The sequence below is a fragment of the Armigeres subalbatus genome, chromosome 3, assembly GCF_024139115.2.
Source record: "Armigeres subalbatus isolate Guangzhou_Male chromosome 3, GZ_Asu_2, whole genome shotgun sequence".
NCBI classification, from domain to species: Eukaryota; Metazoa; Arthropoda; class Insecta; order Diptera; family Culicidae; genus Armigeres; species Armigeres subalbatus.
The window spans coordinates 308,340,496-308,401,443 of record NC_085141.1 but is presented as its reverse complement, the minus strand read 5'-3'; the positions used below and the strand labels follow the sequence as shown (position 1 = coordinate 308,401,443).

General features: G+C 41.5%; 3 protein-coding genes across 5 annotated transcripts in view; 1 reads left to right on the top strand and 2 right to left on the bottom strand.

Moving 5' to 3' along the window:
* Window positions 1-214: 214 nt before the first annotated feature.
* On the bottom strand, window positions 215-48,508 carry LOC134220696 (mucin-3B-like). Of its 3 annotated transcripts, XM_062699799.1 has the most exons (4): window positions 43,218-43,376; window positions 41,496-41,971; window positions 19,497-19,842; window positions 215-3,441 (listed from the first exon to the last, which is right to left on the bottom strand). In XM_062699799.1, the coding sequence occupies exons 3-4, from the start codon at window positions 19,820-19,822 to the stop codon at window positions 2,613-2,615; spliced, it is 1,155 nt and encodes a 384-aa protein (XP_062555783.1). In that variant the 5' UTR covers window positions 19,823-19,842; window positions 41,496-41,971; window positions 43,218-43,376; the 3' UTR covers window positions 215-2,612. The 3 variants fall into 3 exon arrangements, with proteins under 3 accessions (XP_062555783.1, XP_062555784.1, XP_062555782.1); XM_062699800.1 differs by lacking the exons at window positions 41,496-41,971; window positions 43,218-43,376 and adding an exon at window positions 48,446-48,508; XM_062699798.1 differs by lacking the exon at window positions 43,218-43,376 and having other exon boundaries at window positions 41,496-42,262.
* Window positions 43,705-45,214, top strand: LOC134222637 (heat shock 70 kDa protein cognate 5-like). The gene is made up of 3 exons (XM_062701795.1): window positions 43,705-43,764; window positions 44,635-44,931; window positions 44,990-45,214. The coding sequence occupies exons 1-3, from the start codon at window positions 43,705-43,707 to the stop codon at window positions 45,212-45,214; spliced, it is 582 nt and encodes a 193-aa protein (XP_062557779.1).
* Window positions 48,509-59,281: 10,773 nt separating the features above from the next.
* The window catches only part of LOC134225203 (heat shock 70 kDa protein cognate 5-like), a 12,180-nt gene continuing 10,513 nt past the window's right edge, over window positions 59,282-60,948 (bottom strand). Inside the window, exons 4-7 of the mRNA XM_062705080.1 lie at window positions 60,848-60,948; window positions 60,532-60,719; window positions 60,320-60,460; window positions 59,282-60,254 (exon numbers count right to left, since the gene is read on the bottom strand). The exon at window positions 60,848-60,948 is cut by the window's right edge and continues 109 nt beyond it. Of these exons, the coding sequence (XP_062561064.1) occupies window positions 60,168-60,254; window positions 60,320-60,460; window positions 60,532-60,719; window positions 60,848-60,948 (517 nt within the window). The 3' untranslated portion in view covers window positions 59,282-60,167. The remainder of the gene's footprint in view (window positions 60,255-60,319; window positions 60,461-60,531; window positions 60,720-60,847) is intronic.

Here is a 60,948-nt window from a genome sequence, read left to right as displayed (position 1 = left end):
TGGAAAAATATACAAACGAATGCAAATGACATTTTACAACACTGATCTGAACCAGTGCTCCCCGCGTTTGGAGTTTTTCAAAAGAAATAAAAAAAAAAGTCTCTCGCGGTATACTACATATCGTATATGTATACAGAGGTGATAAGTGAGCGATTTTTTCATTCTCTTTTTGATTCAAACCCTGTCCAGGAGCATATGTGACCGTGTGAAGATAGTGCCGTTCATCTGCACACCAGATCTTCTAATCGCGCTCTCGATTGCAATGTTGAATAATAAATTCGAAAGAACATCACCCTGCTTGAATCCATCTAAGGTCATCAACGAGGTTGACACTTTGTCCACAATCCAATACTTGATTTCGTGCCATCAAGCGTCGCACGTCATGCCTAGACAGTTTCGCCGGAAAACCATGTTCAGACATTATCTGCTACAACTTATTTCATTCACTCAGAAACACTGAATCGTACACCGCTTTGAACACATGGTGAGTCTGCTAATTGGAGTCCCGGAATTTAACAAGAATCATCTGCAGGATAATCATTTGATCCGTCGTTGATCGGCTCTCACGAAAACCTGCCTGGTGTTCGCAGACGGTAAGTGCTTGAGGATGGGTTTCCGATGAGAACTTGGGAGGAGCATCCCTTGAGGATATTCCGAACAAAGACGAATACCAGGTTCGTGTGTTTACCCTGTTAAAGGAATACTGGAAGGCCGATGCCATAGTGAAGGAGAATAGAAAAGACGAGATTAGATGGAGATTAGATAAGTTATGAGGAGAGCGTTCTGTGACATACTGGAAGTGTTTGTAAAATCGTGCAATTCTGTACAGTCTACGCGTGACATTGATATTTTCCGCTGGATTACTTCAACCAAACACGTAACCAAGACCTACTGCGTTGCCTAGCGTCAAAGCATCACATAGCCAGCCTCGTCGCTTTGATGAACTCTTCTATTCGCTTTCAGTATGCCAGGGCTAGATGATTTCCATAGAACAGTTGTTGAGTCAGCTTCTTCGCCAACGCTTCCTTTTCCTTCGTCACATCACTTCGCTTTGTCTATGTCGTTAGCCGAAGACGTCTCCTGGGCTAGCAAAATAAGAGCCGGTTCCATAGCAACGGCGGAAGGCTCGCTGCAAAGGAAGATTTGCCGACATTTGGATGCATTTCGTTTTTCTTTGGTATTGGAATGACGAGATTTGGTTTGGTCAGTTAAAAACTAGATTTTGGTAGGGATGGAAGAATCTTGATCATTGGGTACCCATTTGATTGAAAGCCATTGATCAAAAGCAAACAGATTAGCCGTTTCAATTCAATTTCACCATTTATTCCAAAAGTAGGGGAGTGCTTCCGGTTGTGAGCCCAGTATCGTTATTCCCATTTTCAGGTCAATATTATGCAGTGACATGAACGCCAACGGAAAGCTAGAGATTAGGGTAGATTACACTTATATGAAAACATTCAAAATCATTTTTTCGAGACGTATACTGCCGTTCTACGCATAACTGTCCCATGTATATAGGAAATCCCAGCAAACATGGGACAAATATGCGTATGACGGCAGTATACCCCCTGAAAATAAAGTTTTTTTTCTCCCAGAAACTGAAAAAAAATTTCAGCCAGATCCGTCAAGTCTAAGTGGATGCGCCAGCTTATGCAACAAGCGATTGAGCTGAAATTTTCAGAGATTGATTTTATCACCCAAAGGCACAATCCTGGAGGGTGCCCCGTAGAATCCGACAACTTTTCCTATCCTGGGCCAGTCTAATATGCAGTATGCACGCTTCGGTATTGCCTCTGATTATGTGTGCTGCTTTGACATTACTCAGATTTGCCGTACCTGTCAAGTGTCAAAAGTTATGCAGGATGGCTTTAGTCCAGCAATAAAATGCAAATCGTTCAAGTTGACCAAATTAAATAAATTAGCCGAAGTGTTAAAATTGATAAAATCGAAATTAGTCACATCTTTGACAAATAAGTTTACGAACTTGTTAGAACCCGTTTATAAATTAATACACTGAAGGAATTTCCTATATCAAAGGAGAACATAATCTACTTTGTATTACCTACTTCATGTAATGCCTTTTATTTATAGTTGTCAAAATTAACTTCCCTACGGTTCGCAACATATCACAGAAAATTATAATATTTGTAGATATCTACGTACAAATACTTTTAATTGTTTGTCATACATTTTTATGACTTTTTCGCCCGATTATTTTTTTCAGTTTGATTAGACCTATCCTACATAATAAGTAAAAACTAGTACCTGCGCGCGATCAGCTAAACAATAATTAAGCCGCGATAGGTAGAAAGCTTCTTATTTTCATTGTTTACTGTTGGTTTATATTGATCATTGTTTTAAAATTTAGCTGTTTTGGGTTTCTGTGTAACCTACGTATTTGCGCTCCTCATAATACTTTTGTATCGGTAATTTTCATTCCCACAATCTGATGTGTAATGTCACGGATAACAGTAAAGAAGTTAAACATCGAGAATTATTTCTGTTTTGTTTGTTGTAGGTCCATACAAAAACGCTAAGATTCGATTTACCTGCTTTGTACCTTACTACCAGGCCGAATCACTCTTTGAGAAGTTTTACTCACTCTAGGCCAATCAGTTCTCGATCTCCATTGGCGAATCGTCGATTGTGTGCAACCAGTTGAAGATGAGCATGTGGCGCTCGTACTTCGACAGAGGTTTACCCCTCTCGCTTTCTATGTCCAAAAAGGTTAGGTTCTTCTTGGCGTTCGATTTGCCACTGCTAGAAGACTTCTTCGACTGTGGGGCCGCAGCCGATATCATGGGGGTAGCGGATGGGCTGGCCGACCCCGTAGCCACCGGGCTGGAATCCAAATTGACGGACTTACCACCGACTGGTGATGCGGAAGCATGAGTTGTAGGTACGACGAGTTCCGTTGGGCCGGGATTGCTGAAGTTGTTGGCAGCGAACGCAGCCGCCTCCAAGCGATCCAGGTTGAACTCGCTCTGGGACAGTCTTTCGATGGCACGGTATGTGTTGTACAGCCGTCGTCGGATGTAGTTTTGGCGAATTTTCTTGTTAACCGAACTAATCAGGTCAGACACAGTGAAGCTCGGCGTGGGCGTTGCATTGCATATCGTGGGAACCTGATTGGAGGATTGTCCGCCGTGGGGCGAAGGCAGTTGGGATGTGGAAGCAAGCTCTCCTACGGCCACCCAGGTTGAATAGGAACGGGATGTGTGGTCGAGGCGGGGATGGTCGAACAGATACCCGGCTTTCTGGAATGGAGTCAGTGCCAGCTCCGAAGTTGACAGTCTGCCACCAAGGTTGTGCTGATCGGACGGCAGCTGGTAGATGTCGGTCGTACTGAAACTCTTGTGTATACCGAGGGCAGCTGAAAGTGTTGCACAGTTACGAATCAGGTCGTTGCTCTCGCTCCATTTCTCCGTGAGCGTTGATGATCTGATAGGGGCGGAAATAATAAAACTCTTATGAATTAACTTTCATTGAATTAATATCTAATGCTTATATAAAAATGATGTTTGGTTATTATCGTTTAACAAATCATTCGTTTGGTAATATAATTGAAATAAAAAAAGATAAATTATTCGTTTGGTAATTATCAGTCTTCGTTGTTCGGTAATTAATCAGATTACGCGTTTTTCAATGCAATGGTAATAGTGGGGTCCGGAGACGAGCCAGCATAGGGCTGAAAGTATCCGTAAATTCATCAACTTTTTGCATATACAAACCTTGCGGATCCCAAAACGAATCGATTAGGGAAAAAATCTTGCAAATCGGTCAACCTGTTCGCGGATTAAGTCGTCAGGAAGGAAATCTCAACTAATTTTTATTATTACCTCTGTATATAAATTTTCACGTTGATCGATTGAGTAGTTTTGGGGTCTATAAGGTTCAGACAGACTGAAATACATTTTTATGCATATAGGTTCAATCACTCATCATAAGTGAGTGAGTTGTGAGTTAGTACTATCCCATTTAACTCCACTGTCTGATTGTAACTTGACAGATACGTATATAGACCTCAACCTCAATAGGGCCCTCCTTAGCCTAGCGGTAAGATGCGCGGCCAAAGAGCAAGACCATGCTGAGGGTGGCTAGGTTCGATTCCCAGTGGCAGTCTAGATAATTTTCGGCTTGGAAATTGTCTTGACTTCTCTGGGCATACCGTCAAGTCGCCATTCACCGTGCATCTTAGGCAATTTAGCAAATATTAGAGCTCTCCAAATAATTAAAATTGAAAATTATAGTCTTGAACACCGTCACGAACCTTGAATAATTGTTTTAATTCGAATGAAAATCAAAAACTATCTGTTTTTGGCAAGATAGATTATTATTTTTATTTATTCAGACTAAGGCCGAAGTGGCCTGTGCGGTATATAAGAGTCTTCTCCATTCGGCTCGGTCCATGGCTACACTTCGCCAACCACGCAGTCTACGGAGGGTCCGCAAGTCATCTTCCACCTGATCGATCCACCTTGCCCGCTGCGCACCTCGCCTTCTTGTGCCCGTCGGATCGTTGTCGAGAACCATTTTCACCGGGTTACTGTCCGACATTCTGGCTACGTGCCCGGCCCATCGCAGTCGTCCGATTTTCGCGGTGTGAACGATGGATGGTTCTCCCAACAGCTGATGCAATTCGTGGTTCATTCGCCTCCTCCACGTACCGTCCGCCATCTGCACCCCACCATAGATGGTACGCAGCACTTTCCTTTCGAAAACTCCAAGTGCGCGTTGGTCCTCCACGAGCATCGTCCAGGTCTCGTGTCCGTAGAGGACTACCGGTCTAATTAGCGTTTTGTAGATTGTCAGTTTGGTACGGCGGCGAACTCTATTCGATCGGAGCGTCTTGCGGAGTCCAAAGTACGTACGATTTCCAGCCACTATGCGTCTCCGAATTTCTCTGCTGGTGTCATTTTCGGCAGTCACCAGTGAGCCCAAGTACACAAATTCTTCTACCACCTCGATTTCGTCACCACCGATGCAAACTCGCGGTGGGTGGCTCACATTGTCTTCTCTTGAACCTCTTCCTATCATGTACTTCGTCTTCGACGTGTTGATGACTAGTCCGATCCGCTTAGCTTCCCTCTTTAGTCTGATGTAGGCTTCCTCCATCTTCTCAAAGTTACGTGCCATAATATCTATGTCGTCGGCGAAACCAAATAGCTGGACGGACTTATTGAAAATTGTACCACTCGTGTTAATCCCTGCTCTTCGTATTACACCTTCCAAAGCGATGTTGAATAGCAAACACGAAAGACCATCACCTTGCCGTAACCCTCTGCGGGTTTCGAAGGACTCGAGAATGCCCCTGAAACTCGAACTACGCACATCACCCGATCCATCGTCGCTTTGATCAACCGTGTCAGTTTATCCGGAAAACCGTGTTCGTGCATTAGCTGCCATAGCTGGTCCCGATCGATTGTATCATATGCGGCTTTGAAGTCGATGAATAGATGATGTGTGGGCACGTTGTATTCGCGGCATTTCTGCAGTACTTGGCGAATGGCAAACACCTGGTCAGTGGTGGAGCGTTCGCCCATAAAACCCGCCTGGTACTGCCCCACGAACTCCCTTGCAGTTGGTGCTAGTCGACGGCATAAAATTTGGGAGAGTACCTTGTAGGCGGCGTTCAGCAATGTGATTGCGCGGTAGTTGCTACAATCCAGCTTATCGCCCTTTTTGTAGATGGGACACACGACACCTTCCATCCACTCCTGCGGCAAAACTTCCTCCTCCCAAATCTTGGTAATGACCCAGTGCAGCGCTCTAGCCAGTGCCTCACCACCGTGTTTAAATAGCTCTCCTGGTAGTTGGTCAACCCCAGGGGCTTTGTTGTTCTTGAGCCGGCCAATCTCCTCCTGGATTTCCTGGAGATCCGGAGCCGGTAGAATTATGTCCTGCGCGCGTTCTCCCAGGTCCATCACCATACCGCCATCTTCGTCTGCCACATCGCCATTCAGGTGTTCTTCGTAGTGCTGCCGCCACCTTTGGATCACCTCACGCTCGTTCGTAAGAAGGTCTCCGTTTATGTCCTTACACATATCGGGCTGTGGCACGTGGCCCTTACGTGAACGGTTTAACTTCTCATAGAACTTTCGTGTGTTATTAGCGCGGTACAGTTGCTCCGTTTCTTCACGGTCTCGATCTTCCTGCTGGCGCTTTTTCCTCCGGAAAATCGAGTTTTGTCTGTTCCGCGCCTGTTTGTATCGTGCCTCGTTCGCCCTCGTGCGGTGTTGCAGCAATCTCGCCCATGCTGCATTCTTCTCTTCCACTAACTGCTCACATTCGCCGTCATACCAGTCGTTTCTCTGATCCGGGGGCACCGTGCCAAGTGCAGCGGTTGCGGTGCTACCAATGGCGGATCGAATATCTCTCCAGCCATCTTCAAGAGATGCTGCGCCTAGCCTCTCTTCCGTTGGAAGTGCCACTTCCAGCTGCTGCGCGTATTCTTGGGCTAGTCTACCGTCTTGTAGCCGCCCAATGTTAAGCCGCGGCGTCCGACTTCGACGCGTGTTGTACACCGTCGAGAGTTTTGAGCGCAGGCATACTGCAACGAGGTAGTGGTCGGATTCAATATTCGCACTGCGGTAAGTGCGGACGTTCGTGATGTCGGAGAAGAATTTACCGTCGATTAGAACGTGGTCGATTTGGTTTTCCGTTTCTTGGTTAGGTGATCTCCATGTGGCCTTGTGGATATTTTTGCGGGGAAAGAAGGTGCTTCGGACTACCATTCCGCGGGAGGCTGCGAAGTTTATGCATCGTTGGCCGTTGTCATTCGATACGGTGTGCAGACTATCTGGTCCGATGACCGGTCTATACATTTCCTCCTTCCGACCTGTGCGTTCATGTAGTCGATGACGATTTTAACGTCCCGCAGTGGGCATCCATCGTATGTCTGCTCCAGCTGTGCGTAGAACGCTTCTTTCTCGTCGTCGGGTCTCCCTTCGTGTGGGCAGTGCACGTTGATGATGCTATAGTTGAAGAAACGGCCTTTAATCCTCAGCTTGCACATCCTTGCGTTGATTGGCTGCCACCCAATCACGCGTTGGCGCATCTTACCCAGCACTATGAAGCCGGTTCCCAGCTCGTTGGTGGTGCCACAGCTTTGGTAGAAGGTAGCCGCTCGATGCCCGCTTTTCCACACTTTCTGTCCTGTCCAGCAAATCTCCTGCAGCGCCACGACGTCGAAGTTGCGGGGATGTAATTCATCGTAGATCATCCTGTCGCAACCTGCGAAACCTAGCGACTTGCAATTCCATGTTCCAAGCTTCCAATCGTGATCCTGTATTCGTCGCCCAGGTCTTTGCCGATTATATCGAGTCGCATTATCTCTTATATTGTTCGTAATGATTGGTTTTCTAGGCGGCTTATTGGGCCTGCGCAAACCTCCTGTCTCGTCGGAGGGCCGTCGTGTCAGGGCTGTTTAGCGTCCCACCTAACACCAGGACTTGGGCTTGTGCGCTTTGAGCGGCACACGGTCGCTTTGGTGGAGCCTACTTGCGGATACATGCAGCTTTTTATAGAGGTTTAACAGGGCCCACTGTCAAACCCCACCACATCCTAGGCAAGCCCCACAACTCGCAGATGGCCTGGGGAGGGATCGTCAAGCCCTTGGACATAGTCCCTGCTGCCCGCTGGCAAGATAGATGGATGTAGATAACTTTTCAGTGATATATTAGGGTATCCTTTCACCGTGTTAGGGCACCGTTCACCGTGTCGGTAGGTACCCATTCACCGTGGATAAGAACTTTTCATTTAAATTAATTAAAATATTATTTTAAAATGTTATTCGTGTTTTTCATTTAGTTAAGCATAAACATGTGGAGTTCATGTGTTTTAGTGTAACACAGAAAGGACATAATCAATCAATAGATTATTATTGCAGATGCAGAAATCAATGCTCATTAGCGTCACGTAACTCTTATGACCAAGGGGTCGTACACTAATTACGTAAGCACTTATGGGGGGAGGGGGGGTGCGCCATTTTCTTACGATCCATATAAATAAGTGACTAAGTGAACAGTTTGGACTTTCGTCAAGCGAACATAGTTGCATTGAAACGAACGTTTGATCAAATGGACTGGGAACCTAAGCTGTTGAATATTTCACCAGTGTGGTTAACATGGCAATCGTTGAGAACGTTCCTTTGCGTCGACCGCCTCCAAAACCTGCGTGGGCAAATGCTCGACTTCGCAAATTAAAACGATTCAGATCAGCGGCACTCAGAAAATATAGCCAAAATCGCAATCCGTTCTCCAAGCAACTATTTACTCGAGCCAGCAACGAGTATCGTATGTACAATCGATATCTATACCGACGCTACACCAAACGCATTCAGAACAATCTTCGCTTGAATCCAAATCAGTTCTGGTCGTTCGTCAGAACAAAAAATAATGAAGATGGCTTACCTACTGAAATTTTCCTTGGCGAACGTCAAGCCCGCAAACCAGAAGATAAAAGTAATCTCCTAGCCGACCATTTTTCGCACACCTTCAGCAACCTCTCGCCATCAGCGTCTCAAGTAGATTTAGCGATTCTGAATACGCCCAGAGATTTGATCAGCCTCAACATTATCTCCGTCACCCCGGAACTGGTCGATTCGGCTATAAAGAAGCTAAAGTTCTCCAATTCACCTGGACCCGATGGATTTCCTTCCTCCCTGCTGAAAAAATGTTCACCACAACTGATCCATCCTTTGACAAAAATATTCAGCCTGTCCCTGGAACAGGGTGTATTCCCAAAGGGGTGGAAATCATCGTACATGTTTCCGATTCATAAAAAAGGGGATAAACGCAACATTGAAAATTATCGTGGAATAACTTCACTTTGTGCTTGTTCCAAAGTACTTGAAGTCATTGTCAACGACTCATTATTCGCAGCCAGCAAACACTACATATCATCTGACCAACACGGCTTTTATCCAAGGAGATCGACATCCACAAACCTCATTCCATTCACGTCTACTTGTCTTCGAAGTATGGACTCCGGATCACAGGTCGATGTGATATAAGGTACACTGGGGGAAGTGGAAAAAGGGGGTAAGTGGAAAAATCGACTCGAAATATTGGAATTGTACATACTTTACAGTTTTTACTACATCATAACATTATGCAAGAATATACTTTGATGCTCAAACTAATACTATGTTGAAATTTGTATAATACGTGCACTAACACGGTTAACGCTTGAACTGTAATTTTAGGTTTCGCGAAAAGTTGATTTTTGCATTCATAAAATCAATTCTTATTTGCACCAATTGTTCTTTTTTCGAGTGAATTTATATCACAGGTGACCATTATAATATAATTAAACTAATCCCATTCAATTGGTAGTAGTTTGTACCAAGAAAGCAAATAATTCAAAGATTTTACACTTACCCCAGGTATCAAACACTGCGGGGGAAGTGGATAATGCTTAGTACGCAATTTTTTTCTTCCTTCCAGGGTTTATTTCGATAGCTGTGAATCTTAATATGTTCCTTCTTTGTTATCATTGTGATTCCAGTGGTGATTGGACTCATATAAACATGTCAAAGGCATCAATACCGATAGGTGGATTAATAAGGCATCAATACCGATGCCTTATTAATCCACCTATCGGTATTGATGCCTTTCACATGTTTTACATATGAAAAAAAATGTATAAGAAAGTTAAAAATAGCACTGATAGGTAAATATATTGTATAATTCACATTAATTTTTATTCATAGCAAGTTTCGCCGTTGAATGCAATTTTTTTGCGAACAAATTGGTTAAGCACAAGTGCTTAAGAATAGCTGATAATTTTGTACGTGCTTTGCACACACACATACATACAAATACGCACATACAGACATCATATCAATTCGTTAAACTAAGTTGATTAGTTTATAACCCTGTGAGTCCCATTTTTCCTTTAAAAAGTTCATCTTTGGCGCGAACATATAGACTTTACGTACGCTTAGTGTTCGAGAAGGCAAAACCAGCTCTCCCCTAGCTTTTACGAGAATTCCTTGAGGATCTATTCCGTTAAGGTAATGAAATTATTTTACAAAAGATACTCAGAGTAATTATCGTATTGATTTTAGTTATATGTAACTGCTTATCACTATTGAAGATCAAGGTAACATGGGTTTTCCACTTACCCGTGGGATGGGGTGGGAAAGTGGAAAAACAACTCCTTATTTAAAAATCTATTTCCATAAATTTCAAGCGAACAAAATGGTATGAATTACCGCACAGCTGGTGCAAAATTGACTGTTTTTGATAGCCCATTTTGATTGAACGCATTTAAATAATTTAAACTGGTTTTACACTAATTCAATCATGCACTATCGATTTTTCCTTTTCCACTTCCCCCAGTGTACCTTACATTTTTGAGGTTTTGGCTGCCTTCGAACCATCTGTCTATCAATTTGGTGTTCATTTCATAGACGCCGACATTTAGTCCGCATCGGAGGCGCATCACTAGCGTTCAAACAAAACAGTGTTTAGTAAAAAGCAATGGGTAATGTTTTTAACATAACCGCGAGTAGACGTAGGACTTGAATAAACGTACCGTATTTACATTTAACTTCTAACTTTTGGATCTATGGAGTTTGACTATAGGTATTGATACTGGAAACGACAACTTCCATGCTGTGTAGAATTATTAGCAATTTGTTTATTCGAAACTTCTGGAAATAAAACTAATAATTAATTACATAATTAGAATTGCTTTGTTTCTAACTATTAAGCCCTTATTTACTCAAGCAAATGTAGGGCATTTATAGATTTCTTATTGATGATAGTATTTGAAGTTTAAAAAATCTATTAATAAAATTTTCTGATTTGAGCAAAATGTGCTATTTTAGGGGAACTTTTAGGAATCTGTTTTTCAAACAAATAAATACAGCACCAATTACGTTGCTTCTTTTTGATAACATGCGTGCTTACTGCTGAAAAAATCACAACAATAAGAAACAAGGCAAGGAGCAGTAACCCTACTAAAATAGAGGAGGTACTGCTAATACGTCAACGAAAAATTATTTAATGTTTTGATTCCAAATTCCGAGTATACGTCTAGTTTAATAATATAATTTCTCAGAAAATGAGAAACAAATAGGGGAAAAGACGGCTTTGGCAGGATTTGTTCTGATATTGTCAGGGGGGTTTTTGTCGACCAAATTTTATGAAATGCAAAGAATGTTTAGGCCAAATTTGAGCATAATCAGTCCTTAAAAACCCCCTACCAATAATAGAACAAAACCTGCCAAAGCCGTCATTCCCCCTAATAAGATAATGTTTATTTAAATATTCTTCTGGAAATTATTTTTGCGGACTTTTTTTAAAACATTTACATGTATTTATTTATTTTATTTATTATTTATTTATTCAGACTAAGGCCGAAGTGGCCTGTGCGGTATGGCTACACGTCGCCAACCACGAAGTCTACGCAGGGTCCGCAAGTCATCTTCTACCTGATCGATCCACCTTGCCCGATGCGCACCTCGCCTTCTTGTGCCTGTCGGATCGTTGTCGAGAACCATTTTCGCCGTGTTACTTTCCGACATTCTGGCTACGTGCCCGGCCCACCGCAGTCGTCCGATTTTCGCGGTGTGAACGATGGATGGTTCTCCCAACAGCTGATGCAACTCGTGATTCATTCGCCTCCTCCACGTACCGTCCGCCATCTGCACCCCACCATAGATGGTACGCAGCACTTTCCTTTCGAAAACTCCAAGTGCGCGTTGGTCCTCCACGAGCATCGTCCAGGTATCGTGTCCGTAGAGGACTACCGGTCTAATGAGCGTTTTGTAGATTGTCAGTTTGGTACGGCGGTGAACTCTATTCGATCGGAGCGTCTTGCGGAGTCCAAAGTACGTACGATTTCCTGCCACTATGCGTCTCCGAATTTCTCTGCTGGTGTCATTTTCGGCAGTCACCAGTGAGCCCAAGTACACAAATTCTTCTACCAATTCGATTTCGTCACCACCGATGCAAACTCGCGGTGGGTGGCTCACATTGTCTTCTCTTGAACCTCTTCCTATCATGTACTTCGTCTTCGACGTGTTGATGACTAGTTCAATCCGCTTAGCTTCCCCCTTCAGTCTGATGTAGGCTTCCTCCATCTTCTCAAAGTTACGTGCCATAATATCTATATCGTCGGCGAAGCCAAATAGCTGGACGGACTTATTGAAAATTGTACCACTCGTGTTACTCCCTGCTCTTCGTATTACCCCTTCCAAAGCGATGTTGAATAGCAGACACGAAAGACCATCACCTTGCCGAAGGGACTCGAGAATGCCCCTGAGACTCGAACTACGCACATCACCCGATCCATCGTCTCTTTGACTTATTTACATGTAATATAGCGAAATTTCGTAATATAAAATGGATATTAACACTATTGCTGATTGTGGATCTTTAATTATAAGAAAAATATTTTGAGCTTTTTAGTGGAATGTCTTCACTTGTCATAAGACGAGTTTATACAATCCCATTGAATTCCACCACTGAATTGTATCTTGACAGATACGTATTTCGACCTCAACAATAAGGCCGTCTTCAGTGTCTCGTACTTGACTCGACTCGTGTCAAGTACGAGACACTGAAGACGGCCTTACTGTTGAGGTCGAAATACGTATCTGTCAAGATACAATTAAGTGGTGGAATTCAATGGCATCTTTAATTGCGAATGCCTTCTGCGAATAAATGAAAGTAATTATTTTAATCAATTTTTTTTTTCATCAGTGTAGTCGATTTTTTTGCTGGGGAATCAGAACTATTATAGTATAAAGCTATGTCCATTTAGAATCCGGAATAATAAAATCATCTGTATCTCGGTAACGGATTGACGTACAAAGAAGGTTAATACATCAAAACAAGGGTAATTCACTGTACTTTAAGGATAATTAATACAAATAATTTCTTCTTGTTTCTAGTGAAAATTCGCGCCTTCTTCTTTAATCCTCTCATCAAAAGTTGCACACTTCCGGAGTCAACTTCCTTGGCACATTTGTTCCACATTTTGGTCATCTGAGTCGCGTCCCGAGATGTTTTTCCACTTTTTCCACTTTTCATAAGCTTCCGCTTCATTACTGCCCAAAATAACTTGATGAGCCGGAGCTGTGGGCAGTTGCGTGGATTTATGTTTTTATCGATGAAATCTTCGTTATTATCGCGGTACCACTGGATGACTTCCCGGCTGTAGTGGCAACTCACCAAATCTGGCAAAAACTTCACGGGACCTTTATGGGCTTTATGGAAGGTCGACCGCGGTTTTTTAGACATTCCTCCTTGTACAGCTTCGAGTCCATCGTCTTATTCGTCACAAACACTTAGGTCTTTATCTCACAGTTGCAAATCCCTTGCCAAAATCATCCGTTTTTTTTGCAAGTTTGTCCAAAAATCAAACTTAAACTTCGCAGGAACTACCTACTCCTCGTGCCGTCACCATGTAGAATTTTTGGCTAGGAAGCTGTCCGAAATCCATTTTGACGTAGGTTCCATCGTCGATGAGCAGGATTATCAACGTGGGTGTGCAGACTTTTTTTTTCTCCTTTCGGCTTCCATCTGGAATAATTTTTGACACGCTGCACGAAACTTCGTGAAATTTATACCAAAGCAAGTGGGCGCCTAGGTAGACAAACCGCTGTAAAAGAATTCTTGCAGCGGTCACTTTCGGTGCCGCTGCAATACAATAAATGATTCCGGATTCTAAATGGACATAGCTTTAACCACGTAATACCATGTTTTAATGTACGTGTCGTTTAGTACCAAATCTCTAATTTTATTCTTCTTCATCCACCACCGCTGCCCTCGCAGCTTCAGCCATCATTGGCCTCTAGCCGTGAACTCCGAGCGATGTGATGGGCGATTGCATCCATCGCAACCGACACCACTGCATCCGACCATCACCAAGCACAGAATGATAAAAAAATGCGCTCACTTCTTTCATGCATATTCGCAGACCCACCGGCAGTTCTACCGCTGGTGACTGCATGCTGTTTAGGTAACACGGTGAACGAACGAATAAACGAAAAATGCTCGAACAAAAAGCACGTCAGTACGCGCTGCTGTCACAAATTGTAATCAGTGTTGAGAAACTCACTCATATGAGTAAAAATTCCTCACTCATTGCTAATTTTTTCCGTGAGTACTCACGCGTGAGTTACTCACGACCTGTGAGTACTCACAAGTGAGCAAACGTGGTTTTGCTCACTCACGAGTGAGGAATGTTTGCTCATATGAGTAATCCAATAAGATTAGTTTTTGTTTCTTCCACAATGTTGATGTCAAGTTTTGGCCAATTCTGGTAGTTGTCAAGCAGTACGTAAAAATTTGTGGCATGAATTTATGAAAAAAGCTAAAGAATTTGTCAAATTATACGAATAAGAAATTGCTAATATATTGCGAATTACTATCAACGTGTTAATTAATAGCATAATAATAAATTTCGAAATGTAGTGCAGGATTGTTACGACTGCGCGGATTTTGCGCATATGGCGCGGCTTTAGCTTCGGGTGAAAATTAAATAAATAAAATTATGGATCTAAAATAATTGAGAATAAATGTGTTGAAGTCTTGGTTGAAGTTAATGTTGAGATATAATTTACGTATGAAATCAATGTTTATATATGTTTGCCTTTTTCGTACAGCGATATATTCACTTCAAAGACGATTTTTAATAGAAGGCCCCGAGACTCATTGTGGTTATTACCAATTGACGAATATAGATGATGGTTGTGTGCGCGTGTTTTTGTGCCTATGCGTGTGCTTGTTTGTGCGTGTGTGCGTAGGTTTGAGTTTGCGTGTGTTTGCGTGTGGGTGTGTTTGAGTGTGCGCGCGTTTGTGTTTGTGTGTGCGCGTGTGTGTTTATGTGTGCGCGTGTTTGGGTATGTTTGTGTGTGCGTGCATGTGTGTTTGTGTTTGCGCACGTGTGTATTTGTGTGTTTGTTTGCGCGCGTATGTGTTTATGCACGTGCGCTTGAATGTTTATTATATTGCTTAAACTCTATGCAAGTTTGTCTTTCAATTCATAATCTAGACAAATTACATAATTTATTGTTGTAGGGGAAAAGATGGCTTAGGCATTAAATTTTAACTAAAAAAAATTAATAACAATAATATAAAGAACATGCAAAACAGTCACCATATCTTCAAAGCGAAGGGTTGTCCCAAGCAACCAGAAGTTCAGGTTTTACTTAAATTTACTCTTAACCGAACTAATTGATTCACTATGGTTCACATCAAGTTCCAAGCATCCTTAACGGAACTTTAAAGTTCACTTAAAGTTCCGTTACATACAAAAAATTACTTAAAATGAGAGCTGATTAAGCCAAAATAGCCCTTCTTATCCGAACTTCTGGTTGCTTGGGGTCATACTAATGGCGATTTGTTCAGATTCATTCCACTTCATTTTGGTACAAGTGTGCATAGAGCGGCAAATTAGAATGGTATCAAGAATACTAAATTACCAATATAGTCCATTATGGCGCTATGGTGTCACAAAAGGTAAGCAAAGTAGTAAAGAGACATTCCGAGAGGTGTCTCAACGTATGATGTAATATGCAACAGACCATGTCGAAATAAGGTAGTTGTAGGTAGGTAGATAGGTAGGTTCTTATATCAATAACATTTGCAAATTGAACAATTTTGGGTTAATATGTGTCGTTTTAAGCACTGCTGAAAAAATCTCAAAAATTCTCTGTTACTAATTTGGGTGCAAGGAACGAATTCGAGGAGTAATCCTAATATGCTAGAAATCGTGTTTTGATTTCTGAGTTTGGAAATAAAGTTTTGAAAACACGCGATGCGACAGTCGCGACGCGATTCTATCGCTTGGCGACAGCGATTCTGTCGCCGTTGGTATGGAAGCGAAAATAGAACCATATAGAACATTGCCTGCAGCGACCAAACGATAGAATCGTGGCGACTAGTTGTCGCCGTTGCGGCGATGAAATCGCTTAGGTCTGGGGGAGCCTTAATGCACCCCTTGACTTTCGCTTTTGGGCCTTTTGAGACGCAAGATGCTGTCCGTTGCGTAATGTGGAAAGATTCACGAAGTGAACTATATTGTTAATCTACTATACATATCTGATGGTATTAAAAATCGTTTTTTATATAAAGCACTTCAAGTGAAAATAGTCACAATTCTAGTGATAAAAAATGACATCTCACGTGTATTTGACACTAATTCAGTTCTAGGTCGTGCGGATTTAAGTTCATGCCGCGTAAATGACGCGGATCTGGTTTTGGCCGGCGTGGAAAATATTTCAAGATCCCCGTAACAATCCTGAATGAATATATAAAAAATATTATACGAGGATACCGCTCCATGAATTCATAAATTGATGCGAATATTATTGATATAGGAGCATGGTATTAAGAATGAAACGATTACTAAATAAAAGCATTTATTTGTTGTTTACAACAATTATTCATTAAATAAGGTGGTTTGAAGTATTATCTTTATTTATTATATTTACTTTTAGCCATATTTTTAAACCCCTATACCGTAAAAATAATAAATTAACGATTTTCTACTATTAGAAAAATACTGTAGAAATGATCAATTAAGAGTCGAAATACATATACATATCTTTATACGAAAATACATTGACAAAACTAAAGAATATACAGATCTCATATTTTTTGAATTGACACATTAAAGGGAAGATCCATTAATTACGTAACGCAAAAATTGGGCATTTTCAACCCCCCTTCCCCCTATGTCACACTTTTTGTAAGAAGCATCTGAAAATTTTGTATGGATCGTCACACTTCGACCAACCCCCTTCCCCCCTTAAGCGTTACGTAATGTGTGGACGCTCCTTACTGTTAAATTTAGCCAGCTTTGAAAATGATTTTGGTCTTTTTTGTAAAAGTGCTAAACAGTAAAAGCCAGCATCTTTAGTTCTCATGCTGCACTGCACGAACAGGTATAAAATAATAATATGCTTACGGCATGATACGATCATTTAGTTCGAATTTGACTCATTTATAATGACTATTTATTTAATAAAATACTTGATATAAAACATTTTAGAGTAAAAACAATTGGCTATACAATCACATTTTAAAACTCGGCTTCTGAAAAAGGAGTAAAACTTGAACCACAGACAAAAAAACATAATACATTGAACATTCATTCATCAAATCCATCGTCGTTCAAACACTAACGACATCTGTTGACTTCAGCTAGCTGGGCTAATCACTAGGTAGCAGTAGTGAGCAAACGTCAAAATAGAGTAAATTCGATGCACACGCCACTAGTGATCGATTGGCCAACTAATGATTATTCGAATTGACCAGTAAATCAGTGAACGATGGAAATTTGTCGAGTGTTATGTCTGTTTGTCTGTTCTTGAACTAAATGATCGAACCACGTCTGGTGGTACACAAATTTATTGGAAAATTTAAATAATATTGAAGGCTTTGACTATAACGCATGTCCCTTCTAGCTATTTTTATGTTCGTAGTCTACGCACCCCAAAACACAAACACACACCAAAATACAAACACGCAACTAAACACAAACACGCACCTAAACATAAACACGCAACTAAACACAAACACGCACCCAAAACATAAACACGCAACTAAACACAAGCACGCACCTAAACACAAACACGCACCCAAAACACAAACACGCACCCAAAACATAAACACACAACTAAATACAAACACGCAACTAAAGACAAGCACGCACCTAAATACAAACACGCACCAAAATACAAACACGCACCTAAGCACAAACACGCACCCAAAACATAAACACACAACTAAACACAAACACACAGCTAAACACAAACACGCACCTAAATACAAACACGCAACTAAACACAAACACGCACCTAAACACAAACCCGCATCTAAACACAAGCACGCACCCAAAACATGAACACGCATATAAACACAAACACGCATCTAAATACAAACACGCGCCTAAAGAGAAACACGCACCCAAAACACAAACACGCACCAAAATACAAACACGCAACTAAACACAAACACGCACCCGAAACATAAACACGCAACTAAACTCAAGCACACACCTAAACACAAACACGCACCTCAACACAAACCTGTACACGTATATTTCATGATCTTCAATTGACTTAGGAAATTCGCATTTTCAATTATTGCTAACCTTACAGTATATTTTTTAATACACCTATTTCCTCACTTACTCACCAAAAAAATCGGATGAGTAGTTTTACTCACTCAGGCGTGAGTTTACTCACGCGTGAGTGCTCACCATACCTGTGAGTACTCACGCGTGAGTAGAACTGGTTCAACTCATATGAGTGAGTGAGTGAGGATGGAACGAACCATGCTCACTCATTTCCCAACACTGATTGTAATGACTCGCACACGGCAGGCTTCTTTTATACACAAAGAAAATCTTCCGGTGGACCCGAAGGCCCGTGACATACCGCATTTTGATGTCCGTGTTAGGAATGCACGGGATTGGTTATATATGAAATTTTTGCTGGCTTTGACAAGAATCGAAAATTTCAATAACTTATCGGTAATAATCTTGAGTTTCAATGGAATTGACAAATTTCTGGAGAGTGTCCGAGTCGATTGATATATAAATCTTCAAAATCCATCGAAAGATAAAGGCGCTAGTAACGTTTGAAATATTTCCTCTCAGCGTAACGCTCTCGATTTCCAAAAATCTAAATGACACCCAGTATAGTAAAGAAAGACGTAAGTCCTACGTCAAAACATGAGATTCTAAAAACTCCTTTCGTATAAAACAATTTAAAAATGAGTGCGTAATAAAAAGCGGAGAATAGAATGACACTTTTCAGAGACAATTACACTCTTGCATCCTACAATTACACTCTTGCATTCTATTTGTCTTATCGAATGTTGGTTTGCAAACACCTATTAATTATCTTTTCTTCATTACTGGTGTCGCATTATACCACAAGGGAGTTTGCCGCCTCTCAGCTTGCTGTTCACTAATTACGTAAGGGATTTTTCTGGGGTTTTCAATCTGCTCCCTCCTCCCATGTATTTTTTTTTCAAAGAAATAATATTTGTATTTATATGGAGTACTAGAAAATATAAGCTCCCATAAGCCCTAACGTAATTAGTGATCGGCTTCTCAATATTGATTTCAAAAGTTATTACTGCATTGTCTTTACGCCAAATCACCGGTTTCATATTTACACCCGGGTTTTATACATGTTTTGGTTTTAGTCGATGAGGACCTTTAAAGTCAATGAAATAATAAGTGAACCTCATGAAAAAATTATAAAAAATCAAATAAAATTCAGGTTGCATTTAAAATGTTGTGAAAGTTCAGGTTAACCGAGAAATTAATGAATCCCAACCGTGTAAAAAACTGGCTGCATAGCTGAAATACTTAATCTCAAGAAAGTCAAAACATCTTAGATTGGACTAGGATTCGCCCCAGCCATCTTCAGTATGATGCTGTTTCGTAGCAGCACGCCTTTCTGCTAAGTCACGGAGGCCTCATTGCATTAAACCGTCTTATCGATACAGATGGCCATTACATACCGATTTTTCTTAGAATCCTTCAGCATAAGATTCCCCAGTTTGTCCTCCATGGTCTTGGTCAGCAGACTGCAGCTGGACCGATTCAGCACGCTGGTCGCTTCCGATGCCATCGACGAGACCGAAATAGATATCAACGAAAGATCCGTCGAGAAGCTCTCGTGCGAAGGCGACCGCAAAATCCTACTGGAAACGGTCAGGGCGGACGGGATGTGGCTTGATGTGCCGATGGCGTTACTGGTGCTGATGGAGCTACTACTAGCGTGGGCGGCTGTGCTGGCACTGGTTACAATACTTGCTGTGGTGGTGCAATTCTTCTGCGACGTCATTTGGCAGGACGAACGGTGTGCTGGGCAAACAATAGAGAACATAGAGAGATAGATAAGATAGTTGTCGGGTATAGTGGTCTTAAGTTGGAATATATGAAATTGCATTATGGTTGGTGCTTTCTGTTAGATATTTTGGGAATGCACAAGCCACTTCACATATATTAAAAGCCTCGGGCTTACGGTAAGCATATTTCATTAGCATAAACATTCGTCCTGACGTGGATTGCTCGCTTTATTTTAGTCCCCATAGAAAGCTCTTTCAACAGCAACAGCTTTAGCGCGCCTGCAATCATCGTTTGGTATAGTGGAGTTATACGTATGAGCCCATTTCCATACGAAGCACCGGATGTAGAATGCACGGCTGGAACGTATCGAGAACGAATAAAACGTAAATAGAAATGCCACTCCACTACTGGCTTTGATTGCCTAATGCCTATGTGGCTATGTCTGGTATTGTGTAGCATTCCCTCATCCTGCCGACTGTTTCGATCCATAATCACTAATGGCCATTTCATGTGCAAATGATTTACCGCATTGTTATTATTGTCACAACCCACGATCCAAACGACGCTGTCGTACCGGTGTCAGGCCGTGTCGTCATGACCTTTGGCATTCGGGCAGTGCCGGTGACCTTGTTCGAGGAAGTTATCAAGGAATGTCAGGAAGCTATTGATACCATTTCATTGAACATTCTTTATTCAAACTTATTCTATAAACTGCCTATCTACTAAGTGAAGGCAGTCTATCGATTGGTCTGCTTCTCGGGTATCCAATCGTTCGTTTATTTTATGGGCTACAAGCATTAAGGTGAAACGTGTCAAAAACCAGTTTCAATATTATTATTATTTACGATTTTAAAAGCTCATATCTCAGAAAAGAAGAACCAATTTGTGACGAAGAATTTGTATTTCTATCAATTATCAGGTGCTAAGATATCTACATCAATACAGATCGACTTATAAGATCAAAAGCTATAACCAAAATTAAATTTTCATACAAATAACACGCTAAGAAAAACTCACTCACTTTTATAGTTATCTAATACACGAGAAAGGCATAAACACCGCTAGGTGGATTAATCAGGATTTTTTCAACGATTTTAACGTATTCTTCGATATTTTCAGACAATCAGTTTGAAAGCTCTTTTATGTCGGTTTGAGAAAGGTGTGCACTATCCATCAGTCATTCCCGGATAATTGTTACTAAAACGGTTCTCCTTTTTGCCCGCCATCCAAATTTCTCCACGATTATCTTTATTATCTTTATTTGTTTTATTACATTTAATAATTATGGTCACTGTTGATCTTATTGAACTACTTAAATCTATTTCGACAACAATAAACAAAGTACAATGTTTAAACGAAATTTTATAGCAGGAATATAACTTACATAAAACCATAAACTACAATTGGCAATAGAACAAGACATTCATCATCATAAGCTTATATCATGAGGCTAACACGGGGATATTTTTATGCCCAGGGAAGTCCAGATAATTTCCATCCAGAAAACTTACTAGACCAAACCGGGAATTGATCGCAGCCACCTTCAGCATGGTCTTGTTTTTTAGCCGCGCATCTTACCGCACGGCTAAGCAAAACGGCTTCCCGGATGGACAATTTGTTTTATTATTATTATATATTGTTCAATTATCATACATGCGACTTCAGGCAGGTTTCTCGTAGTTCCGCAGCATAGTTCCGGGCAAAAAAAGAATTCTGTAACAGAAAATCAATGGTAGCAAATCTGCAAACTGAATCATCAGTTTTTGAAAAATCTAACTATGTACTGCGTAGCAGCTGTTGCAAGTCATCCCGCAGGGGGACACATTTAATCAAAGTTGAGGTTTTAAAAAATAATTATTTAAAAAATATACAATTTAAAAAAATTATAGTTTATAGTTCTTGCGGAAATAAAAACCTAATTGATATTGTAACTGGAGAGGGGATTTATTTTGGTGAATTTTTTTCACTGTGCTACACTGCCGTGCCAAGCATAGTTGTCCCATGTCGTTTTTTTACGATGCCATTCCCACTGTGCTGGCGGTGTCGCATTTGCTCAGACAAGTTATTTCTCTATCAGACATTATGGCTAGACTCAACAGCAATTCTTCCTAGTCCTATAATCCATTGATGAATTCTTTGCATACTTAGTTTTTCCAAAATTGATCTAGACTATCTTTTGAAAAGGGCCAAAGTTTTTTTTTACCATTTTTTTTCAAATGGATATAATCGTAAAAAGACGCATCCTCTAAAAAAGTATTGTATGGGTGACTATCGCAAAATCAGTCAAGTTTTTAAATAAAAATATTGGAAAAATTCCAAATTCAGTCATACACTGAAAAAAAGCACATTCTGGTTGGAATCTGTAATTCTGAGAAGAAATATTTCTAAGCTTTCGGATCAACACCCAGCGAAACTAAGGTTCAATTTTCTACGCAAACTGTCCCAGTGTAAACAACATCGTAGGTTGAAAGCTCTGCTGATTACTTTTTTTGTGGGGCTTAGAACCACTGCGTTCATTGAGTTGAACTTTCGAGGGACATCCCTTAGAGGTGTGCACCGCGGCCGACAGTTTTTGGCACGCCGCCGCCGACATTTATCTACCGGCGCGCCGCCGTTTAAAATTCTTTACGCCGCTGATCTATAATTATCCACGCCAATCCAAATTTGAAGAAGTCTGCAGAATTTCGAATATTCAGTGGAATTTCCGTAGAATTTCCTTATTGAGCCCTACAACATCACGTTGGAACTCCAGAGAATTTTTCGTAAGAATACCAATGATTTCCTTGAAAGTTTCATACAATTTTTCGTTGTTATTTCGAAAAGCTATCCGTAAAAACTAAGAAAAATTTCGAGTGCAAATTGCGAAGAGTTTCCCATTGTAATCTAAGGAATTTCTCGTTGAAATAGAATTTTTGAACGGAAAAGTATCATTCGACAGAAAGCCATTTGACCGAAGACCACAAGGCTGGAAGTTATTTGGCCAAATATGGCGTTTGACTGAATAAACCATTTGTTTAATTATGTCATTTGGTCGAACAGTTCCTTTGGTTGAAAAATAACGGACCATTTCGCTGAAAAAAAATCTGATGAACTTCCTTAGAAAGTTCTTTAAGTTATTAAGAATTTTCATTTGGAAAATATTTTCGAATTTTCCACGGGAATTATTTTGAAATTTCGAGAACTATTTGGAATTCTCAAAGAAAATTGTTTGGAATTTCAGCGGAAAATACTTTGGATTTTACATGCGAATCTCTTAAGAATTTTCACGGAAACATGTTTCAAATTTCTACAGGAAAATAATCGGAATATACACGGAAACTTCCTATTAAGTTTCTGTTGAGTATTCTTCGAAATTTACACAAAAAGTTCTTCTTTATTATAGGAGATTGCGACTGGTAGAAGGGATGTTTTATTGATGGTTTTCTTAGTATAGATTAATAAAGATTGCCAGCCTGGCATAGCCAACGTCAAAACAGAAAATGCTTTGGAATATCCGCAAGAGACTTTAAGGAGCCCTCACGGGGAACCCTCTGGAACTCTCTCAAGAAATGTTCCCAAATTTCCACGGAAAACTTCTCAAAGTTTCCGCGGAAGACTGTGCAACAAGTAGATTTCAACAAAAACTTCTTTGGGTTTCAACGGAAAATTGTTCGAAGTTTTCAAGGATTTTCCTTGGTTTTCTACAGAAAATTCTTCATCTGGTTCATAAGAAATTCCTGGGAAATTCCATTCGCCGAAAGTGAAATACATTCGTACTGGTAATTTGGCCGATAAAGCCATTTGCCATAACAGGTAGTCTGGTCCAAATGTCATTACTGAACAGGTGATATGGTCAAAAATGTCCACTTGTTTGGCGAAATGGCCTTATTGTCAAATGACCATTGCAAAAAAAAAAAATACGTGGGGTCATTCAATAATTATAATCAATAGATTTTAGTGGGGGAGGGGGTCTAATATGTTGTGACAGTACTACGTATAAAAAAAGCGTGACAGAGAGGGGAGAGGGAGTCTAGAAATCTCAAAAAGCTGTGGACGTTATATTTGAATCGTCCCTAACCTCTTTACTTTTTAAGTCTATTTGACCGAAAAGGTTGTATGCCCTAACAGGTCATTTGGTTTCAAAGGCCGTTTGGCCGAAAATGTCGTTTGAACGAATAGATTATTTGATCGAAATTGACGTTTTGTAGGCATGGTCATTTGTCAGAAAGAACCATTTTTCCCGAAAATTGCAAAAAACTTGCATTTTCTGCAGAATTATCTATTTGGCTGAATGTTGCTTTTGGCTGTTATTGCTATCAACCAAATTACATTTTTGGACAAACCATTTTCGACCTGATAACAGTTTCAGATGGATGTTCAAATCGGCTTGATAAAATTTGGCTAGATGACTTTTGGATTAAATGCTAGTATCAACTTAAAAAGTAGTGAGTAAATGTCATTTGGCCAAACGGTTCGATATTTTTGACCATACACAGTATAAAAATGTTACATCATATATGATGTAACAAAAAGGCTCCGTTCGATTCGACTCATTATTCCATCACATTTTAAAATTACAGGTTGTCATTAGTATGCAGCTTGCGTTCAATATTGCATACAATGAAAAGTTGGATGTAAAATTAAAGGTTATTGACCACAAAAATATGGGTTCAAATATTTCCGTAGCGTGTAATTGTCAGAATTTTTAACTGTGTAGTTTGAGTCATTGACATTTGCCGTATGACCCGTCGGACCAAATTATCAGTGAGGCTGTATGTCGCTTTCGGCCAATGGAATTTCCCAATGACTTCTTATGGACAATACGAAGAATTTCCTGTAGAAATCCAAACAAATTTCTTGAAAATTCCCAGCAATTTTCCGTTCAGATCCAAAGAACTTTTTGCTAAAATCCACATTCTGAACAATCTTCCATGGAGATTCAGAAAAAAAAATCCTTGGGAATTTCTCGTGAAAATTCTTAAGAGTCTCCCGCGGACATTCAGAAGATATTTTAGCTATGCCAAACGAACCGTCTTAATTAATCTATAATGAGGAAGCCAACGTTGAAAAATCTCCTCTACCAGTTGCAATCAGAACTGTAGCGTGAAATTCCGGTGCTCTTGGCGAAACATTCATTGGGCGCCCCTTTTCTACTAAAGAAAAAAATGTACAATATTTTATATTTGGATAACAATTTGAATTTCAGGAATTGTAGATTGCACGAAATCCTCCTAAGAATGTTTCGTGGTAGGTATATTTTGATTTGAGAAGAGTGACGGGGGTCAAAATAAAAAAAACAATATCGCAATGCACTTTATGAATAATTCTTCAATTATTTCTGCACTCTATGTATGCATATGGTCAAAGCAGTATGTATTGCCAAATATCCATAAGATTCCTAAAAAAATCCCAAAAATTTCCAATAATTTCCGAAAGATAGAATAAACGCACGCAAATCAAAAGGAAAATGTATTTTTCGTGTACCCACGCACTTGACCTATAGTTGGGTAAATAAAATCCAACCCTAAAGTGAGATGGTCAATGGTAAGAGTCGTTGTCGGAGCTAGTTGGATCATGAAAATCTATTTGGCCGAAATCACCATCATCCGAATCAAGAAAATTCAAAGCCGGTCGATGATTTGAAGGAATATAACTGGACTTAGTTACGTCAAAAAAATCCAACTCTCACGTAAGTAGACCGATGATAGGTTTAATAAAGACTAAAAAACGATGATAGGAATCACCACAACGCTGTTTGTTACTCGTCTCTGGAATGGAGTTGTTAGTGTCCCAAATCGCCATCGAACCTACCCCAACAAACATTGGAAGCTGGTAAAGCGTTAAACTATTTAGTGAAAAATAGACTTCTTCAGCCAAAAAACTAGCAAATTCAGAGACTAAGATCAAGAAAAATTCTACTTTGAAGTATGTTAATGGTTTGAAGACACCGTTGGACCTGTTAGTTTATTAACTTTCAGCTAAGAAGTGGGCTGATCGATGAGCTATTGAGTGGGTTGGTTGATGACCAAAATCTACATAGGACCTATTCGAATTAAGAAAAATACAATTATGGAGTGAGTTTGTCGGTAAATCGGAAGCACTACTGGGCTCTGTAAATAAAATAAAATATAATTATTGTATTCCCTAACCTCGACTAAACCGCGAGTCTTCCCCAAAACTAACACTATGTTTAAGAATCGAGAAATGTATTGTTAAACTTGATTTCGGCTCCGTAATGCTTCACGGCAAATGAGCCTTCCAAATAAACGAAAGATAAAAATAAATAAAATATAATTCTAAATTGAGTGGGTTGGTGGTCGGAATCGCTTTCAGATACAGCAGGGCTAAGAAAAATTCAACTTAGGACCAATATCTGATAGTTTTTAGGAAAAAACCTTACTTAACAATGACGACATGAAGGACATTCTTCTCCAATCAACCAACAATTTTAAGCTTTTCAACTCTTATAGATTCCAACGTAGAAGTCAAAATCGATTACATAATATTCAATGGTTTTGCCAGGATGAAAACACAGCTAGGTGTTTCAATCTGCCAAGTTTATGGTCTAGAAAAAGGCGTGGGTGAAAAATTCATTTTCAGTGCAAAACGAAAACAAACCGGCTGGCTCTCCCATACTAAAATCCAAGATGGCTGAATCTTGAATTTGGCAGATTGGAACACCTAGTAGTTTTGCTTTGATTTCCCATCATTGTGCTAGAACAAGTTTCTGGTTTGCTGGGATCCGAAAAGTCTTATTTTGCTGCCAACATGAACTTTTTTCAGATCACATAAAAAAAATCTGAACAAAACAAGCGAAGAATACACAACTGCAACTCAAAAGGACCCTTCCATGAATTTTCCGAACTATTTTCTTGCAGAAATTTGAAAGAATTTCTTGTAAAAATCTTGAAGAGTTTCTTATGTAAACTCCGACAAATTTTTCGATGAAATTTCATAAAAAGTAATCTCAGAACAAAGTATAGTTCCCGAAAATAGTTTTCAAATAAATATTAGGGGGAGATCCCCCAGTGCCGGACACATAAACCATTTAACAAAATACTCTCAAAGCATCCGGATTATGTTTACTTGTACACCATATACACAAAATATAATCATTGATGATTCATACAAACTATATTTTGATCATTTGAACACGGTTTTGGACGATGTATTTTGATAATGAATTTTGGTGAAAATTTTCACGGTTCAGAAAAGTGTTCCCGAGTACCGGACACTATTGCATCATGTGCAAATATGACCAAGTTTCTATTACATGAGTAAAGACATTATTTAGAATAATAATAAATATTTTTCACTTGCTTCAAGTTGTTGATATTAATACGTGTTAGTAAAGCTTATTTGACTCTCCAGCTCAATTTCTTACATCCTGCTCAAATTCCTTCCTTTTTCAATCAAATCTTCAAATTTAGTTTCTGCTTATTTCTGTAGTTCTCTGATACTTCAGAAAGAAAAAATAAATGAATTAAAGTAAGTTTAACAAAATATGTGCAGAGAATGGCTATTTGATCACATGGAAAAACTCACTGTCCGGACCCTGGGGGACAGCTAACGGATACATACATTTGGTTTTGCACCGTAGATATATTATATATCTAACAAATCACGATCGCTATTTGAAATATGACTAATGTTGACCATCTTGACATAACCAAAATGCATTCGATTGATTTTAATATTGTTGATTCAAACTTTCTAAAATAAGGCGAAACATGAAATGTTTTGACATTTTTGTTCAATTTCAAATTTTGTAAAAAGTTTACGACATGAGGATCTGATATTCCATGCAGGTAAAGGACTTTTCAATAGCTTTCTTTTGTACTATATAAGATGATGGAGGGATCTCTGCAAGTGCCGTTTTTAGAAGTGTCCGGTATTGGGAGGTGTCCGGCGCTGAGGGATCTCCCCCTATCCATCAGATTTGTCCGGCGAATTTCAAAAGATTCTTGAAAATATCCTGAAAAAATGCAAAAAAAAAAATCTTAAGGAAACGTAATAAAAAAAATGACACGCCGATTCACGCCGCCACCGCCGCCGGCTAAAATGGCTTACGGCGTGACGCCGAAAACGCCGGCGCTGGCGAATATCGGACCGGCGCACACCTCTAATCCCTGTTAGTGTTCGCATGTTGAAGTTGATTACCGTTTGTCAAGTAAACGTCCTAAGAAGGCGTGACTTTTCCCAGTCCGGCCAAATTGAATTTATAAATCTCACTACCTTTCCAAGATTTGCAATCCAAATTTCTCTTGGTTGCGTAAAGCCGCTGCACTGCTTAGAAATTCAGATCTGCATTACTTGTAGAATGCATCACAACTGCACAGCAGATGTTCCGAGGCTTTGCATTCCATCTTTCAGAAACTACTGAAATCATTCTGATCCTGAACAATATTTCCAACTCACTTCACTTTTCGCTTTTTGGACAATGAAGTTCTCTTGCAAATGCAAAAATGGTAACTTGACTTAGAAACCTCGTAGTTAATAACTGTGGAAGTGGTTAACGAACAGCTGCGAGGCGGCAATGTCCCAATGGAGGATTTAGTACCAAGCAGAAGAAGAAGAAGTAGAAGGTTGGTGGGTGGCCGAGTTGAAGACGGGAATAGGGAATGCTGCCAAATGGTCGTTCTCCCTTTATTAAAAAATGTGGGTAATTTGCAATGACACGTAGTTTTTCCATATGACAAAGCAGGACCTTACTAGTGCTGAACCTCACAAATAAACAACAACTATATACACTACAGAGTGTGCTATCGCTATGTGAAACATTCCTACGCATTTTTCACCCCCGACTGGAATATTCGATTTTCAGATGCTGCGTTTTACTCAACCGAACGGAACGTGGCATGCCAGTTGTTGAGCACTATTCTGCATAGTTTTATCATCTTTCATCTCCACTGGAGATACTCGATGATAAAAAAGACAAATTCACCTATCAGATATACGGGCCACATAATCATGTAACAATTATTACTAAATCATTTTAGGGACTTTCTAATGGTTGTTTACAAAATAATATACGCCCTATTTGCCGATTTTTGAATGTTGTTATAATTGAAATAAGAAGCAAAGTGGATATCCCATATTTTGGATGAAAATATGAATAATAATAATCATCAAAACATATTACTTTATTATATAATGCATTGTAATTTGGAAAAATCCTGTCTGAAAAATAACCTTGGCGGTATAATCCACACAGACATATTGCAGACATGCAATCATTTTTTTAATGAAATACGAAGTATTTCATATTTAGTAAATATTATCATATCATATTATTTTTAGTAAGGAGCACATGCTGTTCTAGCAAGGCACTAATGTAAAATGAGACGTAATAACAATTTATTATGGCATGGTTTCGCCTTTTTCATTCCAGTGTTCGGAAATTTAATGGTATTGCTCTGGATTGCTGCCAAATGAAAAAAAACGTTGGGATACGCAACAGCATCTATACACGTCTGCATACAAAGCCACACAAGGTTATAGATAGAGGCATCATGTTTGGCAAGGATATATACATATTTAGGATTATATTCAATGCGGCTACGGAAAATAGAACACAGATTAACGAGATACCATGACCAGACAGTCGTAACGAGATGGGAATATGGGTGGCCGAATGTGTTCATGATTGTTAGAATAATTTAAGGCGTTTAGATCCCAGTCTACATATTGATTCGATTGGCTCAATATATATCAATACTAACTAATTATAGTTCAGATTAATAAAAATCTCGTTTGTTCTCAATAAATTAGCAACGGTTATTTAATAGCAACGGTAATCAACAGTCTGATCCGGCGCATTTTTTATTTAGTAACCTTTTTGCCTTTCTCGTATACTAAGTATACGTAAAGGCTATATGATCACTCCAAAACTAAACTTTTGATAGAAGGCTTGGATACCCATAGTGTTGCATACAAATCGACTGAGCTCAACGAATTGAGGTGATGTGTGTATGTACGTATGTGTGTGTACAAAATTTTGTAGACACACTTTTTGGAATTTATCATTGGCCGAATTACTCGTAACCAGTGTTGGTAAAAACTCAAAATTTCAAAACTCATGGACGATTCAAGCACCTAAAACTCATGGATGAGTTCAATCATCCATTTTATTCATCGTAGGTTTCCTTTTTTTCTCCTTCGTTAAAAACAGTAAATAACCTAATTAATCATTTGAGTGTATTACTTCTACGTGAAGTTAAACGATTTTCAGTGACATGGAAATGCTTATATCATCTTTCAAACTTAGACGTAGGGGGAATGACGGCTTTGGCAGGTTTTGTTCTATTATTGGCAGGGGGGTTTGTTATGACTGACTATGCTCAAATTTGGCCTAAACATTCTTTGCATATCAAAGAATATTGTGGCCAAATTTCATAAAATTTGGTCGACAAAAACCCCCCTGACAATAATAGAACAAAACCTGCCAAAGCCGTCTTTCTCCCTACATGTTCGTGATAGAATTAGAGGCGAAAGTATAGAATTGATAGTTCCGTTAGGATACGGCAGGCATGAAGAATGTTTTTATAGAAGTCGATTTGAAATCGAGCGGAGGGCAATATTTGTGATGGCACATATCGCACGAGCACGACCTTCCTTCTGCCAAACTCCCGTATGAAGGGGGAGGGAAGAATATCAGTGTGGGATCTCACGAGAAAGTGTTCAACATAGCTAGGTGGATTAATCAGGTTTTTTTTCTGTATTAAATGAAGAAAAATTTTGGTTTGTTAAAGTGTAGGCCCGACGGAAGGTGGTGCTGATTACTAATCCTCGGGCTGCAGATCAACTTGGTTCAATCAGACGAACTTTCAGCGCATCACATTAGGTTCTAAGCCAGATCTTCTGGAATTGAATCGACAACCTTTACCAGTACCACAGGTGGAACGTAGCCATTGCGGTGTGGATACAATCAACGGATGCTGAAGTTAAGCCACAGGTTTCCGCCAGTAGTGAGGATTTGGATTTTCCTCCCGTTGAAGGGTTTGGCAAGATCGGAAGATCCCAAAGAGATGAATCCAGACGATAAAAGTTAAAATGACTGACAGCCTGATCGGATCTCGCAGATTATTCCAACGGAACAAGTAGTAACTAATTCTAAGGGGATTTACCATTCGTAGGTTATGGAACAGCTAGCCGAGGAGGATAAAATCGGAAAGCTCCCATACGACGTGATTTACGGTTTACAAATCGAAGAAATTTTGGTGTTTTTTTTCGGAATTAAATTGTATATATGACTACTCGCCTTTTTTCAACTCGTTCATTTGAGAAAGCTGTTTCGGTTCCGAGCGCTTTCTGAGTAGATGACAGGACTATTATAACATAAAAACATTAGTAAGGACATAGCCAGGTGTACAGAGAGAATCGAGTCTACATTATTGCAGATGTCGCCACTGCATACGCGCAGCATCTCGAGGCAGCGTTGCCGGAAGAGGGTGAGCTCGATGGGGCCCCTCTTGAGGACTGCTGGAATACAGTCAAAGCAGCCATTAACGACGCAGCGGAGAACAACGTCGGGTATATGGGTCGAAGTCGACGGAACGATTGGTTCGACGAAGAGTGCAGACAGATTCTGGAGGAGAAGGACGCAGCGCGGGCGGTCGCGCTGCAGCATGGTACCCGGCAGAACGTGGAACGTTATAGACGGAAGCGGAGACAGCAGACCCGCCTTTTTCAGGAGAAGAAACGCCGCCTGGAAGAAGCGGAGTGCGAGGAGATGGAACAGCTGTGCCGTTCTCAAGAAACACGCAAGTTCTACCAGAAGCTCAACGCATCCCGCAAAGGCTTCGTGCCGCGAGCCGAAATGTGCCGGGATAAGGATGGGAGCATCTTGACGGACGAACGTGTGGTGATCGAAAGGTGGAAGCAGCACTACGAGGAACATCTGAATGGCGCTGAGAGTACAGGCAGTGAAAGTCAAGGCAGCGGAGGAGATGACTACGTCAGTTCAGCGGACGATGGAAGCCAACCAGCCCCCACCTTGAGGGAAGTTAAGGATGCCATTCAACAGCTAAAGACCAACAAAGCCGCTGGTAAGGATGGTATCGGAGCTGAGCTCATCAAGATGGGCCCGGAAAAGCTGGCCACTTGCCTGCACAAACTGATAGTCAGAATCTGGGAAACCGAACAGCTACCGGAGGAGTGGAAGAAAGGGGTTATATGCCCCATCTACAAGAAAGGCGACAAACTGGAGTGTGAGAACTTTCGAGCGATCACCATCCTTAATGCCGCCTACAAAGTGATATCCCAGATCATATTCCGTCGTCTGTCACCATTAGTGAATGAGTTCGTGGGACGTTATCAAGCCGGCTTCGTTGACAGCCGCTCGACAACGGGCCAGATCTTTACTGTACGGCAAATCCTTCAAAAATGCCGTGAATACCAGGTCCCAACGCATCATCTGTTCGTTGATTTCAAGGCGGCATACGACAGTATAGACCGCATAGAGCTATGGAAAATTATGGACGAGAACAGCTTCCCTGGGAAGCTTACCAGACTGATCAAAGCAACGGTGGATGGTGTGCAAAACTGTGTGGAGATTTCGGGCGAACACTCCAGTTCGTTCGAATCGCGCCGGGGACAAAGACAAGGTGATGGACTTTCGTGCCTGTTGTTCAACATTGCGCTAGAAGGTATCATGCGGAGAGCCGGGGTACGATTTTCAACAGATCCAGTCAATTTATTTGTTTCGCGGATGACATGGACATTGTCGGCCGAACATTTGCAAAGATGGCAGAACTGTACACCCGCCTGAAACGTGAAGCAGCAAAAGTTGGACTGGTGGTGAATGCGTCAAAGACAAAGTACATGCTTGTGGGCGGAACCGAGCGCGACAGGGCCCGCCTGGGAAGCAGTGTTACGATAGACGGGGATACCTTCGAGATGGTCGAAGAATTCGTCTACCTCGGATCCTTGCTAACGGCTGATAACAATGTCAGTCGTGAAATATGAAGGCGCATCATCTGTGGAAGTCGGGCCTACTACGGGCTCCAGAAGAAACTGCGGTCAACAAAGAGCACCAAATGTGTCATGTACAAGAGGTTAATAAGACCGGTAGTGCTTTACGGACATGAAACTTGGATTATGCTCGAGGAGGACTTGCAAGCACTCGAAGTATTCGAGAGACGGGTGCTTAGGACCATCTTTGGCGGTGTGCAAGAAGACGGTGTGTGGCGGCGAAGAATGAACCATGAGCTCGCCCAGCTCTATGGCGAACCCAGTATCTAGAGGGTAGCTAAAGCTGGAAGGGTACGTTGGGCAGGGCATGTTGCAAGAATACCGGACAGCAACCCTGCAAAGATGGTGTTCGCTTCCGATCCGGCAGGGACGAGACGACGTGGAGCGCAGCGAGCGAGATGGGCAGACCAGGTGCAGAACGACTTGGTGAGCGTGGGGCGTATTCGAGGATGGAGAGATGCGGCCTCGAACCGTGTATTGTGGCGTCAAATTGTTGATTCAGTGTTATCTGTTTAGATGTAGACTAAATAAATGAAAAAAAAATGATGGGGTACTTGTTACATGAGAGGGGAGAGTGCTCAAAATTCAGATTTTTGCGTTAGCCTTAGCTAATTTACCTTATTAACGAATTAACAAAAAACAAAGATGCCATAATGTACAAAAATACAAATTTGATCGAACGCGTAGATGAGGTTGACCAAAATGCACATTCTTTTCAATATGTACTCCCGGAGTGCATGCAAAGCTCGCTGAACGTTCACAGAGGCTGTTCTTTTTATGGGTTAACAGAAGTAATAGAATTTACACGAACATGTGAGGTTGACGCACAAATGCACCATGCGTCTCCATCTGCTCACTTTCTTGTGCTCCTCGGATCGCTATAAAGAACCATTTTCACCGGGTTATTGTCCAACATTCGGCCCACCGCAGTCTTCCGATTTTCGCGATGTAAACGATAAATGGTTCTCCCAACAGCAGATGCAACCGGTGGTTCATGCACCTCCTCCATCTGTTCCCGACCATAAATAGCACGCAATACTTTTCTTTCGAAAACTCCAAAAAACGCGTTGGTCCTCCAAGAGCATTGTCCAGGTCTCGTGTTCGTAAAAGACTACCGGTCTAATAAGCGTTTTGTAGATAGTACGGCGGAGAAAACTCTTATGGCGTTCGTCTTGTCTCGCCGGTGAGCCGCTGTGACAGGTCTGTTTGGAGCCCCACCCAACACCAGGACTTTTGCTAGTGCGCTTTGAGCGATACCTGATCGCTTTGGTGAGGCCTGTTTGCGGATGCATATATTTTTTATGGAAGTTTAACAGAGCTCGCTGTAAAACCTCATCACATCCTAGATAAGCCTGGAGAAGGGTCATCAAGCCATTGGACATAGTCTCAGCTGCTCTACCGTATAGAATATTGATGTACTGTAGAATTTTCTAAATAAATATCCTCGATTTAATGTAGAGTTGCCAGAAGAACTGTATTATATGAGAGGAGATCTATTTTTGTGTTCGGTTACCATTTATCGAAGTATGTTGGGGGAATGCCTCTGAGAAGAACAGTTTTGTCAGACGTCATCATACAGCCGTGTCGGTGTGGCGTGTTCCCCAAAACGCCACCGTACGACTGCGCTTCCGGCGATAGACTAGGGTTTGGTGTGACCATATGAATTTTTCCCAAAGGAGTACAATTCACCTGAATCGTAGCGGAGGACATTTGATCAAAAAGGAGGATATAATAAACATCGATCGGGTTTTGTTTTTAATATGATTTGTTAGACTTATGCATATTAAAGTTTATTGGAAGTAGTTTTTGTAAGTCGAGGCAAATACGGCATCTTCTTCTACTTCATTAACATTACAACTCCAGATGGAACATTTCCAACCATCATTACTCAAGTGCTTTCCAATTATGAACTGCAACCACCATCTTCATAATAGGGAAATGGTAGCTTCAACTAATTTTAAGATCAACAATGAACAAATGTTGAATATCCTTATGCTGGCCTTTTCGGCGATATTACACAGAATTTTAACAGGAAAAGCTCATCGCATTCTGAAAATTTAGCAATAGATAACATGTCAACATTAGGTTATAATAGAAACAAACACAAGATGTCTAGTAGACCAGTGAAGATTTTTTTCAATGCCATTGAGAATCACAATTTAAGGCATGTGAATGAGTATGATACCGTTAACTGTACGACCATTCCACAAAGTTCTCAACTGAATAAATTTAAAACTGTTTGCATTTAAACAGAAGAAACTCAAAACTGTTTTGATTAGTTCAGATTTCTATTCCATTCTAGGCATAACTTAGCGACTGCTCTTTGCGTCACATATTCAAGAAACGTACCGTGCGATGCGTTCAAAGGGCAATTTGATGGGTGAGAATGGGTAGAACATTGAATTTATTCGAAAACTTATGAAGGAAAAAATTTCTGATTAGAAACCAAAAAAGCATAAACGTGTGCAACGTTTTTTTTTTGCTCCGCATGGATCTCTGTTGCAGTATTGTTTATTACCGTCGTCTGGGGTGACAATGGGTCAAATGGGGGTGAGAATGGGTCACTGTTTCAACTACTTAGAATGCTTGTAGAATAGATTGAATGTATCTGAGGGTAAGAAGACTAAAATATAAGAGACCTTTTTGAACGATTTTGCTATCCGACCTCCAGGCTGCCGGTGAGAGCGATGACCCATTCTCACCCCCCAGACCCATTGTCACCCCCGATGGCGGTAATTTAATAATATTAAACTAGAATTTCTTCAGAAAAGGTTATTCATGCAACTGTTTTCTCAAAATATCTAAAAAGAAGGACATTGTAGTACAAAGGGAGATCATCTGATTTTTAATGAAAGATGAGGACATGTGTATAAGGAGGATATGGTCACCCTGGTGTAAAGGAGGATATGGTCACCCTAGAGAGGGGGCATTTGGGAAATATGATTATCCTGAAACCGCCATCCTAAATTTGGGTAACATTGTTATTTATTATTTACTAATACTACTAACTACTACTACTAACTTACTTACTATACATGAATTAATTAAAAATACATAAATTCAATCTATTTATATAAAAATGAGTTTGCTTTTGCTTTGAGGCATTATAACTCATGAACGGGTTGGACGATTTGCAAAATTTTCTCACTAATCGATTCGTATTGAGGTCAACTGTGTTTGCAAATTTGACAGGAAAAGTTGAAAAATTGTCGAAATACAATATAAAGGCAAGTTGGGAGAAAATTGGAGCTTCAATCAACTCAACAATTGAGAGTTAGAATGCAAAATAATACAACCCGATCAAGGTCGGGTACGTTCAACTAGTTCAAAATAAAAAAAAACAATGTTATTGCTCTTCCACTTTACGGTTCAACTTTTAAACTACCGCAGCTGTCACTTCATACTTTCTTCTTGCTGTTTGGCATGGCATTCTACGATGACAACGCCAAATATCAGATTTTTGTTTCAGTGTATTGAAGATTTTCAGGCTCGCGGTAGAACTTTGACAGTTGCGGAAGAACTTTACGGAATCCGCATAATGGAAAATTTTGAAAAGATCCGCAATAAAATATTTGAAAATCAATCGCGGTAGGCAAGTGAAGTGTGAGCATGCTAAACAAAGTTGTTATGCACAAATTTGAAATTCAATCGTAGTGGGCTGAGTTTGGCTGTTTAAACGTCACGTCAAAACAATGATCATTTCAAGACAAAATTTTCAAAACGACTTATCTGCTTTTGTAAACAAAGATTCAAACAACGATTTGACGAATCTGATAGCTCTCCCACGCAAACCAACACCACCAACAGGTAGCGGAATCCTTCACCTACCTATTGATGGTGTTGGTTTGCGTGGGAGAGCTATCAGATTCGTCAAATCGTCGTTTGAATCTTTGTTTACAAAAGCAGATAGGTCGTTTTGAAAATTTTGTCTTGATTTAGTGTTCGTTTTTGGAAGCGTACGCACGCTTTCTGATTTTTGGTTTCCGATGCCGATTTTCCGCGTATAAATCTAGTGATTCGATTGATGATTTGTTTGGCTACGTCAGGGCTGGGAATCGAACCCATGACCATTCGCTTATTAGGCGAACGTGTAGCCAACTACGCTACGGGACCCCCCATAATCATTCATGGAAAATTCAGATATGTTTTACTACTTCCATTTCAACTTAGGGGCTACTACACACTGATTTTTTTTCTCATCGGATTTAAATCAAAAACCGTTATCCATGTGCCAAAATGTGTACATGCTAACGATGATGTTTCAATTTTGATAGAAGGTCTCGTTGCTGTAGGGGAGAACAGTGCATAACGCACCCACGGGGCAAAATAGCCTAACTCATAAAAACACTCATATAATCTTTTTTATTACCATTTTAATTCAATATTAGGTATTCATTACTGAGCTGCAATCGAAAAAATAAGCTTAATATTTTTATTTTTACTTGAATTTAACGATTTGCGATTCTCTCACCTCACCCTTAAGATTGTCGTTTAATTCATTAAGATAAAACAAACAACCATGCGTTCCATTATTTTACATGCAATTGAGTCATTTTACAGCACCATTCGGACATTTTGCCCCAAACCCATTTTCGAAACATATTTTGAATGCCATAAGTCATAAAAACCTTGGTGTTTTGAATAAAAGATCAATGTGAAATGTATGTAGCTAAATTTTGCATCTCCACGTTGAAATGGTTTGGTATTCTTGTTATTATTGGTGAAAACATCGAAAAAGCTTGACCTTTTCGGGACAAATATGCCCAGCGTTTTAGATTGGCTGTGTAAAATCGCAGAGAGAGCTAGATCTCCACTTTCTTCAGCAAAGTTGTTCATCGGGATGTTGGCTTTACAGAAAAAAAATATCGGAGGTCATATCCTATATCCTGATATAGTCTCAGACCCAGATACCCCAAACCTTGGAATGATTTCGCTTTTGAGAGCATGCAAATGAATCTGAAATATTTAAATCCTATACCGTATTGTTTGATAATTTTGAACACTTAATCAATTTTCAGGAATACGAGATGCTCAAGGTTCTGCAAAACGTTCGCGAGTTCAGCCAACGTCTACCAGATCAACCAAGCCTTTTGCAATGTCCTTATCGTCGGTATATACCCAATCCTGTTCAATATATGCAAATTGGATCAAATGCGCATCATATGAACCCAATTTTCATAAAAATGAGATGTTCAAGGTACTTGAAAACATTCTCTAGTTCAACTCAAAGTACCTAACAGAATCTTTTGAGAAGACCGTATCATTGGTATACAGTACACCCAAACTAGTTCAATAGGCATATGATTCAAATTTCCTTGAACATCTCATGTCTTCCAAAATGATCTTGAGATAAGAACAAGGTATCCAACAGGTTAGTGGGGTTTGAGAAAAATGCCTTCACGGTGTGTCTATGGGGAAATGTTTTTTTTTATTCAAAAATCAGTATCTCTGAAACTACCACCACGTGACAGTATATGCTCTCCTCTTTCATATAGTGGGTAAACTAAAATTTTCTATCGGGGGATCTAGAACAATTTTTATTTTTTCACTATTTTTGGTGCAAACTCCATAGGAATCTCAAATGATAGCCGATTTAACCCCCCAAAAGTGTATGGAAAAATGACCCCTGAAAGAACATTTTAAAAATAAACCTATGTGAAAGAGGAAAACCTATACTTTTGTGTAGTGAGTGTTTTAGAGATACTGATTTTTTGAAAATAAGCCTCTTCGGACAAACACACCGTGGCCTTCAGCGTGTGTTAATAGATTCACACATCAGCGTGTCAATCGGCGAGCAGCAAGCCATGACTTGGCCTCTTTTAGTCAGACCTCCGTTGCCGACACACGCATCCACGGAGAGTCGCTGTTCCAGGCATTGAGGGCCACAAATTTTGGCGATCCTGCCAGTCTATTTTTTGGATCCAGTCGCTGATTTCATGAGGTGAGTTGAATTCAAGTGCTTAAATTGTGACGAGTGATATATTTTAGTTTGCAAAATCACAAGACGCGTCTAGATGACCATCGGAAAATGGTTTGTGGTTTGCTAAATCACAAGACGCGTCTCGAAAACCGTCGGAAAACGGTTTGTGGTTTGCTAAATGGTTTGTGGTGGCGCGTCTGAATGACCGCTGAAAAAATGGCTTGTGGTTTTAAGAACATCAAAGCCTCGCCTGGAAGACCGTAAGAAACTGATTTGTGGTCTGCAAAATTACAATACGTGTCTGGAAGATCGGTTGAAATGGTTTGTGGTTTAGAAAACTATAAGGGGTGTCTGAAAGGTGACCGGGATTAGAACCTAGCCACCTTCAGCATGGTTTTGTATTGTAGCCGCACATCTTACCGGCCAGCTAAGGAAAACAGAGTAACCGAGAACATATGTTTAATATGAAGCCATGTGCTTCTACGAGTTGACATCGAGTCTTAGAACATCGACTCATGGAGGATCTAGCTTGTGAAACCCTATAGGCTCAATGGGCCTGCTGAGATGTTTAGCGCTGATTGAATATATCGTTCATGACTTGGTTGATCGGGTAGATCATACTTTCTGAACTGCAGGACGTTTTGGAGAACTTTTCTATGAAGAAAAGTAATGAGTGAAATCCTATCGGCTCAATAGACTTGTTAGGATGTTTAGCTTTGCATGGATACATTGTTCAGGACTTGGTTGATCGGGTAGATCAGCAGAACAACAACCTGCCGGGGTAGAAGGGCCAATTTCTTCAGTCCAATCAAAGAACTCAGGATGACGGCTTGATGCAACACTGCCTTTCTTCTTCACTACACAAAACCGTAGAACTTCGGAAACCACTATCTGAAAATTCTTCTTTTTTTAACTGAAACCCGACTTTTATACGGTGTGAAAATTAAACTAATTTTATTGATCTACTCTACACAATGGCTGTTAAGGTTATGAAAATTTTCGTCCAGACGTCCTCATTGCTTACTGATCTCCAACAAGGACGTTTTAGAGACCCTGAAATAGTTTACGTTTATTAAAAATTCGATTAATGTATATATTATAATCATATGGATATCTCAGCTTAAGACATTTTGTTTCTGATAAATTATTTCAGACATATTTTCGGATACATTCGATAATATGTACTCCAGTACAGTTTGGACAACCTACACTGCAAAAATTCCACACATTTTTATTGGCAAAAATCCATTAATTTAATTCATGATTCTAAAAAACACATAACCACTCTCCACGCGAAGTACAAATATAATCTACATATAATCAAATAAAATGTATGTGTGGTCTCTATCTCTAATATGCAGTTATTGAATTTATGTGTGGGTACAAATTGCATATATTTGGGTCACCAAATTGCTAAAATTTATGTGTGCGACAAATATAATCAATGTAAAGAATTTTCTAGGTGTAGGACATCCGAAAAAAAAATATGCCAATGTCTTTTCAGTTCTTTCTATACTAATTTTGACAGGATCCAGTGAAATTTTGTATTTTAAATCTACGTAAAAAAAGTCGTCCTGACAGGGTTAAGAGGTGTATTTTGGGCTGTTCTCCCCTACATATCTTTGATATTGAAATAACTCCCGATGTTTAAAAATTAACCTTTTTCTCGTTATTTTGATCAATTATTTTTAACAGTTTTTATGCAGCATCCTCTATTCAACATTTTGTCTTAGGAACCCTCTGGAGCCAGCGAAGGTATTCTATTTGCCGGTCACCAAGAAATCTGCATTATCAGCAGTTCCAAATTTTAAAAGGTGCTATCTATCGCCCACGCGCTCTCTTTTGTAATTCACACACACAAAATAAGTAAGTGATCGATGTGAATTCCGCAATTCATCATTATGCATCTAAACGTATGTACTATTTCTGAAGAATAGAGCAAAAAAAAAATGTTTTTATGTATTCGACATGCATTTAATATTTTAGAAACGAATGGAGTAATAATTAATGCAAACCATTACTTTGAATGTTATTTCGTAAAGATATTGTGGTGTTTCTAACTTCCTATGATTTTTTATTATGGGATAATGGAATGAAAACTTCTCTTGGATAAATGTTCTATTTGGATCAGCAGAACGTGAAAAAGGGAAAAATAATAATAACTCAAATTTTTGTGATTTGGATATGCACGGCAGTACAAAAATGTTTCAAACATGTGGGTTAGGGGAAAAGACGGCTTTGGCAGGTTTTGTTCTATTATTGGCAAGGGGTTTTTGTCGACCGAATTTTATGAAATTTGGCCACAATATTCTTTGATATGCAAAGAATGTTTAGGCCAAATTGGAACATAATCAGTCATAAAAACCCCCCTGACAATAATAGAACAAAACCTGCCAAAGCCGTCATTCCCTCTACCTTTATTATATTTATTTTTAAACGAGGCTTGCAACAAGTTGCCTCCGACGGATCGGTTCTACTTTTGTTATCAGAAACATACAATACATTATTTTGTTGCGGAGTTTTAGATGAACCACGTATATGTGATAAGTGTATCACCATTTAATTGATTTCCTGAATTTTTATCATAAAGATTGGATTGGAATTTGAATCTTAATTAATGATATGGCTACATGCGTTTAATAATGTTTTAATTTTAAGTTCAATTCCTGGACAATCATAAGTATGTTATTAGTGGTATCTATCGTATCATGAATGATAAATTAGATAATATGCACGCTTCTATAAATTGAAGTTGTTTCCCCCAAATTTAACTAATATTTAAATCACCTTCACTTACCAGTCTTGGTTCGTACACGAATGTGTGAGTTCGTCCGGGGTGACGTTTATTACACTTTTTACGTTGCGGAAGATGATTGCTCCGTTTAGACTTGGCCTTCCTGTTTCAAGCACGAATAGCTTTTTAATGTATGACTCCTTTCACTTTTCCGGAAAGATCCTCTTTTTGTGTTTACTGTCCCCTGTGTCGAGAAAACCGACTAATTACACAATCGCATTCGGTCTAGGTATACACAGATATCCTTTAGGTGAATCATCATTTCACAGACACATTTTTCCTTCTCACCCTTGTTGGGTACTCATATATCCTTTTTCGACAGGACACTAATGACTGCAATCACATTGCAAAATGGCAACAGACCATCGGAATTCGTATGAAAACGTTTGCCGACCTGTTTTTCGCAGATTCTGCATATGTAACTCCCGAATACTAGGCCGAGGCGAGGAAAATCTTGCGCAAAAACTTTTCACACCTAGCTAAAAGGAAAACACTATTAACTTTTGTGCATCTAGGACGAGAAAAGCACTGGCACTCCGTTCTACACTATTTTCGAAACCGGAAAATGGCACTTTGTCTGCAGTTACTCAAGCCGCGTCGTCGGGGGAAGTTCAATTATTTCGCCAATAAGTGCCACAACTGATAGCCATTGAACACAATTTTCCACGGCGCATCACAATTTTTAATTGGATGCCGATGTTACATGTGCTGCCATCCACCAGCAAGAGTCGACGTGTTCTGGAGTTTTCCTACACACCAGTGAATGAGGACTCGCTACCGTCTATTGGGGTGTTGTTGTCTGGAGAAACTGGAGCAGAAAAGTTCAACAATCTTTTTTGATAGAATTACTACTGATTATTATATAGCAAAGCTTCGACACGAAATTAATACGTTCAGTGACTTCGAGGATCTAAAAAAACTAGAACGTGCGAGAACTAAGCGTTAGAATCAATATCGACATATCTATATTAAAATTTCAAGTCAGGAATCCCCAACAGAAAATCAAGATTCAGTATTTCCTCGAAAGTCAGTTGTTAGCATACCCATAATGTTGCTTGTTTCTTGAAACTTAACCTTGCGGCATTCAAGGATGGTTTGAATCATTTAGTTATTTGGTTTCGATTATTTACAGTTCGTAAACAACTTATTTCAGAGACTGAGTTTCCAAATGTGTTGCATGGTTGACTTTTAGAACAATGTTTTACTACGACTCTGCCCAACAGTGCGTTGTTTTAATTCCATTAGTTACGACGTTAAAGTTCTAATTGCAATGACTTATACTAAATGATCACAAAATTTCACCACGCGATCGGTAATCATTTTTTTGCTAATGGACAATAATGCACTTGTGGAGACGCGTGGTATATTGTAGATTAGTACTGCTTGCGGCTGCAAGGCTGTTTTGCTTCTCCGAAATATTTTATCCAAATGTGGAAAATATCGGCTTTTCTAAATAATTTACATTTGAGGTCTAGTTTTAATATGCCTATCTCAAAAGGTGTTGTAGGTTGTTTCGAAGCCATTGCTTTTTAATCTAAAAGAAGTCCATACAACTTCTCAGATCGGATCGGGAATCACATTTAAGCATTCAGCTAAAATGTTTCCGCTTTATTTCATTATATTCGATACTGTCACTATCATTTGGACTCCTTCCTTTTATAGTAAAACACCCCAATCGACGGTATCGAACTGTCCCTTCATCCCTTAGGTTATCCCCTCACTCACTGTTCTCGGTCTCCCCCGGAAAACTTTTGCTTAAATTTTCCTCGTTGCTGAGCACTCAACAGTCACTCTCTTCACACCAGCCAGCATCGTCGACTGCTTGGCAACAAACGCTCGCTCTGCACACAGCCATACCTCCAAAAAAAAAAACACTCTTCTTCCGGACCGGGACTTGTTTTCGTTGAACAGCTGCTGCTTTACGATGGTATCCAGTTTCACAGACCGTTTGTCACTGCACACGTCTTGGGAGCTACTGATTGTTGGCTGCTTCTCCGGTTCTGGTCGTTCAAGTGTTGAGACGAAAAGCATGAGAATGGAAAACTCTCCCACCGAGTCGTCCTATTTGTTCTCACTATTTACAGTCAGTCGAAAAAAGGAAACGCTCTCAAGCTTTTCACTCTCTTGTTGGGTAGTTGGGGTGGAAAATTACCACCCCATACAGTTTACATTCCTCAGCGTCCGTTTTCGGTTGGGTTGTAGGTATATCAGAATGTGGAACGCTAGTTGGACCAAGGGGTTCGACAATTTATTGTACAGTGATCGGATTAGCGTAGGCATATATTCAGCATTTGATTACAGTTAAGTTAGCTGGGTTAGCGTCCTCTGTCTGTGGCTCAGCGGTATGCTGCGCGGTATCAATGCAGATCATACTGAAGGCGGTTAGGCTTTTAAATTCCGGGTCGATCAAGAATAAAATTAGTTAGATGGAACTTTAGTAGACTTCAAATGAATGAAATAATTAAGTCATTCACACCAAATCCTATTTACCGAGCACGGGGAGCGATCTGAAAAATTATTTTGGATCATTTTAATAATGTACAGGAAAATTAAAATTCATCAATTTTATAATCAAACATTCATGCCAAACACTGTTGAATGCTTTCTCTATATCGAATATTCTCCAGATCCAGCCGAATTAAATTTGTAACTTTTAACAACTGATGAGTAGTTGAATGCCCAAGGCAAAACCAAATTGCTCATCAGCAAAACTTGAATTGTCATTGATATGAACCATCATTCTATTGAAGATTACCTTTTCAAATAGTTTGCTTATTGAAGAAAGCAAACTGATTGGGCGATAACTAGAAGCCTAATCTGGATTTTTGTCCGGCTGCAAAATTGGAATAACTTTGGCGTTTGCAAATTGAAAACATTTGTTAAATAAATTAATTAAAAAGGATAAAGAGCTATCAGAAAGTTTTTTGATTAGTATGTAGAAAATACCATCATCACCCGGGACTTTTGGTGGTGGTGGTTATTCGTGGCCATTCTCCTCCTCCACGTACCGTCTGCCATCTGCACCCCACCATAGATGCTACGCAGCACTTTCCTTTCGAAAACTCCCAGTGCGCGTTGGCCCTCCACGAGCATCGTCCAGGTCTCGTGTCTCTAGAGAACTACCGGTATAAGCGTTTTGTAGATAGTCAGTTTGGTACGGCGGATCTGCCCCGAGGGAGGCGAGGAAGATGCCGAAAAGGCCAAATGCGAGTTGTCCTCCTCCGTGCAAACCGACATCAATCTGCCATACATCACCATGGATGCCTCCGGTCCTAAGCACTTGAACTTGAAGTTCACCCGTGCCACGCTGGAGCAATTGGTCGGGGATCTGATCAAGCGTACCATCGGACCATGTCAGAAGGCTTTGGCTGATGCCGAGATATCCAAGTCGGACATCGGAGAGGTTATTCTGGTCAACGGTAAGTCCCGTATGCCCAAGGTACAGCAAACCGTGTAGGACATCTTCGGTCGCCAACCATCCCGTGCTGTGGATCCAGATGAAGCCGTCGCAGTCGGTGCGTGCTGCCGTGCAGGGTGGTGTACTTGCCGCAGATGTAACCGATTTGTTGCTGCTGGATGTTACTCCCCTGTCGCTTGGTATCGAAACCCTCGGAGGTGTTTTCACTCGTTTGATCACTCGTAACACAACTATCCCAATGGAGAAGTCGCAGGACTTCTCCACTGGTAAGTCCTCTGGGTTTAAAAATGTTCGATTGAATTGAATTTGCATGACAGATCTGAACATCTCGGGAGCCTCAGCAATGGCCGATTTGATGGCCAGGTTCGGAATACCATCCGGTCCTGGCGCCTTACATACACTAAGGGACTGTACAATCTCCGCAAATTCCGCCGCAGTTACTCTTCCCTCGTCGGCCACCCTGGCCCCTGGCAGCTCCACAAAGTGAGGCCAGGGACTTGGGTCATGGCGTGGGAAGAGCCCCGCGATGATCCTCTCCAGCATCTCTGGAGACCGCTCTGTAGGGGCCATCGCCCCACGTGTCTTGGCCATTACGACCCTATAGGCGTCACCCCATGGATTCGCGTTGGCACTTTGACACAGGACCTCGAAACAGGCTTTTTTGCTTGATCTAATCTCAGTCTTCAAAGCGGCTCTAGCAGCCACGAACGCCACCCGTCGTTCAACAAGCTCCACATCTGTGCGTGCTCGCTGCATTCGCCTCCGTGCCCGTCGGCAGGCGCGGCGCAGGTTCGCAATTGCTTGAGTCCACCAGTAAGCCGGTGGCCTCCCATTCCTAGGGTGGACTTTCCTAGGCATGCGAGAGTACTGTTACCAGCTGCTCGCCGCTCAGACCGAGAGTATTGTGCTCGCAGCGGAGCGCTTTCTTCAACACCTCGTCATCGAAGTACGATGTCTTCCACATACGAGGGCTAGGTCTCGCCCCTCTTTCCGTCCGCTGAATGCTGGTCGTATAGTCGATACTGTAGCAAACCGCCAGGTGGTCGCTGAGAGTGTGACCATCATTTACCCTCCAGTTCGAACTACTCGTTTGGCCAGGGCCCCAGAACGTAACGTCGATAATCGACTCGGCCCCGTTCCAGCTGTAGGTACTTTTGGTACCGACATTGACCAAGTCCACATCCAACATGGCCAGTGATTCCAGCAGGATCTGCCCCCATTGATTTGTGGAACGGCTTCCCCATTCCACGGCCTAAGCGTTGAAGTCCCCCGCTATCACCACCGGCCTACGCCCCATCAAGTAAGCCGTCAAACAATCCAGCATACGACCGAACTGCTCGATCGACCATCGAGGAGACGCATAGCAGCTGCAGAAGAAGACCCCATTAACTTTGGCAATGACGAAGACACCAACTCTTGGACTGGGTATTTCCCCGTTGTCCATATCGCCGCCATTTTAGACCCATCGGTCTGGCCGTTCTGGCCGGTACCCGGTAAGGATCCGCTATAATGGCGATATCCATCCCCCATTCAGCAACTGTCTGACACAGCAGTTGTTGGGCTGCGTCACAGTAGTTCAGGTTTAGCTGCGTTACTTGCATTGTGATTTTGCAGCACGCTTAAACGCCGGGCACTTTGAACCCCCCATGGGATGCTTGCTGTTCACGGCTTTGCTGGAACAAATCAAACAATTGGGAGGGTTCGTGCAGCATTGTGCCTTATGTCCCTCCAATCCGCAGCATCGGCAGCGCTTGCTTCTGTCAGGGCCTTTGCAGTCCCATTGCTTGTGCCTCGGTTCCAGGCACTTGAAGCAAACTTCGAGCTGCCCACAGGGCACACCGACCATCTCACCTTAACGCTCCCTAACTTGACTACCTTGGAGGCATCCTTTGCAGATAGTAAAACCAATGCTACCTGTGTTCCTGCTGGACCTTTCTGTAGCCGAACGGCTGCGGTGGGCGTCTCCACTCCACACTGTCGTCACAGTGCCGAGACGAGCTCTTCGACTTCGGTGATCTCGTATAGGTCTTTATCCCTTAGATTCACTCCGTCGTGAGTGCCCTCACCTTGACCGTCTCGCTTAGGACTTTCTCCGCCAACTTCTTGTAGGCTGTGCCCTTTAGCGAGACGCCCCGCTTCAGCTCGAGGATCATCTCGCCCGTCCGGGTACGTCTTATTCGACGTACGTCGGCGCCGAGTTCACCGAACTTGACGTCACACTTGTAAGCCTCTTGGCTGACCAGAAGGAGTTATGAGTGGGAAATTGTCGAGCACTGGGTCGTTCAATTATATAGCACCGTTTTACCCACTGCCCCACTCTTCACTTACCTTTAGCAGGAGCAATGAAAGTTGAAAAACCTTGTGGAGAAGGGGAAGCCAGCCGGTTCTCTTGACCAAGGTGGACTAAAATCGAGGAAAAGGTGTCTTCTCAAAGTGGACTACCAAGACCAAGGCTTGGATACCCCTTTCAGGTACGGAAGCGGAACAAGCAATACATATGCAATGAGGGAGTGCAGCTCTTAAATAACCTGACTACCAGTTTTCATCTTAACATTATTAATTTATTCGCCCCTTGGGCATTTTCAATGGAGAGACAATGGTGTACTTGCGCTTTTTACTGTAGATGGTGGTCGACGGAGATGATCTCGTTGGCTAGCATTGGTGGCGGCGATGATGCTGACGATGACGAGGTTTTCCGGTCACAATCCGGCGTGATCATGCTGCTTTCGGGCTTGGATGTTTCTAATGGGGTACCGGGAGTGCTTCGGACCTTCTCGGAAATTTGCGGTTGGCTTGGTGGCGATGGGTAGACACGAAACTTTACCGTGGTGGCGGCCGCTGGAGGTGGCCGATTGCTCGGCGACGGGAGGCTTGCGGCTACGATCCAATCCGCGCGATGGTGGCCGGGAATCGAAGTGGGTGGTTGCCTTTTCGTCGGGGTATGTAGGCCAGCGACCTAAATTGGCTCGATGGCGGATGGTGTCGGCGGTCGCCAAAGGATCTTCGTTTGGGAGGGCCCGCAACCACAATGGGCACGATGGCGGATGGTGACGGCGGTTGCCCCAGCAATGTATATCGAGGTGATCGAATATACGAGTAGGTGGGCGCGATGTCGGCTTGGATTGGCGGTTGCCGATCGATTCCAGTCCCGGATTCACCTTGCCTTACCTCCATACTGGCGCTATACCCGCCACTGGATTTAATCCGGCTTGATGGATGGCACTGCGGAGTATAATATCCGTCGGGTCTTGCCCGAGGACTCGAAAAGAAAGAAAAGGAAAAGGCCCGGAAGCAGACTCGGGCCTTTTCTTCTAATAATTCACACCTATTGAAGTTGAACTTTCTTAGAGGTGCTATTGTTGTTATCACTATGCGTTTTACACTACATTCACAATAGCACGCTATTTATCCTTAAGAGAGCACCAGTTCACTGCATAAGCATGCAAATTTTATTTTGTAATTTAATTTTAATTTAACTTTACGGCGCGCACTACTACTGTCTTTGTAGTTCAGACAGAAAGAAGACCTGACTCACCCTCGACGGTCTATTTACCTGAGTTTTTTTTTCTAACTTTCTTTTGGTCCTATTTCGTTTTCCTTTTCTTACTATCTTACCAAAAACTGAAGAGTCATTCTCCAGTTTTTCGTAATGGTTGGCATCACTTCCGCGCAGGGTATTGATTGGGTCAACACCGTTACGGGTTGTTGTCCAGACTCAAACCGCGGAAAGTACAGTGAGGGTGAGCATGAATGGAACGAGGGCTGTATGTCTTTCCCGGTAGTGCCGAATCTTTTTATTTCGAACAGCTGGGATCGCCACCAGTAAGGCTGTCCTACTACTTTTATTAGGGACGGACTGGGCGTTTGGTTCTTACTGGCGTGGGGGACGAGACATGGGGATTAGATCTGTTCAAATTTCAAAAAGTTTTTTAAAGTCGACCGGTCAACTGGTATTCACAATTATTATGGTAAGATAGACCTCTGGTGAAAATTTAAGCTCATTCGGTTAAAATTTAGGTGTGCTTCAAATCAATTTAGTGTTTTTGATATGTTTTCGCTCTTGAAAAAATCATAAGTCTGAGTAGGATGATTGAAATGCTTTGCAACAACCTCTAAATGAAAGCTATGCCCTTCCTCGACCACTTTCTAGAACATTGTTTAACAATTGGAACAGATCTTGTATGTGTTTCAACTGATTTCCTCCATCAAGATTCCCATAAATCGATATTTTTCGTTGAATTTTTGCTTATACAATCTTCATCCAGATTTATTTTTGGGCCAAGTTACTCGGGAAGTTGCAGTCTCACATTCGCTTTAGCTCAGTCATGTATAAAATCTCATTTAGTTACCAAGAAAAAAATGTTAAAAATTAATTAGTCGATTCATAGTTTAATTTGCTCCATTGGTTGGCATACCACAAAGACACGAACGAGGGCAAATTTTTTTTTTCAACAAGTTGCCATTGCTTTTCAATGATCATCATCAATTATTTTGCACTTGAGAAAATGCAATCATTGTTGCCTTGGTAGAATGTAGTTCTATGACAGCGTCTTACATCAACACCTAGCGTGTTTGGTTCAGGCGGTAGGGTGCTCGGCTGACAATCAAAATGTTCGGATATTGACTCGCGCGAATAGAACTATTTTTTTGCCGTTTGCTTAATTGGGGGGACATTTTTACGTGGCACATTATAATTTGTGCAAGTTGTGACAAAACTGATACCGAATGTAATTGAGCAATTTGGTGATGTGCATCTCTCGTTACCGCAAAATGCAAAAACTCGTAAAGAATACCTTCAGCTTTATATAAATTTTAAGAAAGCGTATGTTCGAAGTTAGTTGGATATATTTATTCATCTCGCATCTGCCTGGTCTATTCTGGAGCAATATATGATTCCTCTAGTAAAAGCATTCTCTTTGTATATTATATCTATTAGAATCGCATCCCGCAACTGGAACATTGGTTTTTGGTGCCGGGGAAGGTTCTTCAGATGGCCCGAGACCCCTTCCTCCTTTGGAAAGGGAGGCTCCCATACAAATTAAACAGAAATTTCTGCATAACTCGAGAACTAAGCAGAGAATAAATCAATTTAAGGTGAAATGAAGTTCGTCAGGTCTGCTAGTATTTAATATATGGGAGGTTATACGTAACACACTTTCGCAACATACTATCTATACAGTAGCTCGTAATCAGCATTGGTAACGGTAATTTATTAGGTGTATTTAAAACTATAGAAGCTCAACCTAAAGAACCCTCAATTTTCCATGGATTCTGAGCGCCATTATATTTGAATTAGCGGGATTTTCAAATTTCCGATCCAAAATTTCTTAAACCTCGTTGTTTCGAATATTTCTTTATGGAATTCAAGCGTTTCAGAGTTGTTGCTTAATAAGTTAAATGAAACAAATCCCTTATTTTATTGTTTAGCCCTTGTTTATTTTTTGATAATTATCAACTATTATTTGGTATTTTAAATAATCACAGTAGAACATGTACTCAACAAAGAGAAAAATCGTAGGTATTAGTTAACAAATTAAATAGAACATAAAATTCAACATCAAAAAACTATAACTTAAAATAAGAGAGCGAACAAAAGTTGAAATAAACAAAAAATAATAATAAAATATACAATGCCTAAACGTTTCTCATCTGATCAATAATGGCCTTTTTAGACAGCTTTGGGATCTTTTTTACGGTTGTTAAACACGTTTGATAATACCGCTTGCTTCTGCGCTTCGTTCTTCGTGGCAAAATCTTTAAATTTTTGTCCTAAAGCAACTGCTCGTTCCGCGGAATCATTGACGACTGCTAATGTGGAACACATATTCCTCGCTTCAATGAAACTTTCATCGGTTGCCCATTCGGATGGATCCTGCCTCAATAGTGTATCTAAGGAATACCCAGCACTTCAAAGAATATTTTAGACTTCTGGCTGACATAGTCTGACAAATCTCCACAAATTGTTTTGTCCGGTCGGGTATAGTGATGCGTGAAAGGTTCTTGATCATTTTCGCTTAACGTCGTTCGGAACTTCATTGTCGAAAATGCGAAGCATACGTTTTGTTCATTAAGATAATCCAAATGACGCAGCAGCTTTGACTCGGCGGCCGATGCTATTTCCTTGTCAATTTCTTTATACTTTTCTAGTGAATTCAACAGCATAAAGTCGTTCCTTGGGGCGATGATTGCAAAATGTGCCGAATACCAACCGTGTAAATATATTTTAATAATAAACTGGCACATTCTCTCCAAGCCCCTCTGCTCTTCTGCTTTAAGCGCGAATTGTCCTCTATACAAATAAATCTTCAAACTGTAAATTGCTCTAGCCATCCACCGGGCACGGTGCATTGCTCCTACAATAGCACATTAGATCAGTATTAGAATTTAAGTTTTCTAAAAACAAGTTATTAGCTTACCGGGAGGCTTTACTTTGATCTTCACACCTTGGTACTCGTCAACGCCCAACAGCAAGAGTACAAGCAGCAGTAATTCTTTATAATCCGCGCGTGAATATACTATATCTAGCAGACGAGCAGCTTTCTCGTGGAAAATTATTTTTCATTATCTGAGAAAAACAGTCGGCTGCTTCATATTCACTATTATCAATACTTCTCCAGGATTTTGAAATTTTTAAACAAATTGACCTCCGGACCAGTTGATTTTCATTCATTGCTGTTTTAAATGCAGACTCCAGAATAAGTTCGTGGATGTGGTGGCGGCATGGAAAATGGAGTAAATTGCGATTTAGTTTTTTCTCTAGAAGAACAACTGCACCATTATGAACTCCTGAGTTTGATGCAGTTGTGTCATAAGCTATTGCTTTTATATCAGCTGTTATATTCCATTTTTCAAGTTCGTCAAAAACACTATCCGCAATATTCTTCCCTGAACCACTTTCAATGCTTGGAATCCCAAGGAGCTGTTCATTTCCGTTACCTGAGACTGTAATGGCCAGTCGTTCTTCTGGTTTCTCGCTAGGACCCTTTAATAACTGTTTAGTATCAATGTGTACTACTAAGGCATCGCCTGAAACAAATTTTTCCTTTTGTGTGTTATGTACGGTCTTGCGGCTCTACAACGGTTTATATTAACAACTTGCTTTCAATATGTTTAACAAACATAATAATTACCACAACACGATGTCTGCGAACTGAGGAGTGACTGGTGGAGAAACGATCGGTATCAAGGCCTAGGTCATTTACACTAGCTGTCAGGAGAGCTGCTGCTGCACTATCGGACACCATAGTTCTGTCTAGAACTGACATTGTTCCATCGCTCCATGGAAATAATTTCATCTTCTTGGGACGCGGTTCCACGAATTCATCGCCTGATACATCTTCAACTTTCACGTCATCATCTGATTCATATTTAATCGTGTTAACTATAAACGTTACACGTAATACAATTAAAGGTTTGTATACAAGATTTCACTATATTTATATATCTTACGAAAATCATTGCGTTCAGCTATCCTTTTCACAGGCTCCGCCTTCGGTTGTACCAACGTTTGACAAGTTCGGTTACTAATATCGAAAACATTTTTTATTTTTTCTTCCCATCTTTGGCGCAATTTGTCGAAACATTTTCCCTTCCGTTTATAATTCATTTGGTATTTTCTCCAGTCTGCATAAAATCTTCTTACTTTCTCTCCGATATGCCACGGACGCTGAGTTTGAATATTTTCGGCATTATGTTTTTCAGAAAGTAATTTTACAACACTTTTGCAGCTTTGTGCGACGCTCTTCTTCTCTTTCCGCAGATAATAAAAAAACACTTGAAGTACGCTTCTTGTTGTAGGTAGCCCGATCCTGTTGAGGTTGTTATTAACCAAACCAACGCCAGGCACTTGGACAGAAACCTCCATTTTCCTTGAAAAATGTTTAATGACAATTCGGAATCTGTTACCAGGCATACTAAGATTTTACACTGTGTTGCTAAACATTAATTACACTATGTTGTTCTAAACTAAATGGAAATACAGATAGTGGATCTTGTGTCCTAATTCATTTTATGAATATAACATTAGGTACATTATAACATAAGTCTCAATATTCCATATTCCATAATGGACACATTGCACATCACCAAATTGCTCAGTTACATTCGGTAACAGTTTTGTCACAACTTGCACAAATTATAATGTGCCACGTAAAAATGTCCCCCCAATTAAGCAAACGGCAAAAAAATAGTTCTATTCGCGCGAGTCAATATCCGAACATTTTGATTGTCAGCCGAGCACCCTACCGCCTGAACCAAACACGCTAGGTGTTGATGTAAGACGCTGTCATAGAACTACATTCTACCAAGGCAACAATGATTGCATTTTCTCAAGTGCAAAATAATTGATGATGATCATTGAAAAGCAATGGCAACTTGTTGAAAAAAAAAATTTGCCCTCGTTCGTGTCTTTGTGGTATGCCACCCAATGGAGCAAATTAAACTATGAATCGACTAATTAATTTTTAACATTTTTTTCTTGGTAACTAAATGAGATTTTATACATGACTGAGCTAAAGCGAATGTGAGACTGCAACTTCCCGAGTAACTTGGCCCAAAAATAAATCTGGATGAAGATTGTATAAGCAAAAATTCAACGAAAAATATCGATTTATTGGAATCTTGATGGAGGAAATCAGTTGAAACACATACAAGATCTCCTCCAATTGTTAAACAATGTTCTAGAAAGTGGTCGAGGAAGGGCATAGCTTTCATTTAGAGGTTGTTGCAAAGCATTTCAATCATCCTACTCTGAGTTATGATTTTTTCAAGAGCGAAAACATGTCAAAAACACTAAATTGATTTGAAGCACACCTAAATTTTAACCGAATGAGCTTAAATTTTCACCAGAGGTCTATCTTACCATAATAATTGTGAATACCAGTTGACCGGTCGACTTTAAAAAACTTTTTGAAATTTGAACAGATCTAATGGGGATGCTTGTGGAGGAGCTAACAAGCTACAAAATTGGGAGCAACGGTTACACACTTCATTGCCACCTCGTCCGTCTTGATGACTAGGGCGTCGTCCCTGGAGCGAATGGCGCCTACCCTAGATTTCTTGCTGCCCTCATTCGCCTGGGCCTTCTTTTCGGCCCTTGACGTCTTCGGTTTCCTCTTGTTCTTTACCAGGGTCCAGGAGGCGTCATCCCCCTCTATTTCCCTGATCTGGGGAGGCTGAGAGCCCTCAGCCTGTCGTAACCTCTTACCACCGTCTTTCCAGGGTGGACGGACCTTCCCAGATCCTTCATCCCCCAATTTTGGAGGTACCTGGCCGGAGTTCAGATTCCCAGCTCCTCAACCCTTGTTCGGGGTAGTAACCCTCCCCGTTTTGGAGCGGCCCCCAGGGAGATCATCCCCTGGAGATTGTCTCCACCGTTTTTATGTCTGCTCCGTTGGAGCAGTCACCCCCGACGTGGCCGCGTATACTTGAGCCTCAGTCTGGGTAGACTTTGGCACCACCGTCTTCGCTGGCATGCCCTCGGTTGATTCGACCCTGCACGAGTCCGCGAATCCTTGGGCCTCAGTCTGGGTAGACGTCGAATCCACGGATTTCACGGGTTTGCACTTGGCCGTCCCGACCGCCCTCTTCAACTTGGCGTCCAACATCGACTTTCGAGACTGAATGTCAAAATGTGTTGTATGGTAGACTTATAGTGCGAAGGTTTTTCTACAACTCTATCTAATGGTTCGTTGTTTGAATTCCACTAGTAACGAAGTTATAGTTTCAGTAGCTCAGATTAAAAAATATTAAAATTCCAATCATTTAGTTTAAACTTCTGGGCTGCAAAATGGTGGGTTGACATCAAGGAAGGAGCGCTAAGGAGGCTAAGTAGTCGGACGTCTTGAAGGCGATAAGGAGTGACGTCAAGCAGGGTGAACTCGGCGCCGACGTACGTCGAATAAGACGTACCCGAACGGGCGAGATGATCCTCGAGCTGAAGCGGGGCGTCTCGCAAAAGGGCGCCGCCTACAAAAAGTTGGCGGAGGAAGTCCTTGGCGAGACGGTCAAGGTGAAGGCACTCACGACAGAGGTGAATCTAAGGGTTAAAGACCTGGACGAGATCACCGAAATCGAAGAGCTCGTCACGGAACTGCGGCGACAGTGTGGGATGGTCGGTGTGCCCTGTAGGCAACAACAAGCACCCCATGGGGGGTTCGATGTGCCCGGCGTTTAAGCGTGCTGCAAAATCACAGTGCAGGTAACGCAGCTAAACCTGAACCACTGTGATGCAGCCCAGCAACAGCTGTGTCAGACAGTTGCTTAATGGGGGACGGATATCGCCATAATATCGGATCCTAACCGGGTACCGGCCAGGAACGGTAATTGGGTCACCGATGGGTCTAAAATGGCGATATGGACAACGGGGAAATACGCAGTCCATGAGTTGGTGTCTTCGACACACGAGGGCTTCGTCATTGCCAAAGTCAACGGGGTTTTCTTCTGGAGCTGCTATGCGCCTCCTCGATGGTCAATCGAGCAGTTCGGTCGCATGCTGGATTGTTTGACGGCTAACTTGATGGGGCGTAGGCCGGTGGTGATAGCGGGGGACTTCAACGCTTGGGCCGTGGGATGGGTAAGCCGTTCCACGCATCAATGGGGGCAGATCCTGCTGGAATCACTGGCCATGTTGGATGCGGGCTTGACCAATGTCGGTACCAAAAGTATCTACAGCTGGAACGGGGCTGAGTCGATTATCGACGTTACGTTCTGGGGCCCTGGCCAAACGAGTAGTTCGAACTGGAGGGTAGATGATGGGCACACTCACAGCGACCACCTGGCGGTTCGCTACAGTATCGACTATACGACCAGCATTCAGTGGATTGAAGAAGGGGCAAGGCCTAGTCCTCGTATGTGGAAGACATCGTACTTCGAAGACGCGGTGTTTAAGAAAGCGCTCCGCCGCGAGCACAATACTCTTGGTCTGAGCGGCGAGCAGCTGGTAACAGTACTCTCGCGTGCATGCGATGGCACTATGTCTAAGAAAGTCCACCCTAAGAATGGGAGGCCATCGGCTTACTGGTGGACTCAAGCAATTGCGAACCTGCGCCGCGCCTGCCTACGTTCACGAAGGTGGATGCAGCGAGCACGCACAGAAGAGGAGCGTGTTGAACGATGGGTGGCTTTCGTGGCTGCTAGCAAAAAAGCCTGCTTCGAGGGCCTGTGTCAAAGTGCCAACGCGAATCCATGGGGTGACGCCTATAGGGTCGTAATGGCCAAGACACGTGGGGCGATGGCCCCTACAGAGTGGTCTCCAGAGATGCTGGAGAGGATCATCGCGGGGCTCTTCCCACGCCATGACCCAAGTCCCTGGCCTCACTTTGTGGAGCTGCCAGGGGCCAGGGTGCCCGACGAGGGAAGAGTAACTGTGGCGGAACTTGTGGGGATTGCACAGTCTCTTAGTGTAGGTAAAGCGCCAGAACCGGAGGGTATTCCGAACCTGGTCATCAAAGCGGCCATTGCTGAGGCTCCCGAGATGTTCAGATCTGTCATGCAGAGATGCCTGGACGAGGGTGTCTTCCCTGAATCATGGAAAAGGCAGAGCTTGGTCCTATTGCCAAAGGCGGGAAAACCACCGGGGGATCCGTCGTCATATAGACCAATATGTCTGCTTAATACGGCGGGGAAGGTGCTGGAGAAGATCATTCTCAACAGGTTGTTGATACGCACGGAGGGTGCGGATGGTCTATCGAGTAACTAGTTTGGCTTCTGAAAGGGTAAGGGTGCAGTAGTGACTCTCGACGTGAGGAATGCTTTCAATAGTGCCAGTTGGGCAGCTATTGCAGATGCGCTCCTGCGTCTTGGAATTCCCGAGTGCCTGTACAAGATTTTCGGAAGCTACTTCCAGAATCGAGCGGCCTCGCCCGAGTGTCCAGTGTGCGCAGGTTTAGAGGAAACGGCGGAACACGTGTTGTTCGTGTGCCCACGTTTTCGCACAATGCGTGACCACATGCTTGCCACATGTGGTCTGGATACAACACTACAGGATGTGTAAAGATGAAGTTGGCTGGAACGCCGTTTTATTTAGAAGGTGGCGCGTGGACTCGATGAATGGCTAGTTCAGGCGCAAATAAGAGGTGGTCCAAGGGTTCGGAGTCGGCTTCATGGGTCATACCGGTGCACTATGAGGAATTCTCATACAAATGGGTAGCCAAAAATATTTTTCCAATGAAAACTGTTTCTATGCAACATATTTTATGTGCAGGAATATTTAAGAACCTTTTTTTAACCCTTTAAGGGCCATCGTTAACCCTTCAAAAAATGTCACCCACGAGAAATTTTTTTTCTTCAATTTTTTGTTTTTTTTCCAATACAGCATGCATAAAATAGCAAACAACTATATTTCTAGTAATAATGTTGTTGATTTTCTAATCATAACGAGGTATAGAGAATAAAAACCACAATTTTCAAGAAAACTTTGATTGCAGCGTTCTCGTAAACGCGCAAATATGCACAAGCAAATCACTCACTAGAAGGTGGTACGAGGGTTATATTTCAATCTCCCATTTACAGATCAAGGGACATTTGGAGACATTAGGTTTGCGGGACCATTTTATAGCAAAGAATTATGATAATTGAAGTTTTTCTTCTACAACTTTTTAATATTAAACTTTGCGTGCAAATCAAACTAATCTATCGGAAAGCTAAAGTTTCAAGTAAAAACAGAATCGGGTGTATTGCGTCAGCTATACCTAAAGTGGCAGCCCCACCAGCGCGATGTAGGTAAGCCTCTCAAATACCACGAACAATGGAGATAGAAGAAAAAGAGAACGTTTTTTTTGGCAATCGACCCGGCAACGAAATACGGACTATGATTCGAAACTCGATACCTGGAATGTCAGCCTTCTGGTTCGTGAACTGCAGAAGGTTGGAGTGAACGTGGCCGCTATTTAAGAAGTCCGATGGCCTAGATCCGGAGAACGTGAATTCCGAGCCGTGGACCCCACGGCCAACACTGCTTAAAGAGCTGAAAAACAATAAGCCTGCGGGGAAGGACCAGCTCCCGGCTGAACTTCTCAAACATGGCAGTGAGCAGCTTTATGAAGTTCTGCACCATATTATGTTGAAAATATAGGAAGACGAGGAATTGCCTGCCAGCTGGTTAGACGGCCTCATTTGCCCTCTCTGGCGCCAATTACCGAGGAATAACTCTCCTTAATTCCTCCTCCGTTCGAAATTATGTCCCGTATTCCGTTCAACAGATTGAGACCGCTTGAAGAGTCCTTCGTCGGCGAATACCAAGCAGGTTTTCGTGAGGGCCGATCAACGATGGATCAAATGTTTACTCTGAGACAAATCCTTGATAAATTCCGGGAGTACAACTTGCAGACACATCCTGTTTATTGATTTCAAGGACGGATCGAAATCAAGTGTAAGGGTTGCGGATGAAATATCGACATCATTTGTTACCTTAGATGGATTAAAGCAGGTGATGCACTCTCGTATCTACTGTTCAATATAGCGCTCGAGGGAGCGATTAGGAGATCTGGTGTGCACAGAAACGGTACTATTATCACAAGATCGCATATGCTCCTTGGATTTGCGGACGATATCGATATTATCGGGGTTGATCGCCGTGCCGTGGAAAAGGCTTTTGTGCTTTTTAAGAGGGAGACAGCGAGGATTGGACTCACGATCAATACCAGCAAAACGAAGTACATGGTCGCTGGCAATCAACGTGGGTGGTGGTAGTGAAATGGTGCAGGATGGTGAACAATTTGAAGTGGTAGAAGAAATTGTGTATCTTGGAACATTAGTGACGTGCGATAATGATGATACCCTCGTATTGCAGCTGCAAATAGGGCTTGTTAGGGACTTCGTAACCAGCTTAAGTGCCGTAGTCTGCAAACGAAGACACAATTCACGCTGTATATTACTCTGATCCTTCCGGTGGCTTTATACGCCCATAAAACATGGACGTTAAAAGAGGCTGATCGGAGAGCTTTCGAAGTGTTTGAGCGTAAGGTGCTGCGGACAATACTCGGTGGTAAACAGGAGAACGGTATCTGGCTGTGTCGCATGAATCACGAGTTGTACCAGGTGTATAAAGAGTTGGATATTAAGCTTATACAACACGGCAGACTACGGTGGGCTGGACACGTTGTTCGTATGCCGGAAGAACGTCAAGCGAAGATAATATTTAGTAGAAAACCCTTCGTGAAAGGCCGCGTACACGACGGCTTTTTGCAGTTGAAGAGGACCTGAGGGCGCTCAATATTCAGGGTGACTGGAAGCGATTGGCCCAGGATCGAGTCCAGTGGAGAAGGATACTCCATTCGGCGTAGGTTCATCGAAGAGCTGTAGCCCATCAAATGTTAATTACCAGACTTTGGACTTTTCTCAAAACAAAAACAAAAAGTACACTCGATTCATGTTCGTTTCACATAAATGATACTCTTATTATTATTGCAATAAAATTCATTCCAATCGGGCGATATCTTTCTGCTTTATAACCTGGTATGCCACAGAAGTTCATATTCATCAGCTTTCATCTATTCATTCTTGTTTTCAAACGAGTAAAATTCGTTCTTAGTATAGTTTAGTGATTCTCATTTGGTTTTCAGAGTCGAAACATAATGATCAACATTATTCGATAATTTCTCTTTACCTACCAAGCCACCCGACATGTGACAGTACGGGAGAAGCTGCACTCACCAAGTGATGTAATTCTTTCGAGCCAAAATAACAACTCACTGGACAAATTGAAAGAGTTACAAATATTTGATTTGAAATTGAGCGTTCTATTTTGTCTTCACTTCTTTGTACTCAGTAACAAATGTTTCATTATAAAATATAAAATAAACTAACATCAGGAACCCCACTGAACGCAAAAAAAATAATATTATGTAACACAGATTCTGGATCGCCCTAATTGCCGGCACAAGAGGGGTTGAGTACATTACGAAAATATTTAGTCATCCATGCATTCCCGATCATGTCGACTTGTGGCTGGTACGAGCGAAAAACAACTGGCTTACTTGCTAAACGGCTTCCAAACAATTAACTCCTCCTACAATAGCACAACTATTGCGAACCTCGGCGCTGAACTAAGGGCACCTCCTTCGACTAAAAGTTAGTTGTAACTCTCTATTTGTTCTTAAATAAGTAGCGATTTGTTTAGTGTCCTACAATGTTGTCTGTGTGCTGCGGTTTGTCTCAATGTCCAGGCGAAATTTTGCTAAACGCTATCAAGTCTACAACTATATTTTACAGGATAGTTTGGGTTGTATTAGAAATAGGGAACGGTAAACGAAGAAAATTTAGTTTTTATTTTCCTTCTTTTCCGCACTGTCGTCGCTACTGCTGCTGCTTGAGCTGCTACCGCTGCTCTCCCGCTCGGAAGCCATCTGAAATGAAAAGTTGCGTATGAGAAATTTTTCATCTTTTGTGCATCAACACTGCCAATACAAACCTTCTTGTAAGCCATTTCGAACAGTTTCAGGGAGGATTGCTGGAGGGTGCCGACCGTCTTGCGGATTTCTTCCGGATCGGCTTCATCCTTATTGGTGAGAATTTCGCGAACCTTAGCAATTTCCTCGCGAAGTTTGTCGCACTGCGAATGAAAACAAGCAAATATCCTTATGAGTTTACCTAAACTTGAATCCAGAGTTCAGTTTAACATACCTCTTCCTTGGGCAATTGATCCTTGAATTCCTCCATCTTAGATTCGGTGTCATGAACAATACCCTCGGCCTGGTTGACGGCCTCAATGCGTTCCTTCTTCAGTTTATCGGTAGCTGCGTATTGTTCAGCATTCTTAACCATGTTTTCGATTTCATCCTTGCTCAAACCACCGGACGATTGAATAACAACTGCAAAAAATGAAAACAGAAAATGTTGTTTATAAGCTCATCTTCAAAAGTAATTCTTACACCCTCAATTCGGACCACATTTCGTAAAATTAGGATGTTTGGAAGCTATTTAGTTAATTTGTACTTACTTTGTTGTTCCTTTCCGGTTCCCTTGTCTCTAGCTGATACATGCACGATACCGTTGGCATCGATGTCGAACACGACTTCAATCTGTGGCACACCGCGTGGT

Coding starts and splice junctions, on each gene's coding strand:
- LOC134220696 (XM_062699800.1), bottom strand. CDS start 19,822: ATGACGTCGCAGAAGAATTGCACCACCACAGCAAGTATTGTAACCAGT. Junction 3,442..19,496: donor AAGGATTCTAAGAAAAATCG/GTATGTAATGGC, acceptor CGCCCCTATCAG/ATCATCAACGCTCACGGAGA.
- LOC134222637 (XM_062701795.1), top strand. CDS start 43,705: ATGTGGAACGCTAGTTGGACCAAGGGGTTCGACAATTTATTGTACAGT. Junction 43,765..44,634: donor TGTACAGTGATCGGATTAGC/GTAGGCATATAT, acceptor AGCGTTTTGTAG/ATAGTCAGTTTGGTACGGCG. Junction 44,932..44,989: donor GTAAGTCCCGTATGCCCAAG/GTACAGCAAACC, acceptor CTGTGGATCCAG/ATGAAGCCGTCGCAGTCGGT.